The sequence below is a fragment of the Prionailurus viverrinus genome, chromosome D2 (assembly GCF_022837055.1).
Source record: "Prionailurus viverrinus isolate Anna chromosome D2, UM_Priviv_1.0, whole genome shotgun sequence".
In the NCBI taxonomy this organism is placed as follows: Eukaryota; Metazoa; Chordata; class Mammalia; order Carnivora; family Felidae; genus Prionailurus; species Prionailurus viverrinus.
Genome location: NC_062571.1, coordinates 49248619 through 49320707, shown reverse-complemented (window position 1 = coordinate 49320707; position 72089 = coordinate 49248619). Strand labels below are relative to the sequence as shown.

General features: G+C 45.2%; 1 non-coding gene across 1 annotated transcript; it reads left to right on the top strand.

The window, feature by feature from the left end:
- Nucleotides 1-32697: 32697 nt before the first annotated feature.
- Nucleotides 32698-32804, top strand: LOC125148509 (U6 spliceosomal RNA). Its single transcript, XR_007145592.1, has one exon. It is a non-coding gene; the product is annotated as a U6 spliceosomal RNA (small nuclear RNA).
- Nucleotides 32805-72089: the final 39285 nt, after the last annotated feature.

Below are 72089 nucleotides of genomic sequence, written 5' to 3'. Positions count from 1 at the left end.
AAATGGGGTTGACCCTCCAGTCTCAAAGGAGCACGAGCTGTCGGTCCTTGTGGCCTCCAGCACTAGGGACGTTGACAGTGCTTTTCCCTTGTGCAGACAAGCGCTACCCTGGGGTGGCTTGTTCTGTGATGCCCTCTGTCCCTGAGCTCAGTCCCAACCGTGCTGTGTCTGAGGGCTAGTCTGCAGAGACTGTGGAATGAGATGAGCCTTGCCTAGTTCTGGGTGGACGATTATTTCCCCTTTTTTTCTAGATCGGGTTCTTCGGTTCATTTGAAAAATATGGTGCCAGAGGCTTGGCAAAATTTCCTTAAAATGCCATCTTTAATTACCTCTGAATCTGTCTTCTTCTCCAAGATGGGACTCTTTGAAGCAAGAGGAGTGTCTTTTTCATGTCTGGGGCTCTAGCACCTGCCCTAGTGCCCGTCAAGGCAGGAAGGGCGCCAGGAGTGTTTGTGGGGTACAAACCTCACCGGGGTGCAGGATGGACTCGTAAATGGAAGCCTCTGATCCGTAGCACAGACAACTGACGGTCAGGTTCTGAATCCCCATCACACTTGTTACCTGCCAGTCCGCATGCACTTTCTTTGTTATAAATGCCCCATTTGGACCCTCTGATCCTTTGTTTAACTTTCATCTTTATTGTAGCCAATAGTACTGTTTGGGGAAAAGAACCTGGAGGACATTATGTTAAATGAAATAAGCCAGACACAGAGAGACACAGGCATGATCTCACTTGTATGTGGAATCTTTTTAAATAGTTGAATTTGTAGAAGTCAAGAGTAGAACGGTGGTTGCCAGGAACAGGGGAGGTGGGGGCAATGGGAAACTAGGTCAAAGGGTACAGCGTTCAAGTTATGTAGGATGAATGAGTTTTAGAGATGTAATGTACAACATGGTGACAATATCGCAGTCTTGTATACCTGAAATTTACTGAGCGTGGGTCTCAGATGTTCCTAGCACACATATCCAATAAGTGGTAACTGCGAAGAAGTTGGATGTGTTTAATTATTGTGACTATATCATTTCATTATGTATATGTATATTAAAACATCATGTTGTACACCTTAAATATATATCATGTTTATTTAAAACTAATAAAAAATTTAAAAATACCTCACTATAAAAAGAAAGCTTTTTTTTTTCCAAAAAAAGGAAAGTTTTTCTTCTTTAAAACAAACATTTAAAACATTTAGGGTGTGTTTTCTTGTGATCTTGATTTTATTATGAAAAAGTCCAGGAATTCCTTGGGAGAAGTAATTAATGGCCGATGTTCAGAATGGAAAGTTTAACTTTCACTGAAGAAGAACCATTTTCAAGTTCATATAGACAGTAAATTAGCCTCTGGAGCCATAATGCTGTCCTCAAGAGCCTCAACCATCTGGAGAAGTGGTTTCCATGTGAAAATTTACAGTTGCATGATTGTATTTTAGTGCTTCCAGTTTGGTTTCTCATGAGAACTTTCCTTCTTTTGGTGAAGGTATTTAAATTTCAGTATGGCTTGCATGGTGACCAGAGTTCCAGATTCTCATTATGATAGAGTCAATGTCTTGGCTGCATGTAAATGGTCCATCCTTTTGATGGTATTTAACCTCCAGAAAATGGATATCCATTTTTTTCTAAAATAAATTGATGGTCTCCATTTGAGAGACGACTTTTAAATTCTATTTCAATAATCCTGAAAAACGCTGCCAAAGAAAGAACTTTCTTTTTCTTCTCTCTCTTTCTGTGGTCATGAACCATCAATGAGTTCATGAATTTACAGGATTTAATGTTGCATCAGTAAGAAGATAATTTTGTCCACGTCTATTTCCCTGTTTTATCGTTTTTCATTTATGAGAAGCAAAAGATGGATTAAAAATATAAATGCCACCAACTAACATATAATATTAAGAATGATTTAATTTATTGTTAATAAACCTCCTACAGCATGTAGGCTTTGTTTTGGTCAACAGAGTTTTACCCAGTACGTCAGGCATTTTATAAGCACTTGGCCGTGATAAACTTGAAGGACCGGCTACAGAACAGAAAGATCACGGAAATTGTTCAGCAAAAGTATTCTATCAGTAGATGACTTCTGTAGTAACAAAAGTAAGTACTGATTTTTATATAAGCTAAGGGAAAAAAGGTGGTTGTGGACACTGATCTTTAAGGGACACACTTGCATTTAACCAAGTGGTTCCCTCCTACTTCTGGTTCCTCCCATGCCTTTTGAGACTGAGTTGAAAGAAACCTTCACCTCGTCTATTTTTCTATTTTATCTCTCCTATTAAAATGTGCGTGTGGGCACTCAGATATCACCTCACGCCAGTCAGAGTGGCCAAAATGAACAAATCAGGAGACTATAGATGCTGGTGAAGATGTGGAGAAACGGGAACCCTCTTGCACTGTTGGTGGGAATGCAAACTGGTGCAGCCGCTCTGGAAAACAGTGTGGAGGTTCCTCGAAAAATTAAAAATAGACCTACCCTATGACCCAGCAGTAGCACTGCTGGGCATTTACCCAAGGGATACAGGAGTGCTGATGCATAGGGGCACTTGTACCCCAATGTTTATAGTAGCACCCTCAACAATAGCCAAATTATGGAAAGAGCCTAAATGTCCATCAACTGATGAATGGATAAAGAAATTGTGGTTTATATACACAATGGAGTACTACATGGCAATGAGAAAGAATGAAATATGGCCCTTTGTAGCAACATGGATGGAACTGGAGAGTGTGATGCTAAGTGAAATAAGCCATACAGAGAAAGACAGATACCATATGGTTTCACTCTTATGTGGATCCTGAGAAACTTAACAGAAACCCATGGGGGAGGGGAAGGAAAAAAAAAAAGAGGTTAGAGTGGAAGAGAGCCAAAGCATAAGAGACTCTTAAAAACTGAGAACAAACTGAGGGTTGATGGGGGGTGGGAGGGAGGCGAGAGTGGGTGATGGGTATTGAGGAGGGCACCTGTTGGGATGAGCACTGGGTGATGTATGGAAACCAAATTGACAATAAATTTCATATATTGAAAAATAAATAAATAAAATGTGTGTGTGTGTGTGTGTGTGTGTGTGTGTGTGTGTGTATCTGTGTGTGTGTGCTTTAAAAATATTTTAGTGGTTGCATTAGGTTTTACAATACACATTTTAAAATTTTCCAACTTCACTTTCAAATAATATTGTGCCACTTCACATGTTGGATAAAAATCTTTATTTCCAAGTTTTTCTTTCTTCTTTTATGCCACTATTGTCACATATTTTACTTTTACATAAACTATAAATGAACAGTACATTGTTACTATTACTGTTTTAAATAGTCCATTATCTTCGGAGTACTTAAAAATAAGAAAAACTAAATTTTATTTTACCTGAATTAATTTCATTCTCAATGTCTTAATTTCTTTGTGTAGATCCATTTTTCTAACTTATATCATATTCCTTCTCCCTAAAGAAATTCCTTTAACATTGCTTATGGAGGAGGTCTGCTATGGTGAATTACCTCAGTTTATCTCAGTTTCTATATAAGAAAGTCTTTATTTTTTTTCTTCATTTGTGAAGGGTTATTGTCACTGGCTAAAGAATTTTGTGCTGACAGTTTTTGTTTTTCTTTCTTTCAGTATTTAGAAAATATCCCTCCTTTGTTAATAGTTTCTGATGTGAAGTCTATTGTAATTCTTATCCATGTTCTTCTGTAGGTAATGTGCCTTTTTTCTCTGATTGCCTTAAAGATTTTCTCTTTGGGCTTTCAATGATTTAAATATATGTTGTATATTTTTTGTTTGGTGTGTGTGCGTGTGTGCGCATGTGTGTGTGTGTGTGTGTGTGTGTGTGTGTGTGTGTTTTCTACTTATCCTGCTTGGTGTTCTGCGAGATTCTTGGATCTGTAGTTTAGTATCTGTCATGAATTTGGAAACATTTTGTTCTTGGATGCTATTTCCTCAAATATTTCTTCTACTCGATTGTTTCTCTTTTCTGGAATCCCGACCATGTGCTAGACCCAGCGTGACAGCTGAAGGAGGTAAAGGAGCACTGACTAATGCCAGGCCCCCAGTAGCACTTTCACTCCGCCTGCCTGAGACTGAGCCTTTCCCCTTTCCCTAACACAGGGCTGATAAACACCAAGTGAAAGTAACACTGGACCATCTCTGGGACAGTTACAACAGACGGATTCTCTCTGGAGAACGACACAAAGACCTTGCAACAACCAGCTAGATCCCAAGTCAAGAAGAGTGCGAACAGTGGGAAAAACCCTGGGAAAATTATCCATGTGAGTCTTACAATATTTGATATTGTCCCACAGCTGTTGGATGTACTTTTTTTGTTTAGCTGGAACTTTCTTTTTATAAGTTTTTAGTTATTTTTTAGCTCTAGTTTTTAAAAATTGCAGTAGAATTGACCTACAATGTTATATGAGTACAATAGAGTGATTCAACAATTCTATACATTACACTATGCTCACCCCTATTTCACTTTGCATTTCAGTTTAGCTAACTTCTACCAACCCATCTTCAAATTCATTAATTCTTTCTTCATCTGTGTCATACCTATTGATTGCATACCTATTTTGCAGGCATTTTTCGCCTATGTTACTGTGTTTTTCATTTCTATCATTTCTACTGGATTCTTTCTTAGAATTTCTTTTTTTTTTTTAAGTTTGTTTTATTTTCTTTGAGAGAGAGAGCATGAGCTGGGGAGGGCCAGAAGATCCGAAGTGGGCTCTGTGATGACAGCCGTGAGCCCAATGTGGGGCTCGAACTCATGAACCATGAGCTGAAGTCGGACCTTCAACCTACTGAGTCACCCAGGTGCCCCGCCCCATCTTTCTTAGAATTTCTCTCTTTGCTGAAATTACCCATCTGTTGTTACATGTTGTGTTTTTCCTAGTAGAACCTTTAAAATATTGATCATAGTTACTGTAAATTTCTTGTCTGATGCTTCCAGCTTCCCTGTCGTATCTGACTCTGGTTCTAATGCTTGCTTTGTCTCCTGCAGTGTGTTTTTCTTACATTTTCATATGCCTCCTATTTTTGTTATTGCTTTTGAGGTTGGACATGTTATGCAGGGTAGTAGATATTGAGATATATATTTTGTGCTTGGCTATGAGCATGCCTTTCCTTCTGCTAAGCCTGTAGTGTGTGTGTGTGGGGGGGGGCGGTTTGTATTAATGTAGTCAAGAGTTGGGTTTCATTGAAGTTTGTTGTTGCTCTGGTTACCTCAGTATACCAGAGACTTCAGATTCCCCTGGTAATGCCTTGTGTTTAGGGTGTGGGCTAATTTTCCCAGGGTTTTTCCCACTGTCCGCATTCTGCTTGACTTGGGATCTAGCTGGCTGTTGCAAGATCTTTGTGTCGTTCTCCAGAGAGAATCCGTCTGCTGTAACTGTCCCAGCGACGGTCCAATGTTACTTTCACTTGGTGTTTATCAGCCCGGTGTTAGGGAAAGGGGAAAGGCTCAGTCTCAGGCAGGCGGAGTGAAAGTGCTACTGGGGGCCTGGCATTAGTAAGTGCTCCTTTACCTCCTTCAGCTGTCACGCTGGGTCTGGCACATTTTCCTGCCCTTCTCCAGGGAGACAGATGCACTCTTGCTGTTTGCTTCTCCCGGCTGCAATGGGTTTCCACTAATGCTCCCGGGCAACACTTGTTGGTTGCTCTTGTTCTGAAGATTAAGTCTGTTGTCCCCTTTCCCTCTCCGGTACAATGAGTGTGACTACCCCCATTCTCTTAATCTTCCCTTTGAGTGTCTCATGGGGCTGGTGGAGAAAAAGTCCACAAGAGGCTGCCAACGCCCCTGGATCGCCACTCACTTTCCCCGTCCCAGGGTTTCAGCTTGTCATGCTAGACCACGTGTGGCATTTACCAATTCACTAAAAAGTTTTAGTTGAATCTGCTGACCAGCTGACATGACACCTGATAGTGTCTGCCCCAGACAAGCCAGCACGCAAATCCCGGGTCTCCTTGCAGGCATCTGTCTCTCCCCAGATGTTGGGCTAGTTGGTTGATCTGTAATCGCCACTCTTTAATGGTCTCAGTTCAAGAAATATCATTAATGTGCAATTTATCCGTTCAAAAGATGCCATTAATTTGCCATTTGTCTAGCTTTTTTTCTTGTTGTGAGGATGATATTTTTTCAGCTCTCCCTGTCTCTTGAGCTGGAACTGGAGGACCTTTTCTCAGATCTAAACATGTAGAAAGCAGCACTCCCTCAGATATGTGTGCCAGAACTACTGATTCCCTCTTTTTCCTGGAGAGGAGACCCATGTGAACTGGCGTGTGAGGCCCTTCTCTTGTTTTGAAAAACACATCTGTGCATATTTGTGTTCGCCAGAAACCTCAAGTTGTTCAGCCAGGGTCTCCTGAGTACTATAGTTTTCCCATTTTTGGAAAAAGCTTTGGAAAGTAAGAATGAAGATTGAGTTGTGCTCTAACCAGGGCTTATGGATCCTGATGTGAGAGGTGCCTGCTGGAAGAATCGTTATGGATGGAATGCGGTCAAGGCCAAAACCGAGCTTTACCTTTGGGACGGTCACGGTAAGCCCTGGAGGGACTTGTAAGTGCCCTGGGGCAAGGGCTCAAAGCTCCCTGAAGAAGGTCTTGTCAGAGCGGCTTGAGGGAGGAAGTAAAAGCTTCCTCTTTTAAGACCTGTTGTAAACTCCCTCAGCCAAGTTGTTTGTAGGGAATGGTAGAACAAATATTATTTAAGGAACAGTGTGAGGATATTAAGATACTGTCCAGCCAAGGAATTTAATCTCACCTGAGGGAAGTGAAAATGTCCAGTTGCTAAAGAGTTAAACAAGGCGGCTCAGGAAGGGATCTGAGACTGTTTGCCACGTACCCTACCCAAGGGTGTGATAGAAAGTACCCTTCCCGGGGGCGCCTGGGCGGCACAGTCGGTTAAGCGTCCGACTTCAGCCAGGTCACGATCTCGCGGTCTGGGAGTTCGAGCCCCGCGTCAGGCTCTGGGCTGATGGCTCAGAGCCTGGAGCCTGTTTCCGATTCTGTGTCTCCCTCTCTCTCTGCCCCTCCCCCGTTCATGCTCTGTCTCTCTCTGTCCCAAAAATAAATAAACGTTGAAAAAAAAATTAAAAAAAAAGAAAGTACCCTTCCCATTAGATCTAGGGGAATGGGATGGGGGGGGGGTGGTCCTAGGAGACCAATTTGGATATCATCTTATACATCCTTGTATTAATTTGCTAAGGCTGCAGTGACAAAGTACAGTCTAGGTGGTTTAGACAACAGGAACTTATTGCCTCGTAGTTCTGGAGGATATAAGTTTGAAATTGAGATGTCATCCTTCACAGGGCTGTGAGGGAAGGTTCTGTTCTAGGTCTCTCTCTGGCTTCAAGATGGCTGTCTTCTCCCTGTGTCCTCATATCACCTTGAATTTGTGTCCAAATTCCCCTTTTTTAAAAACATTTTTTAATGTTTTTTTTTTTTTAATTTATTTTTGAGACAGAGAGAGACAGAGCATGAGCAGGGGAGGGGCAGAGAGAGAGGGAGACACAGAATCCGAAGCAGGCTCCGGGCTCCAAGCTGTCAGCACAGAGCCCGACGAGGGGCTCGAACTCACGGACTGTGAGATCATGAGCTGCGCTGAAGTCAGACGCTCAACCGACTGAGCCACCCAGGTGCCCCCAGATTCCCCTTTTTGTAAGAACACTAGACACCCTGGATTAGGGCCTATCTTACTCTTCACGTTCCCTTAACTAATTATATCCACAAAGACCCTATTTCCAAATAAGGCAAGCGTCAGCTCCTTGGTCCCAGGGGAAGGGGCCGCATAGCACAGGATGAGCAAAGCATGCTTGTCCTCTTCTTGTCTAAGTGCCAACTTCCCTTTCCTGTGGCACCCCCCCTTCGGGCCAGGAGATGTTCTCCGGCCTCCTTCCTTGCCCTTTGATGCTGGCACAGCCTTGTTCTCCAGGGGTGAGCCCATGAGCTGTGGGCCATGAGCACGGGCTGTGACACAGGCCCTTGTGTCCTGTCTCACTGTGTGCTTCTGGGAGCAGCACCAGGCCTCTGGGACCCGTCTGTAGGTCACTGGCCAGTTAAGCCAGTGGCCTCATGGATAGATGCGCATCACCGTGTTCAGACTGGGCTGCATACTGTTGGTCTGGTGTGGAAGGAATTTTCCGTGGGTTTGGAGAAGGCTGGTTTTGCTTAGGCTGCCTTATGGGGCAGGTACATCTGGCTAATTTGCTTTGGGGTTATGGGGCTCTAGGCACTGGTGCTTATATCATGGCCGTGTAGGCCAGGGGAACACCTCCTCTGTAGATGAAGAGAGAGTCTGGCAGGTGCACGTGGGACAGGAGAGGTGACCAAGGCCCCTGTCTCTCTGTTCTAGAAAAGCAGAGCTAAGGTGGTTGAGAGAGAGGCCACCAGCTAAGGTGGGGAGGATCCCTGCCACTCCCTCCCTCCTTGGCTTGTGTTGAAGGCCAATGATAGTGGGGCTTGGTTGGAAGCTTCTGGAAGGCTGGCAGAGAGGAAGCCACAGCCCATACATCTGAAGAACCAGAAAGATTAGGCTTCACCAAGACGGCGGAGTGGGAGCCCCTGTCTGCGTCTCATTGCCCCATGCAACAGAGTGGAGTAGGCCGGGGGTGGGGGCACAGTGGGGCTGGTGGGGACAGCCAGGGGTGTCACAGAGAAGCTCATGCTTCTGTTGAGGAAAAGGACAAATGATTTCAGGTGAAGTGAGCAGCCCGAGGTTGAGTTACTCTGAAGCCTAAATATTTAATGTTTCCTATCTGTATTATGTAGCACCTTCTACCTGGCGGTCATTCGTTGGACGTTCTCAAGGAGATGGAGCGTTGGTGTTCGTGACCACGTCCCATCTTGCGACAGTACATAAAATAGCTATCACAGGGTGGGGGTTAATGAAAACTGCATCCACTGCTGTGTTCCCCGGAGCGTGCCTGTATCTGGGAGGTGGGTCCGAGGTACACGGTACTCCATTTCGGTGCGATCAGTTCCCATGCCTCTTGCTCACTGGTGCTTTTCTGGAAGCCTCCGTTTTCTCCAGAATGTCTTTTCAGACTTGTTAAACCAACTGTTCCCTGTCAACATGTGTCGTGTGGTCAGCATGTCAGCGTGACTACCATTTAACGGAAACTACCATTTGGTGGACCCTGTGTGACGTTTAGGTGCATCGTCTTAATTCTCGGAGTAGCCCTTTACTATAGGCGCTAGCGTTATCCCCATGCTATAGATGAGGAAACGGAGGCTCAGAGAGGCTAAGCAAGTTACCTGGCATCACACAGCTACTAAGTGATTGGCAGAACTAGGGCTTGTGCCCAGGTTGGATCTGCTCTACCCACCGGCCCTGATAACCATGGAGCTCTCTCTCGGTACCACACAGGGCTGTTGCTGAGGGCTGGTGGGGGTGCACACGGAGAAATGCCCCTGCCATCTCAGCTTTAAGGGAAGAGATTATTTAATCACGGACTTGAGAGTGCAGAGCGCTACCGTGTTTCAAAACCAGATGACTGCCATGCCTGGCCCTCTGCAGAGCTAGGGAGAAGGGATTCAGGGATCCGATTACCTAAGCGCACAGTTAAGTGTTCCATTTGTGCCCGTACACGCGGTGAGGACACACATGCTGGGATACAGGAGGCTTTGAAGCCCTGTGTTATAGATGCCGCACGTCTCCTCTGCCCTTCTGGTCTATGGTCTCCGTGGCCGCGAGAAGCTGCCCGCCACCCACCTCCATCCAGAAAAACACCAGCACCTTCTTAGAATCACACAGCTGGTCACCCAAGCCCCCCCCATGAGCACCTCCGTCTCTTAGGAGACACAGGTGTGTTTTGTGTGCCTCAGTCATTGGTCATCCCCAAGTGGGAGGCATGTGAACTCCACATTGACTTTCCACGGATTAGTTTATCTGATTGGTTGCACTGGTGAGACCACTGTTGTCTGCAGTATAGCTACCTTTTGAAAATGTATTAATATGTCGGGGCGCCTGGGTGGCTCAGTCACTTGAGCGTCCCGCTTGGGCTCAGGTCCTGATGTCGCAGTTTGTGGGTTCAAGCCCCACGTCGGGCTCTGTGCTGACAGCTCAGAGCCTGGAGCCTGCTTCAGATTCTGCGTCTCCCTCTCTCTGTGCCCCTCCCCTGCTCATGCTCTGTCTGTCTCTCTCTCTCTCTCTCAAAAATAAATAAACATTAAAAAATTTTTAAACAAAAATGTATTAATATGTCTTATGTATATACATCTTGTCTATGTGGTTAGATTTGGCTTGATATGATAAAGATAAAGAAAAATAGATGTGTGCTGTTTGACAAGAAGCTACCACTGGCTTTCCAGTCTTTGGGACAGCTGATCATGTAAGACAGTCAGAAAAGAGAAATACTTCTGCCCGGGCCAACCTGGGTTTAGTTAAAATATCAGGCAGTTCCGGATTTCATAACAGAGCTGGAGCCCAAGCTATCAGCGCCTCACCAGTCACCTGCCCTCAGGCAAGCCCAGTGCATCTAAACAGCCAGTCCCAATCGGTAGACTGGCCTCAGGGTCCACACCTCAGGATACCCTGCAGAGCCCAGGCTTGGCTCCCTGACCGCAATAACTTCTGTGCTCCAAGCTTGGCTGTGTCTCTTTGCATTTCCTTTGTTTATCTGAGTTTCTCTCAGAACATTCTCCCTTGAGGACACAGGACACAGCTCTTCCCTCTGAAAACATCCCATAACTGCCCACCTTTGACAGTAACCTGGACAGCTCCTTGGGATCTTCTGCTTGAAGACTTGCCCTATAGATCAAGGCACTCATGTTCGAATAAGCCCTTCCCTTCTAGATGCCAATCAGCCCAAACCCCAGGGGCTCTAGGTCCCCTCGGTCATGTTTGTTGAGGATTCCCTGAAGAGCACATCAGCCAAATGTGCCTGCCCTTCTGCCGGCCTTCTTCCGGACCTTTTGGGAATATGATTCTGCCCCTCTCACTGCTCCTGGCTGGGATACACGCAAAGATATGCATATTGATAAGTCACTGTCTCAGTGCCTTACAAAGGAAGAGAAAATCCAGGAAGCCGTAACCCAGTGAATAAAATCATCAGTCTAGCAAACACACACAGGAGAGTGGAAACAGGCAGCTGAGAGGTTTACACATTTGAGAGATAATAATCGGGTGCTTCCCTGGTTTGTGAGGAGTAAAATGCACTTGGCTTTCAGAGCCAGCCCCTTAGGGGGTTGCCGTGGTTCTGAAAAGGCTGCCATGTGGGGGGGGGGGGAGCCCCCAGAGGTGGGGCGACCTTGGGCTCAGGCCAATGCTTCTGTCAAGTCCCTGTGCATGGTTCATGACCACGGCAAAGCCCATCACGTGTCTCCAAACAGTCTGTTGAAAGTTCACCTTCTCAAGTTCAGTAGCTTTTGTCTGAGTTTTAAAACCTAAGCCATTACCAAGTTTAAATAAAGGGTTTTTTCCCCCCTAATGAGTAATCTTCCAAGGACTCCTGTATCCTCCCTTCTTGAGCCGCAGAGGGGCTGCTGCAGGATTTATGTTAGCAGCCAGCGAAGGCAGCGGGGCCGGCTGAGGACGGGCTCATCTTCCACTCGCCAGTGTGCAAGTCCCATCCAAGGGCACGTTCATGTTTCCTGTCGCTTGTCTTCTCTCTCTGCCCTTCCATGTGGGAGACACTGAGCCTGTTTTCCCTCTGATGCACGTATTAAGCCAGTTCAGGACAGAGTTTACGTGGAACCTGGAAGTCTTTGTTTTCCTTTAATTCCGAGGTTGCGAATCAGACTCTGGGGATGTGGCGGGGGCGTTACGTATGTCAGAGCCCACAGCTACCCTCCCTCTGAGCTGCTGGGGCCAGCTCTCCAGCCACCGCTCCTTTCTCCTTCATTCATTAGTCCATTCATTCCACAAGCGTGACTGAGAGCTTACTTACCCTGAACCCAGTACTAGGCATCTATAAATTAATTACGATATTAATTAATATCTATAATAATAATATCTCTAGATTAGATAACATCTAATAAGATATTATTAGATAATATCTAATAATAATATCTATAGATATTAATTAATATCTATAAATCTACAAATTAATGCCTGCCCACGAGAGGCACTCTCAGCAGAATGGACAGAAGTCTGCTGGACAGACAACCGCCCCGTGTTGGGATAAAGGTACCCAGGCGGGAAGCACAGGTCTCAGGGGGCATGGGGAGGGGGCTGGGAGCTTGTTTGGAGGCCTCCAGTGTGAGACGCCTGGGTTTTGCCTAAGAAAGAGACTGGGGGCAGGGCACTGGGGGGTGGCAGCTGAACAAAGGCCTGGGGAAGAAGCCGACCTGGGGCCCCACGAGGTGGTGGGAGACAGGGACTTGCTCCCTACTTGGTGAGAGACCTGGAGGATGGTCCGCACTGCCCTGGCTGCAGGCGTCAGGTGGGACTGAGCAGGCTGCCACAGCGCCCACGGCCCATGCCACCACCCTTCCGGAAGTACATCTGGTGGAAAGTGGTTTTTTGTCTCAGGCTCACCTGACGACCTGCCCCTTGCCACAAGAACACCTTCTTGCTTATCTGCACTTGGCCCGGTCCTCCTGGCTCCTGGATTTTGTCTCATCCTTAGGTGTTTTTTTTGCTGCTGATTTAGAAATTTCCACCTTTGGTTCCTGCCTCCTGCCATGAGCTGGGGGGGGAGAGGTGGGCTTCCCAAATCTCTACATGTCCCTTTCCCACCCTTGACCAGCCCAGCCGCCCCCTGCACGTGCCCCCAAATGACCAGGATATGGGGGACACTCAACATGCATGTTGCAAGCGACAGAGACAGAGGAAGAATCTTTGCTTTGGGAACTCATTTAGTCTTCAAAATTCTCTTCTCTTGAAAGCCCGCCATCGAAGGCATGATGAAATAAAGTGCGGCTTCTATAGGGCTGGTGAAGAGTTCTCTGTGTTGGTTGTGCTCCCCAGACAATTTTCTTTTCATATTTTGACAATAAAGACCCCTGAGACATCTGACCCTAATGTTTACCCGGGGCCCATTATTGTGACCTCACTGCTTATTAAGAAAACAAGGCTGGGCGTCGGCTGCACACAGCGCCTGGGTGTCCGTGTCAGGACTGGAGAATCCGTCAGGCTTTGGTGCTGACGGATCGGCCGAGGAGGAATTCTTCAGCACGCCCACCACTGCCTTGGTGGCCCTCGGCTGCTCCCCTCCATCAGGGTCAGTTAAAAAAAAAAAAAAAAAAAAAAAGATTATTACTTTGGCCAAAAGCCCAGCGACAAATATGGCTTTTGTCCAGGAACAGGCCACAGGCCCAAGTCTGTTATTACTTCTTCACCCTAGATGCTGCAACTTGATAAAAGGGACACTGTAGACACGAAAGAACCTGGTTGCAGACCTGAACTCTCCTTTCACGGGGCTCGAGAAGGACACGGCGAGAGAGGTTTATGTGGCCCCCTCCGTCCCCTGAGACAGTGTCCCAGGGGAGGGCCCCCCCCAGACTGAACACGACAGCACACAGAGGGTTTCCCAAGGATGTGAAAAGGGAGATCACTCCACCCAGTAAGGCCACAAAGGGCAGGGCCCCTCATCGGGCATGTGAGGTGGGGGGAGAGGAAGGTGGCCGGAGGCCTTGTGGCTGTGTGCAGGGGTGGGGGCAGGGGCTGGTGAGCCACGGCTTCTTATCAGATGAATGTTCTTGGGCAAGGCATTCAAACTCCTGCAGGAACAGGGCGGGGGCGTTGCCCACCCTGAAGAGGACGCAGGGGTTAAACGTGCTGCCCGGCACAGTTCTGGCACACAGGAAGTGCAGATAAATGCCAGCCTCCCTTCCTGGCATTCACCTCTAGCCAGCCCCTTCTTCCTGTGCTCACATCACCCATCCTTTTGGGTGTCTGATTTGTGTGTCTTTTCTAGACCATGTGGCCCTCCTCTGAGAGCCCCCACCCCCAGGCTGGCCCTGCCCCCTGTCCCAGGGACACCCAGCTGCCTCCCAGACTGGGGTGGTGGGAATAGTAGGGGAAGACAGTCAGAGTGGCCCTGGGGGGCACCCCAATGTCAGAGTTGTCTTGTGGGTGTGGCTGGTCTGGGCAGGAGTGTGATGAGTGGGTGGTTGGGACTCTCCGGAGCCCATGGGGGAGGCCCTCCTACCTTGGCCTTGAGTGGGCAAAGCACTTGGGCCTACACCCCCTTTCCTTTCTATCTTTCTGAGTCAAGACAAGGGGATCCCAGGGAGAGTGACGGCCTTTCTTTAATTTCTGATATTTATAATTTGCACCTTCTCTATTTATTTCTTGGTTAGCTTGGCTAGAGGCTTATCAATCTTCTTGATACTTTCAACGGAGCAGCCTTTTTTCTTTTTTAGAGAGAGAGGGAGAGTGCGTGTGCGAGTTGGGGAGGGCAAGAGAGAGAGGGACAGAAAGAATCTCAGGCAGGCTCTTTTTAGGTGCATACACATTCAGGACTATTATGTCTTCTTGGATAACTGGCCCCTGTATAATTATTTAAATTCCCTCTTTATGCCTATAAACTTCCTTGTTTTGAGTTTAGTTTCATCGGAAATCGACTCAGCGACTCCATCTGCCTTCTGGTTAGTATCATCAAGGTGTCTCCTCGCTCCGTTGTTCTTAATTGTGCATTTCCTATGAGTCCACTTAAAATCTTTTCTTACCATATCATCAATGCTACTTTTTGACATTTCTTCTTATGACTGCCCCGGAGGTTACGATACACGTCTTTCAATAACCCGAGTCCACATTCCTATAACACCCTACTGGTTTGTGTGCAGTGCGGGGGGCTCATAACAGGATATTCTCAACTCTTCTGTCCTGTCCCTTGAGGCCCAGCCCGTGCCAGGCACTGTGCAAAGTGCGCGGCACATGCAATATGATTTGAATTCTCACAGCAGCTCTGACACAGCCAATCATGACACCTCTTTGACAGAAGACGAAACTGAGGCTTAGAGAAGTTGAATTCGCTCCCTGGGTCATATAATTGATAGGGACCAAGATTGCCAGAACCCCAGGACGTTGAAGGAGTACTCAGCACTGTGCCCGGCACATAGCAAATGCTCAGTAAATAAAACAACCCACCCCTCCGGGGCAGGAAATGTCTCAGTGAGGGGCCTATGACACATGGTTTACAACAGGAAAAACATGGTCTGGTTGGCAAAACAGGGGCTATTTGTTGTCGCTGTCTGTGCGTTTTTAGTTTGCTAAGCTCAAATTCACGAATGCGTCTGTCCTGTTTTCTATGCCTCTGATTCCACAGTAACCCCTCATATGAGCTCTGATTTACCAAGGATTCGGTTTTGTCTGGCGTGGTGCTCAGTGAGTCCTCGGGCCTTTCCGTTGACTTAGGCTCTATCCTCACGTGATCAAGGAGACTGAGGCTCGGGGAGGTCTTGCCAAGGCCACAGACTTTTGGAAAAGATGAGACCTGCAGCCAGCCTGCCTACCTCCAGAATCTGACGCCGTGCCTCTCCTCGTGCAGCAGGCTTGAAATAATTGCTATCATATCCCTTCCAATCAGGGGAGGAGCAGAGAGTCCCAGCTCCAGCCTCCTGCCAGGCCTGGAGCTTTCCAAGCTCCCTGCATCTGGGCCACCTGGGTGGGGGTCCCAGGGCCTCAGCAGCCATCTCATGGATCCAAGCAATAACCCGTATTTGGGCCTAGCGCTTCCCGTTCTGAGAGCTAATGACGTCCAGAGGTCTCAAGAATTCTTCTGCCAGAAACATCAGACGGAAGTAGGTGCAGTTGGCTCAAACAGCAGCCGGGGGACAACTTATCACAATTTATTAGACCACCCATGAGGCAGGAATCCCAGCCCTGCATGGAAGGTCCATCCAAGGGCTGTACCTGGCACCTTGAACCAGCCTGGGGGGCTGTCCAGCGATGCCTGGGGGACAGCAGGCAGTCTGCACCTCTTGGATGCTGGATGTGTGGGGTGGAGGGGGCCCTCGAGGACCCACAGACAGGACATAGGAGAGTCTCAGATGCCAGGCAGGTCTCAGCCCAGTTGCTCACGAGCCCCAGTACACGACCAAGTACCCCTGCCTGCCCTTACGTGGGGGCCCGTGCAGCAGCTGAGGGGCTGTGTGGAACCTTGCCGCCTTCTCCCCATTCCTCCTGCCCCTCTCATCACTGTCTGCTTTTCTCCCAAGTCCACAATCTCAATACCTCAGTGCCTCCTTGACTGAGTGCAAAATAACCTTGTAAAATAACTAACTAAATGAATAAGGTATCAGAATATTCCAGAGCATCGCAAGCCACACAGCTAATAAGCAACAGCTTCCCTAGTATCACTACTATTTTAGTCCATTAGGGGAAATATTAGTCACTTCCCAGTACATATTTTAGGGGCATCCGTCCACTGTTTTATGATGATACGAAAACATTACATTTTCTTCTCCCCCCGGTCCACAAATGCCTTGAAGTGCCAAAGCTTTTCAAGTGGCGGCCACAGTGTGAGCCACTTAGTAGATGCAAGGCTGGTCTGATATTCATCAATCAATCAATCCATCAGTGGAGTTAATGATATTAACAGACTGAATAAGAGAAACATGTAAGCATATTGACTGATGCAGAAATCCATGTGACATGGGTGCCTGGGTGGCTCAATTGGTGAAGTATCCGACTCCTGATTTTGGCTCACGTTATGATCTCACAGTTGTGAGACTGAACCCCATGGTGGGCTCCGTGCTGGGCACGGAGCCTGCTTCAGATTCTCTCTCTCCCTCTCCCTCTGCCCTTCCCCCACTCTCACTCTCTCTTTCTCTTTCTCTCTCTCTCTAGAAAAACAAAGCAAAAAAATCATATCACAAAATTCAATAGCCATTCACGATTAAAAAAAAAATACTCTCAGAAAACTAGGAATAGAAGAAACTTAGAGGGCATATATGAAAAATCTACATCTAGGGGCACCTGGGTGGCTCAGTCAGTTAAGCGTTCAACTTTGGGTCAGGTCATGAGCTCACAGTCTGTGAGTTCAAGCCCGGCCTTGGGCTCTGTGCTGACAGCACGGAGCCCGCTTCAGATTCTCTGTCTCCCTCTCTCTCTGTCCCTCCCCCCTCTCATGTGCTCATGCATGCTCTCTCTCTCTCTCTCTCAAAAATAAATAAATGAATAAATAAATAAATAAACAAATACACATTAAAAAAGAAAGAGAAACCTATATCTAATACCATACTTATTGTGGAGAGCCTGATGTTTTCCCCCAAGATTGGAAACAAGGCAAAATGTCTCAACATTCCTATTCAATTATCATTCTAGAAATTCCAGCTAGTGCAGTAAGACAAGGAAAATAAGTACATTGTACACAAGTTTGAAAAGTAGAAATAAAACAAGCTCTCTTCATACATGGTGAGTTTGTCTAGGTAGACATCACCGAAGAATCCCCGAAAACAAAATGAAAAAGGCCTTGGAATGAAAAAGTAAGCGTAAGAGGGAAGCAGAATATGAGGCCAATATACAAAAGTCAATTTCTTTCCTATATACCAGCAATGAACAACTGGAACTTGAAATAAAAGTACTCTTTACAATAACATAAAATGTGAAGTATTCTAGCAAATATGCGCAGAATCTGTATGTGGAAAACCATAAAACTTTTACGAAAGAAATAAAAGAAGATGTACGTAAGTGAGGAATAGTCCGAGTTCATGATTTGGGAGACTTGGTATGGTGAAGATTGTCAATTCTTCCCGACTGGGTGTTTAGATTCAGCATAATCTGCACGCAAATTCCAGCCATCTATTTTGTAGATGTCAACAAACTAATTCTGAAACGTAGAAAGACAGAAGATTCAAGAGAGCCAAGACAGTATTACAGAAGAGCAAACTTGGGGCTTGTGCTACCTTATTTCAAGCCTTACTCTAAAGCTACAGCAATCAAGACAATTCAATATTGGCAAAACAAGGCACACATAGAGGAACATGGTAAAGAGCCCAGAAACAGATCCGACAAATACAGTCAACAGATCTTCGATGAAGGCAGTTCAGTGGAAAAGGGTAGTCTTTTTAACAACCGATCCTGACATTTGATACAATCAAATGTCTGTATGCGAAGAATGAACCTAGACGCACACCTTATGCCTTGAATAAGAACGGACTCAAACGGATCGGAGATCTTGTATTACTTTTTATCGCTGCTGCAGCAAATTACCACCAACTTAACACACGCAAATTTATGACCTTACAGTTCTGGATGTTAGAAACCCAAAAGGAGACTTCTTGGGATAAAATCAAGGTGCTGGCAAAGCTTCATTCCTTTCTAGAGGCTCTGGGGGAGAATTTTATTTTTTCCGTTTCCAGCTTTCTGGATTGCCCTAATTCTTTGGCTCATGGCCCTCTTCTGTCTTCAAGGCCAGCAATAGTTATCCTTGTATCACATCACTCTGATCTGATTCTCCTGCTTCCTTCTTTCACTTATAAGAACCATTGAGATTACAGTAGGCCCGCCCTGAGAGCCTGATAATCCGTAATAATCTCCCCATCGCAAGGTCCTTCACCCAACCACACCCACAAAGTCCCTAATTCCATGCCAGGTAACATATTTACAGATCCCAGGGTCTTCAGGAGATACTATTTTTGCCTATCGGTCTACCCTCTGGCTCCAAATCATCTCCATCCCCCATGCAAAATACAGGCGCCCCATGCCAAGTCCCCACAGTCTCAATCCATTACAGCCCTCAAGTACAAAACTTCACTCAAGTCTCATCAAGTCAACATTCTCCAACCTTCTCATCTAAATCAGGCATGGGTAAGGCTCTGGGTATAACCCATGTTTGGCCACAGTTTCTCTCTATTGTTGTCTGCAATGTTTCATTTCCATTTTTATGACATTCTGGCACAGGATAGATGATAAGAGTGGAGACAAAGATCAGTTAAGTGCCAGAGTTTGGGGAGGCAGGAGGATTGAATAGACGGAACATAGGGGAATTTGTAGGGTAGTGAAACTACTCTTTATGATACCATAATGATTGAGGGGTATACAACACGATGCATTTATCAAAACCCATAGAACTTTACAGAATTAAAAGTGGACTTTAATGTATTTAAATTGTAAGAAATCAACTAGGAGGTCAGTGGATGTCAGGATGGACTGTACCTCATGGCAAATAAAAATGTAACTAACGTAACTGTATTAAAAATGTATTAGTTAAATTCACTGAACAGGATAGGGGAAAGTGGTGCTGACCTCAGCAACGTCAGAAATGAATGTGGACTGTAAGAGTGAAGGCAAAAGGAATTGTATGCTACTTAATGCCACTGCTCTTTAAAATGTAAATCGTATTCAACTGCCTTTTCTTTCAATGGAAAATTTCTCAACTAAAGAAGCACAAGCCAGCATATGTTTTCAACTGGCAACATCTGCCTGTCGTCCTGGTGCTGTTGGGGAAGGACCCTATCCTGGTGGAGGATGGGGTGGGTGAGCCTGTAAGTCCCCTAAAGTAAAAGAGGCCAACCAAACCTGCCAAGGGGCCACTGCTGCCTCCTGTGCAATCTGAGCCAAATGTCAGGACCCCTGTAGCAGCCCCAGTAGATGAAAGGACCTGTACTTCCTGCCTCCACTTCTTCAAAGGGGGCCACCAGGGTCTGAGCTTCTGCCCTCTGTCTAGCCTGTGGCCTCCCAGGGGCCAGTGACAGTAGAGCTTATTCTTGGGCAGCCATGGTTGAAGGTCAGATCTATGGTGAGCACCTTGGTGTTGCTGTAACCATGGCCACAGAGGGCACCCAGATCCCACGACCACACGCCTTCCCACGAGGGCTATGAAATGGTGGTAGCTGCACAAATTCTTTCCTGTTCTTCTAAAGCAACTCAACATACGTGCCCTGTGTGTTGAGCCCAAACCAAAGGCCGTGTGGCCTATAGCGTGGACGGCCACATCAGGTACACAATGAGGAGAATTGGTCCAGGTCCTGAGGCCATTTTGACAAGCTGCACCCTTGTGGCCCAGACACACTGCTCAGCCTCAGTGGTTCACAGACATCTTCAGGCCCCACCGGTGAAGGCTGGTATTTGTCTCTCAAGTTTTGGGGGTTTTTTTGTTTTTTTATTTTTTCATGTTTATTTATTTATTTTTGAGAGAGAGAGAGAGGGAGAGAGAGAGCACGAGCAAGGGAGGGGCAGACAGAGAGGAAGAGAGAGAGAATCCCAAGCATTCTCCACACTGTCAGCCTAGAGCCTGAGGCGGGGCTCAAACCCATGAATCTGGAGATCATCACCTGAACCCAAACCAAGAGTTGGATGCTGAACCGACTGAGCCACCCAGGTCCTGTCTCTCAAGTTTTGACTTCACTTTGCTAGCACAGACCTTGGCATTTAGCACAGCTTAATGATACACCTTTTGAGGATTGAATCACATTCAATTTTCAGCAGCTGCCTTATGAGGTTATATTTTCAAACAGTATAGGCTAATGTTGTGTGATCATAAAAAATCACCTATGGAACTTGTTAAATTGACAGATGTTCCTGGGTCCCCTCCCACTGGAGGATGTTTTTAATCGGCTTCCTGGGCAATTTTGTGATGCAGAGCCTGGTATCTAGGAAATGATGTAGAAAGTGAAGGCAAGAATATTCTTTTCTAAGTTGTAGTTTCCAACTAAAAAAAAAAAATCGGAACGGGAGATCGGGAATCTTATATTAAACGTTACAAAATGTCACCAGGAAGCCAAGAGACCCAATTCTCCAACCTACCCCTCACAGAGAAGGGGCTGGAACCCCTAAGGTGGAGGGGCTGATAGAGATCAGTCAGCTACAGAATCCCAGGGCAGGACTAGAGGCACGTCCTTCAGCATCTGGTTCATGACCTCAGGCTTAAAGACCTCCCGAGGCCAATAAAAATTCCCACTGGAATTAAAATAAGGACCTCCCAGTTCTCAAAGACACTGGGCAGTTTATTGTGCTTTGTGGGCCTCCCGCAGACATTTCCAAAGATATCCAAATAAAAGCTTCAGAGTCAGCGCACAGTTGCTTGGGTGCCTTGCTTTCTCTTCCTTCCCCAAACGCTCTTTACTTCAAAACTTCATGCTCCCCCATCCCACTCACTGGATCCTTTTGTGAGCTCGCTTCCAGTCACCTCTCTCTTTCACTTCTTTCGAGATGCCTACCCCATGGAGCTACCAGCGTGGGCTTGACTATTACCTAGATGGAGCCTGGGCACCTGCCTGACAAACCAGGCAGGACAAAGGAGTGGGGTTCTGCTGGGGTTCAGGACAGTCACCTCTGGTCTCTCAGGGTATACTGCCAAGCAGTCCACACACATTCTCTTGGACTCCAGAGCTCCCCTCTGGCACCAGGGAGAGAGTGCTAAGTGTCCCCTGGGGTTGAATTACCATGAGGACTCCCTACAGAGGGTCTCTGATTTCTCTCTCCACCCTCACCATCATCTTAATGACAGAAAACGGGGGCACCTTTTATTGAGTAGTTACTGTTGTTCATTGGGTTGATCAGTTTGTACACATTATTTCCAGGTGTCACAACAGCCCCATGAAAAGGCCGAGACAATGCAGGTCTGAGAGCCCATGAGAGACGGAGCCAGGACTGGAGGGGGAGACGCCAGCTCGGGCTCTTGTCCCTGCGTTGAGCTCCCATCCTATCTGCAAACTGTAAAGAACATTGTTTAACTCCTATACATACTCTTGGAACATTTCTGGTTTTATGTTCCTCCTGGAACTTTCCTCCCCAAACAGCTGTTCTTGATGACCTCCCAATGTCTCATGACTGCTCAATACCCAAACCGTAAAGACTGAGGAAGAATCATGCATGTATTTCTCAATTACATCATAATGTTATGGGTACCTTGGGGCAAGAGAGTGGTAGGAGGGGCTAGAGCTGCGGGGACTCACAAATCCCATCAGTCTATTGGGCGGGGCAGGATATCTCAAGGGCCAGAAGGCCTCAGAACAGTAACCATGGTAACCAGCGTGTTCTGAGCTGGTAGTGATCTGTCAGGTAGTGGGTTGGATGCTTTACACCTGTGATCTCACTGACTTGTCTTGGAGCCCCACTGTCGGGATCCCCATTCTCAAGCAAGGAAATGAAGCTTGGGAGGTTTTCAAAATGCCCCTAATGAACAGGGCTGCTGAGTATCAGAACCAGGATTCAAATGCAGGTGTGTCTGACCTCAAAGTCCATGCCCTTCAACTGTAGTAGACTCCAGCAACATTCCTCGAAGAGGCAATCCAGTTCGCTCTTCTCAGCAGATATTTCTTGAGCTTCTACTCTGGGATGGGCCCTGTGAGGCCTTGGGGGTACAAAGATGAGGAAAATATTGATCTCTCCATCTGTACTTGCTCTGGGGGGTGGGTCAGACAGACACAATGACCCCGGATGAGCACAACACCTGTAGGTACAGATTAGACTCAGCATACCGTGGAAGGTGAGGGACAGGCAGGATTAATCCTTTCCCCAAGGGTGATAGATGGGCAGAGGAATGGAGTTCAACAGGTAGGAGTGCACCCCGGGCAGGGGCAAGACTATGCTCTCCCTCACGGCACACCAGGCAGACACAGCCAGGCACAAGACACCACCCATCTGTATGTGCTTTAGGAGCAAGGTGAACAAAAGGAGAGAATGACTGCCTGGTGTGTGTGTGTGTGTGTGTGTGTGTGTGCACACGTGTTTGTGTGCATGCCCGCTCCTGCTCATGTGTGCACACTAGGGGAAAGGCAGGGGTGTGAGTGACGAGACTGGAGAGAGAGGTGTGGGCCAGACTTGGATGATTCCAATGTTGCCCAGGTCAATTGTTGGCATTTTATCTCAGAGACAATAGAGGGTTCTACTGTCTGAAAGAGTGAGAGATCAACACCATCACTGCCAGCCCTCTTATGTGCATGACTAAGTTATTGTGTGTCCCACCTTTCCCCCTTTTGTCTTCCCAGGAATCTTCTTCCTTTGCCTCCCAGTGCCCCGTAACCCACACCGCTTTCAGGCTTGACCAGCTCTCCTTCCCATTCCTTCCTTTTCTCTGGGTCTCTGCTGCTGCTCAGTACCTTGTCATTTCTCAGCTGGGCAATTACAAGAGTCCTCTAACTGGTCTCTGGCATGGGTTGAACTGTGCCCCTTTAATACACACACACACACACACACACACACACATATATGTATGTATATGTGTATATTTAAGTCCTAACCCCTAATACCTGTGAATTTGATCTTATTTGGAAATAGTCTTTGCAGACATAATCAAGTTAAGATATGGGCATGTGGGAGCAGGGTGGACCCTGAGTCAATATGGCCGGTGTCCTTGCAGGAAGAGGAGACAGTGCACGGGGAGAGTGCCATGGGTGATGCGCCTACAAGCCAAAGAACAACCATGATTGCCACTGCCTGCAACACCAGAAGCTGAGAGAAAGGCAGGGCACTTCCTAGAGTCATCACAGGGAGTTTGGCCCTGCAGGCACCTTGATGTTGGACTTCTAGCCTCCATAGCCATGCTAGAATCAATTTCTGTTGTTTTGAGCTCCCCCTCTTTGCAGTAATTTGTTACGATGTCCTTAGGAAGTTAATATAGTCTCCTTGTCTCTGTGTTGGCCCGCCACCCCCCATCTCCATCCTCCGTGTATCAGAGTGAGCGTTCTAAATCACAAACTTAATGCTTTTGTCATTTTCTCATTTAAGAATGTCAGTGGCTCCCTGTTCACTGTCTACCTCAACATAAAATCCGAAGCCCTTAGCCCCACCCTCATTTCTAATCTGTTCTCCAAGTGTACTACGGGGAGTTTGGTGTTCTTCTCTGATTGAAATGCCTGCTTCTCATTTTTTCTGTCTGTTGACCCTTCTTATCCTTATCTCAGCTGCAAAGTGGCCTGGGCCACATTACCTCCCGTGTGCTGTCTCCTACCGGTGCATATCTCCGCAATAGCACAAAATCACGGTCTTTTACCTGAGTCTCCCTGTCACTAACGTTGATCCATGAGATAGCTCCAGAGTATCTTACGTCTCTATCCTCAGAGCCTATCACTGGAATACAGGAAGTGAAGAACGATTATTTGTTTTATATTTATAAGTATAAAACATTAGTACGTGGCCGAGCGAATAAATAACCGGATGAATAACACTGTAGTTATTCAGGGAAAGTCAAGGATTCTATTGCCATTTCAAGAGCATGATATGATTGGAATCAGAGCAAAGTACAACTTTCCACCCTTCCATTTGCCATCTGTGTGACTCGGGGTAAGTTACTCAACCTCACTGAGATTCATTTATAAATAAAGAAGAGATAATGTATACATCATAGCATCCCTAGGAAAATTAAGCGAGATGGTATAAGCAAACGAGAGGCTGGTGTAGGGCAGGAAGCCTGGTGCTTCCCTTTCCCAGCTAAAGCCTTGTGTTCGCCATCTAACTGTGGATTAACATATTCCAAGTCTGAAATCTCATTAAGCACTGAACAGAAATTGCCTTTTGGTTGTTGTTGTTGTTGTTGTTGTTCTCTACGAGGGCATGCATGAGCACAAACTCTGCAGTGGAAACTGCCCTAATTATTTGTGCAGAACAATAGCAAAAGCCATGAGGAGGTCCATTTAAACACAGGAGGGGCAATTAATCACAGCCCATTGGAATATTGCTTTTGGTCTTGAACTCAATCTGCCTTATATACAGGAAATGAAATGCAGTAATTATCACAGTCACTTGAGACTCCAGAGTCCTGGCTTCAATTCCCAAATCCTTCATCATTTCATTTTGGCCATGTCCAGATGACGCCAAAACATCTGGCTAAAAAGTGAAAACTGCCATCAATTTCTCAACTGATAACTCACTGAATAGTTTACCTTTTTTTTTTTTATTGTGGTAAGATACACATCACATGCAATTTGGCATTTAACCACGTTGAACTGTGCAGTTCAGTGGCATTAAGGGCATTCACATTGCTGCCCAGCCATCGCCACCATCCACCTCCGGAACTTTTTCAAGATGCAACTCTGTTCCCGTTCAACAGTCACTCCCCATTCCTCCCTCTCTCTAGCCCAAGGCAACCATGCGCTTTCTGTCTCTATCATCTTGACTGCTTTAGTTACCCCGCGTCAGTGAAATCGCGCAATATTTGTTTTTGTGTGTGTCTGGCTTATTTCACTTAGTGTGATGTCCTGAAGGTTCATCCAGGTTGCAGCTTGTATCACAATTTCTTCCTTTTGGCGGCTAAATAATATTCCATTGTATGTATGTGTGTCTATATACACACAATGGAATATTATACATATATATGTGTGTGTGTGCGTGTGTGTAATATATATAACATATATATACACATATATACATAATATACATACATTATATATATATATATATATATATATATATAATGTATACACACACCATTTTTTGGTCCTGTTTCAGGTATCGTGAACAGTGCTGCTTTGACATTGATGTACAAATGTCCGTTCAGGTCCTCGGTCTCACTTCTTTTGGGTACACTACCCAGAAATGGAGTTGCTGCCTCACAAAAAATTATATTTATTTTTTGAGGAACTGCCATACGATCTTCAATAGCCGTTTTATATTCTCACCACGATGCGCAAAGCTTCCGATTTCTCTGCGTCCTCACTAACGCTTCTTCCTTTCCTTTTTTTTTTTTTTTTTTTTTTGATAGTGGCCATCCTAGGGGTGTCAATTTCGTTTTTCCTTTTTCATTTTTCCTGTTACCAGAATTCACGCTTTTGTATCATTCATCCAGCCATCCATCCATTCATTCTCGCAATCCCTTCACCTATCATAAACAGACGTTTGTTTGCCCAGCTGGCCCTACCTTTGCTTCGTGCACTGAGTATGCTAAGTAATCCTGGATTTTCACTTTCTTGACCAGTTTGCCCTAAAAGTTTTCTGCAACCCAAGTGGGCATTTGCAAGGCACAGCCGATAAGGATCTGAGAAGGAGGAGACAGTAAAGGATGAGGAGCAGGGGTGACGGGGATCGTCCCCACGCCGATGATAGGATTAATACAGGTCAGTGCCCCGTGTCTGAGTCAGACGCTGGCTTTGCCCAAGTCTCTGGCACTTTCTGCCTCTCAGAGGACCCTATCACTGAGATGGCTATGAGCTTCTTGGGAGAATAGGCAGCCACATACCTGATTATCTGTGTATCCTCACGCTCAGTCAGGACCAACTTATAGTAAATGCTCAACCATTTTCTTCAAGGGGCGCCTGGGTGGCTCCGTTGGTTGAAAGTCTGACTTTGGCTCAGGTCACGATCTCACGGTTTGTGAGTTCGAGTCCCGCCTCGGGCTCTCTGCTGTCACCACAAAGCCCGCTTGGGATCCTCTGTCCCCCACCCCCCACCCCCCCCACCACTTTCTGTACCTCCCCTGCTCACGCTCCCTCTCTCTCAAAAATAAATAAACATTTAAAAAAGAAAAAAAAAAAGAGTTTTCTTCACAAAAATAAAGACATTTAATCAAATTAAGTAGATTAGTGAGTAATTAATACTCTTACACAAGCAGAGGAGACTTAAGAAAAGCAAACTAAATTTCTTGTCAAAATAACTCCATATGCAGCATATTGTGTAAAACTTTTCTCTGTGTAATTGTACTTCATACGATTGTATTGATAGTAGCTTACTCGGTCTCCAGAGCTCTGGAAAGGTCCCCAAGGCTGTTATAAACGTTGATTTGAATCTAAACACTTAATTGCTGGTCTCGGCCCAGAGATGTGGCTCCAGAGGCTGCTGCCAGAACGGCCTGTCAGTGATGGATTGAGGTGTTTGTGGGCCCAGCCAGCCCGGGGCCAATGACTTCCGACAGAAAACGTGCCTGGTGGGGAGGAATGTTCCAGTTGCCAAACTCCTCAGTCCTGCCTGTGTTTTGCGTCTGGGCCCATTTTTGTTTACTCTTGAGGCGGCACCAGAGACCAAAAGGCCAAGCTGATCCTCGAGCGATAGGGACACAGTCTTCAGCTTTCTATTTTTTATCCGTTCTCGCCAAGATCAGAAGCTCTGGGGTGACAGTGGCCTATTCCTGAACCTCCACAGGCTGAGCTCCCACCTGCCATGCTGGGAGCCAACAGGCCGTGTGCTTTTCCCATGTCTTGTGAGCAGAGGCATCGGCTGCCTTTGCCCCAGAATCTCTCCAAGAACGTTCACGTCGAGAACAGCCTGGGAAGACAGAGGTAGTGTCTGTCCCCTCCAGAGCAAAGGGCAGGATTGCTGAATTGTCCAGGGTGGCAAAGATAATGTCTTCGTCAGGGGCAGGAGTCCGGGGCGCTAATCGCATATGATAAAAGATTCCCCAAGTGCGTGATTTCTCAGCTATGATGCGAACTCCCTGCACGTGCCGTAGCCACACGAACCTCTCGGCCCCGTCGACATGGAAGGTGGGGGCAAGGGGATCTGAAGCAGACACTGATGCTCATTCTGCCTGTGTCGTGAGCACTAAGGCCCTTTGTCTCTGACTCAGGAGTGTTATATCTTTTGCCATCGTCCTTGAAACTGTGGCCGGCCAACGTGTTATTTTGTAGGTAGAGGAAAATCACAAACCCTGGCTTCCGGATGCCCACTGCCTTCATTGGATATCAACCCGTTGTGTCTTGCTCCTCTCCTCAGGCTCCTCCTGTTCTCTACATGAATATTCTTGAAGAGATGCTGGGACTGAGGCAGCCAGTGCCTCGAATAGAGAGCGCTCAGGATATAGAGGGGGAGCTCTCCAACGTGACAGAAAGACACCGCCTCTCCTGGGTCAGAAGTTGGGAGGAAGGAACAAGACAAAGGGAAAACAAAGAAACCAGACCTCAGGCTCCATAGCTCACCATCACGGCAAGGCTGGTTCTTGAGTCAGAGAACAGTCAGGACAGAAAAACCAGGTAGGAGGTTACTGGCAAAAGGGAAGCCAGCTGCTCAGTGTTCTGAGGCACTCCCACATCTATGCGGGTGTTTCTAAAGCCTTCTCTGACTGGCCGACCACAGACTTCATGTGGTTTTGCAAACCCACTAAGCGTACTCTTGCCTCAGGACCTTTGCACTTGCTGTTTGTTCTCTTTCCCTGAAATATTCCTCCAGCAGAGAGTCTCATAACTCGCCCCTCACCAATTCCAGGTCCCCGTTCAAATCTTTTCTTCAAACACCACCGTAACGGAGAAGGCTTCCCTGATCACCCTATTTTAGACAGCTCCCTCTTGTCGTCAGCCTTGCTGGATACATGTCTCTCAACAGCATGTCTCACCCTCTGACACACTGTGTATTTCATTTGCTTGCTCACTGTCGTTTTCTTCCCTCTGGACTGGGGCTTTGGTTTTGTTTGCTGCTCAGTCTCCAGCACCTGCAACAACTCGTGGCACAGAAGGGATCACTCGGTAGGTATCTGTTGAGGGAATAAACGAATGAGGTTCCAGGCTCTTGAGAGAAGCCCCACCTTGGCTCGATAGCAGATACAGTTCAGGCTGGGATGAGTGGCAGGTATCTAGATGGTCAGGCCCGAGCGGTCTTCCTGAGTCCCTGCGATCTAGGCCAGGCACGCGTGGGGTCCCGGAGCTCCCGTTTGCCAAAATAAGAGTGTGTGAAGTTCAGTGTGAACCAGCAACAGTCTAGTATTGGGAGGAGAGAGGCACTGAGGATGACAGAGGCCAGGGGCCCAGGCTGGGTCAGTGGCAGTCGCCGCAGGGGTGCCCTCCCTGCTGTGAGCGTGCTGGCTGCAGGCAGACCAGACCCCACCTAGCTGCATCCCCCCACCCAGCTACATCCCGTGGCGGCCACTGGCAGGGCCACAGTTCCTTGCCCCTCAGTGAGCTGCTGCTTCCCTTGTCCCAGGCCTTGTGCTCACACCCGGATCACCATTCGGAGAAGGAGGGAGGGAGCGACCACCGGAGTGATCAGCTGCACTCGGAGTTGACTATTTATTAAAAGAGGCTATTTAAACCAGAAACACAATGAGATGCTGTTTACCAGAAAGCCACAGTTGCCTTCGATTGCTCCGGATCTCCACTCACTGTGGGTGGGGATTCAGGTAGAAAATTAAAAGAGCCACAGGCAAGGCGCCTGGGTGGCTCAGTCGGTTAAGCGCTCGGCTTCCGTTCAGGTCATGATCTCGCGGTTCATGGGTTTGAGCCCCCCATCAGGCTCTGCACTGACAGCTAGGAGCTTGAAGCCCGCTTCAGTTTCTGTGGCTGCCCCTCCCCGGCTCACCCTCTGCCTGTGTCTCTCTCTCTCTCAAAAATAAACAAACAATAAAAAAAATTTTTTTAAACAGCTACAGGAAAACGTAAACAAAAAAAGCAACGTTTTCTTTGTACATATGGGCGCATCGGTGTTAAATTTGGGACGGTTGTTACCCGTGAGCCCTCCCTCAGAAGTGCCCCCCTTTGAAGCCAGGCTTCCCAAAAGAGCCACTTAGATTTCATTAAATACATTCCACCAGCCATTAGCCTGTTTGTAATTGTGTCCTCCAATGCCTGGAGCATTTCTCAAAGGGCATGGTTGTGGTGGCTGGTGAAGAAGGGAAGTGTTTCCTGCCCGATGACTCACTAGCAGACCTCTTCTGGAACTTTGCACGGATTCCCCAGTACTTTGGGGATCTCATTCGAGGCCCTGAATTGAGATATAAACTCTGAAAACAATTTTACTGCGCTCCAGATGAAGGAAAGGACCTCTGCTGTGACAGGCAGGACGGAAGAGGTCTCAGGGCTTCCTGGAGCCGGCCTGAGTTTCTAGTTCATTCTCATAAGTGCCCCGCGCCAGAGACATCGGGCAGTGTTTGGAGGGACTTTTGGCCCTGCTCTTTCACTAGCATCTCACAAACCTCCTGGACGTTAACACAGGCAGGTGCAATTGGGCCCCTTTCACACAGGTGACTGAGGCTCAGAGACGACAAGGGGCCTGTCCGGGTCCCCCCAGAGCGAAGAACAGGGGAACAGCGCTTTCTAAGGGTCCGGTTCCATTAGTGTCCCCTTGCCAGGGCACATATACTATTTTCACTCGGTGTTTTTTTTTTTTTTTTTTTCTTGAAAAAAAAAAGGAATAAAAATTTCAACACTTATTGAGAATCAACTGTGAATCAAGCAAAGAGAACAAAATCCTTGCTTTCAGGGAGGTAGCGGTCTGGGAGGGAGGTAGTTCACAAACAAGGTAATAGGTAAAGCAGGCTGCCCCTCAGGTAATGAGTGAGGAGGGCTAACAGAACAGGAGGAGAAGGACTGGAAGGGGCTGTGGAGCTGGGGACACTGAATTGAGGAGCTAGATACAACCACGTGGCCAGGGACAACCTCAGGGACGTGACTGTTTTGCCCCAACTTTACTGATTGACAAAAAGACATTTATTTATTTATTTATTTATTTAGAGATAGAGAAAGCACAAGCAGGGAGGGGCAGAGAGAGAGAGAGAGAGAGAGAGAGAGAGAATCCCAAGCAGGCTCCACGCTGCCAGCACAGAGCCCAATGGGGCGGCGGTCGAGGTGGGGGTGTTGAGTTCGTGAACCGTGAGATCACGACCTGAGCCCAAATCAAGAGCTGGAGGCTTACCCGACTGAGCCATCCAAGCACCCGCCTTGCGTATATTTAAAATGTACACCGTGAGGATATGATATCCATATACATGGTGGAATGATTACCGAGATCCCGATAATTAGCACCTTCATCACCTTAAACAGTTAACTCCTTTTTTTTGTTGTTTTGTTTTTGTCTTTGTGTTTTGTTTTGTTTGTTTTGGTAAGAACTCTCAAGATCTACGTTCAGCAACTTTCAGGTATACGCACCGTATCATTAACTGTAGTCACCCTGTTGTACATTAGATCTTCAGGACTGATTCTTTTTATAACTAGAAGTTTATGTTCTTTGATCTGCAGCCCTCTGTTTCCCCCTGCTCTCAGCCCCTCACAACCACCATTCCATTTCCTGTTTCTATGAAAACTCACTAACAAACCCCCCAAATAATCCTATTAAAAATGGGCAAAGAGGGGCGCCTGGGTGGCTCAGTCGGTTAAGCGTCCGATTTCAGCTCGGGTCAGGATCTCGCGGTCCGTGAGTTCGAGCCCCGCATCGGGCTCTGTGCTGACAGCTCAGAGCCTGGAGCCTGCTTCCGATTCTGTGTCTCCCTCTCTCTCTGACCCTCCCCCGTTCATGCTCTGTCTCTCTCTGTCTCAAAAATAAATAAATGTTAAAAAAAAAAATTCATAAATAAATAAATAAATAAATGGGCAAAGAACCCGAATGGACATTTTTCTGAAGAAGACATACAAATGGCCTCGAAGTGCTTGAAAAAAATGCTCAACATCACTAATCATCAGGGAAATGCAAACCAAAACCACCATGAGGGGCACTGGGGTGACTCAGTCAGTCAAGCATTGGACTCTTGATTTTGGCTCAGGTCATGATCTCACGGTTGTGTGAGTTCAAGTCCTGCATCGGGCTCAGTGCTGGCAGTGAGGATCCTGCTTGGAATTCTCTCCTTCTCTCTCTCTCTCTGCCCCACCCCCACTCATCCTTTCTTTGTCTCTCTCAAAATAAATAAATAAACTTAAAAAAGAAAACCACATTGAAGTGGCATTTGAGTAAAGATCTAAAGGAAATGAGAGATTGAGACATGTAGCTGAGGCATGTGCCTACCTGAGGAAGAGGTCCCAGGCTGAAGGAGAAGCAGGTGCAAAGGCCCTGTGGTGGGGTGGGCCCGGTGTGCTTGAGGACTCAGTGTAGCTCACTGAATGCATGGGGGAGAGAGAGAGCAGAAGGAGATAAAACCACAGGTGTGAGTCGGGGGAAAGTCAGGAACAAATCACAGAGACACTGGGAAGTCGTTTGAAAGACCACAGCTTTCATCAGAGAAGGAGGGAACCACCGCAGGCTCTGAGCGGAGGTGTGATAGAATCTTTGAATTTTAACTGGGTCACTGGCTGCTGTGCAGGGAATATACTGAAGGAAAGAGGCAGCGAATTTTCTCAGCTTCATTGTTGCCAGTTCTAATTTCCTCAAAGGCTTTTTTTTTTTTTTAATTCTGTGATGATGTGAACGAGCAGGAAAAGTACAGATGTGCAGGAACATACCAAGGAGCGCCTGAAGCATGGGGCTCCTTGGTCAGGAGAGAAAAAGAGAAAACGAGATGGTAGTTGTGAGGGAGGAAGATGTTCGCCAAGCCTTCCCACCACGTGGCTGGGGCTCAGAGCAAAGGTGCATTCGCAACCCGGGACATCAGTGCATCTACAGCTGTCCTGTGCGGACAGAGGCTGCGTGGCTGGAACGTGAGATCACATCCTCCAGGATTAGCAGGACCTCTCAAAAAAATTCAGAAAATTATTCTCCTCTGATTAGTTTTCATCTCATCGTGGTTTGTTTGTCGTTACTTTACCTGTTTTAGTCAAAAGTTCACAGCCTGTTTATATTAAGATATAAGCCCTTGAATCTGGGATTCTCAGGGGCCAAGTCTAAATGTTTTGCTAACTTGTATTGATGTTTGTCAAGAAAGCCACATCCTCAACTCAACAGGGCAAGGCTTTGGAACAAAATCTACTAAATCATTCTTCAGTCTGTTGGGATGAGGAGTCGATTTTCCTTCTTATCACAAAACCAAAAATATAGAACAGTGTGGTCCATGAACCCATTTTTATTTCCTAAGAATAAAACCAGTCAGGCTCAAGATGTGCTTGTGTGGCTGGGCCTCAGAGGAGGAGAGGGTGGGGTGTTCCCTGAGTGCTCTCGGGGAAGACGAGGCTTGGGAACCTCTCCGTGCTCCCTCCCAGGTCTTTGGGACATGCTTGCAGAATCCGTTAACTGTCTGCGAATCTCTGTGATCTTCTGAGGCAGAGACATTTCCGGTCAATATCACGTAAAACCTGAGCAAGATGCCCAAGCTTGAAAGTCAGATTTGGATGCCGAGGTGCTTGCTTGGACAGCCCTTATATGAAAATTGAAATGATACGGAGAAGATTCGCATGGTCCCTGCATAAGGATGACGTACAAATCAGTGAAGTGCTATATTAAAAAAAAAAAAAAAATGGCCCCCGATGCATTTTGCATAGCTGGTCTTCCTGGAGTTTGGGAAGAAAATGAGATTTGTGCCCTATATGAACATGGGGAGGCAATGTTTATAGCAGCACTATCCACAATAGCCAAAGTATGGAAAGAGCCCAAATGTCCATCATGGATGAATGGATGAAGAAGATGTGGTCTATATATACAATGGAGTATTACTCGGCAATCAAAAAGAATGAAATCTTGCCATTTGCAACTACGTGGATGGAACTGGAGGGTATTACGCTAAGCGAAATTAGTCAGAGAAAGACAAATATCATACGACTTCACTCATGTGAGGAATTTAAGACACAAAACAGATGAACATAAGGGAAGGGAAGCAAAAATAATATAAAAACAGGGAGGGGGACAAAACACAAGAGACCCTTAAATATGGAGAACAAACAGAGGGTTACTGGAGGGCGTGTGGGAGGGGGGATAGGCTCAATGGGTCAGGGGCACTAAGGAATCTACTCCTGAAATCATTGGTGCACCATGTGCTAACTGACTTGGATGTAAGTTACAAAAAGTAAATAAATTATAGAAAGGAAAAAAAAAGAAAAGAAAATGGGGAGGTGACACCTAAAAGTGCACATTTCCAGTTACCCTTGAAAACTCAGAACATCTTAGGAAATTGGCCACAGTCTCCAGTATGGGGACAGCGATGTGGAGGTGAGCAGGAGCCCCCACTTCCGTCCCCTTTGGCCCACGGCTCCCTTTCATGTCCCCAGTGGAGGAGCAGAGGGTCAGTGCTCGCATAGCATCATATTTGCATTATTTCCCCTTATACCAGAGAAATAGTCCTCTGTATCCTTGTTTCTATCAGAAGTGGGAAATGAAGGGCATCTGGGTGGCTCAGTTGGTTAAGAATCGGACTCTTGATTTCAGCTCAGGTCACGACCTCCCAGTTGGTGGGTTCGAGCCCTGCATCGGACTCTGCGCTGACAGCGCGGAGCCTGTTTAAGAGTCTCTCCCTCTCCCTCCCTCTCTGCCCCTCCCCCCACTTTAAATAAACTTAAAAAAAATTTTTTTTTGAAGTGGTAAATTAAAAGGGGCACAAGCTTAAAAAAATATTTTGCGTCTCTTCTTTGTCGCAAGAAGTACCCCCACGTGCCTTGGGGCAGTTCAGTGCCCCGCCAGCCCCCTGTAGCGCTGAGTGTCTGCGCCCCATGGTTCATCAGCTCCAATGCCTGTGTGACGGGAGACCAAGGCCCCCTTGGTGGCCAGTTAGGGTCCTGGCATGGGAGCTTCTGGACCCCCGAGCCCCTGGCTCAGGTACAGCCAGACTTTCACGGTCATGAGGGGAAAGGGGCTGAGAGTCCCAGGGCTGTTTGGGTAATGGCGTCAGCATTTGGGCCGGTGGGAGCGCGGTCTCTCTGACAAGCCATGAAGAGAGACCCTTCCCGTGACACCGGATGGTGGGGATGAAGCACTCGGGATCCCAACCCCTCTGAGCCCCAGTCTCCCTCTCCAAACCCGGAGATGCTCCTCCCTGGCCACCCCCCCCCCCACCCAGTCCCACCCATCTGTCGTGTCACCAAATGAGGGTAGGCACGTGGGGATTTTGAAAACTGCTACATTCTCCCAAAGAAGAGTAATTCCTAGGAGAGCAGGGGTGTGAATGCGGGGCTGGTGTGAAGTCAGGGCCGCAGGGGTGGGGAGCAGCCTGCGGGGTTGGTCTGCCGCTCTCTGGAGGACCAGGGCCAGCAAGGGCTTTTGGGCTTCCCCCGCCCTGTGCTCATGTAGGTCCCTGAGTACGAAACCCTGAGGGAGAAGGTAGCGTGTTGGTGTTTGTCTAGTGCTCTGTAGTTTCCAAAATGTTTCTCCTTTTCATCTTTTCCCAGTATCGTAATAGTGATAGCAGTGGCAGTCTCCTGAATTCAAAGGACTGGGTGGTTCCAAGCCATTTCCCTTTGAACTGAGAACCATCATTATATATATATATATATATATATTGCATTGCTTTGTTTAAGCTAATGAATAAAGAGTACATTGCTAATGTATTCTACCAGAGGGTTGCTGTGGCACGGGCGGGCTCCCAAACCCGCAGGCTTCGTGACTCCCTGCTGCTCTGGGGGCCCAGAGCCCCACGCTGGCCCTCACCCTGGTGTCGGCTGTTGCATTAGCTCGATGCCACCAACGTTCTGTCTATGAAGAAGCGCATGTCCCTTACTTACTTTGTATGTACCCTGAACACTGAACTTCTAATAAAATCTGTCACTTTCCTCTGCTGCGCCTGGCATGTGATGGGTGCAAACCACCTGGACCGAAGTGTTCTAGAAGAGAAAAGCTCCCAAGTCTAATCTCTGTCCACCCGTTCTTCCGTCCGTCCGTCCCCCTGACCCCTGGGCACCTGCGGGAGAGCGGCTCTGAGGAATTCCCCAGAATGCTGCCCAGTCCCGTTTCCTGTGTTTCAGAGGTAATGTGTCCACCATTTCCTACAGGAGATTTGGCCCCACTTTATCATCTCTGACATTTACAGCAGGAAGATTGGGCTCGCCGGGAATCCTGGGCTGGGAAACGGGGCACCGGCTTGCGCAGGGGGACTTACAGGGCAAGTAGAGAAATTCCAAGCAACTCAATCCCCAGAAGGTATCTGAGGATCAATAAAGCGGTAATGACCACATAGCTGAGGCTGCTGGAGCGTGTTTACAGACCCATTCCTCGGAGCCAATGATTTACGGCAGCCCCTGCTTCAGATGAGGCGCTGAGGCCGGAGCTTTGTGACTTTCAGAAACACTGACAACTCGCCCTGGGGACACGGGGCCGGGGGGTGGGGGAGGGGACTAGCTTGGTCTCCCCACACTGATTCTCTACCTCCCTCCCTCCTTCCCTCTCTCCCTTCTGTCCTTTTGAAAAATAGCCTTGTTGAGATATAACTCACATTCCATACGGGTCACCTCTATAAAGTGTTTTTTAGTATATTCACAGAAATGTGCAACCATCATGACAGTCAACTTTAGAATGGTTTCGTCACTTCCCCCCAAATTCCGTACACATTAGAAGTCAGCCCTCTTCCCCAGCCATGACACCATCGTCAGGACATTTATATAAATGGAATCATGCAATATGTGACTGGGCTTCTGGCAATTAGTATAATGCTTTTAGGGTTCATCCCTGTTGGGGCATATGTCATTACTGCCTCCATATGTTCTGTTCCTAGGCATAAAACCAAGAAAAATAAGAATATACATCCACACCAAAACTTTGTGCGTGCACGTCCATAGCAGCATTATTCATAATAGCCCCAAAGTAGAAGCAACTTGAATAGTCAAGTGACGAATGGATGCACAAAATGGAGTCTGTTTAATGGAATATTATTTGCAAATAAAAAGAACGAGGTACTCTGTGCTGTGACATGAGCGAACCTTAAAGACATTATTCAAAAGCAAAAGAAGCCCCGTCATAAAACACCATTTGTTCTATGATTCCATTTATGTGAAATGTCCAGAAAAGACAAATCCCGATAGACAGAAGGTGGATTAGTGGTTGCCATGGGCTGGGGGTGGGGGGGAGGTGGGAATGAGGGCCAGGGACTGCTAATGGATACCGGGTTCCCTCTGGGCTGCTGAAAATGCTCTGGAACTGCCCAGAGGTGCTGGCTGCACAAGCGGGTGACTGTACTAAAAATCACTGAACTGTTCATGTTAGATGGGTGACCTTTACAGTAGGTGAATTGTACCTGAACGGAGAGCGTGAAGGAATAGATGGAGGAAAAAGAGGAAGTGAAGGAGACTGAGGAGGGGCTTGTGTTTCGGAGGAGAGGGCAAAGATCCAGCTCTCCCTTCTCCTCTCTGCTGAGCATGGCTTTGGGCGCCGGAACTGATGCAGCAGGCAGTCACCCAGCACCCTGGCAGGTAAGTCAGGCAGTCACCCAGCTGCCTGGCAGGTGAGAAGAAGGAGAAGTGGTTTGAGGCCCCAGGACTGAGGAGGAACACAGTGGCACAGTGTCTTAGGTCCCCACCCCCTCCAGCTGGAGAAGGAGACCTAGACCCAGTGTTTCCCATTCCCCGTCTATCACAGGAGGCACCTAGTAAGCTCTTCCCTTCCTGTATGCAAGGAGAGTTCCTGGAACACCACATGCCTGGAGGGATCAAGCAGGAACCCCATTCTCAATAAACAGCCAAGGGCAGAGCTCTCTACCCCAGCCTTGAGAGGTAGCTCCTCCAATGGTAGGCTTTATAGATCTGGGGGCTTAGGCAGGAGGGACCCCCACAGCTACCTTATTTGTCCCCAGATGGCTAAGACCCTGTTCTACCACTAGAGACTCAGTCACCTCCACAATAAGGGAATCTTTTCACAATGAGCATCTGGCCACAGAAACCTCTTGTCCTCTTGAGTGTGAACTCCCCTACCTGCCAGGAGACATCGGTGCCCCATCTGAAGACACACCTGTCTCCTCCACCAGCCAAGAGCCAGTGGGAGCCCCAGAAGCACCAGATAAACAAGCAGACGAAAATGACACAACAAAAGCCCTGACAATTAAACTATCATTGGAACCACAGCCCACGAATAGGCTAGTAGCCGTGTGCTAAAACTAAACGGGATAACTGCCTGGTAAATAAAATATTTAAATAGGTCCTAGAGTCTCCTAACATCCACCATCAACCCACTTCTATGTGGGTGTGATTGAGTCCGACGGTGCCAGTGGGCATTTCTGGCAACACAGCTGTGCTTTCTGTTGTTCTTAAAGTTTTTCTTTTCTTTTTTTTCCATATTCAAAATTATACATGTGCATTGTAGAAAATCTGGATGATGGAAATAATGAAGAAATTATAAATCACCTGTAATACTACCACTCAGAGGAAATGCATGTAGTGTGTGTGTGTGTGTGTGTGTGTTGATATTGTCTATGTATCCTTCCAATCTCCATGTCTTTATATGCAGAAAGGAAGAGTTTCTATTTAAAAAAAAATTAATGTTTATTTATTTTTGAGAGAGAGAAAGATAAGGACCAAGCAGGGGAGGAGTAGCGAGAGAGGAAGAGAGAATCGATGGGTTCGAACCCATGAACCATGAGGTCATGACTTGAGCCGAAACCAAGAGTCAGACACTCAACTTGCTAAGTCAGCCAGATGCCCGGGAAGCTTTTCTCTTAAAGAAAATACTGTTATTCTGTATATAACATATCTGTAACTTGCCTTCTCCTATAGAATATATTCCTTCTCTAAATCATTAAATGCTCTTTCCATATCACTTCTAGTGATCACATATATTTAGTGACATTTCTGTAAAGAATGTGTATCAGTTACTTTTGGACCACCTACCCTTGGCACAGTATACCACAGTGCTCAATAAATGTTGAGTGAATGAACTGATAAAGCTCTGTGGCCAGGCTGAGGGCCACAGTGCCTGATGAGTCTCTTTATTGGGCATTTCACTTGTCCCAGCCCAGTCCTGCAAAGGAAGAAAGGTCTGTGTCCAGCCTTGTGGGCATCAGGTACTGGCTGGAGTCATGGCTCCCACGTGGAAGATTCTCTTCTGGGCAAAAGGTCCTTCCACTCCAGTGTTTCCAAGTGGAGCCTGACTCAGGCTTGGTCTCCCAGATCTCCCAGAAAAGAAGGCCCACTCCCGCCCCGTTGAGAGAGCCTTGCTGCAATCTCAGACAATGTGCAGTTCTGCCTTTTCATCCTGACTCTTTCCTGCACCTTCCGGCCATTGTGTCTGCTCAAGTTGTGTTTCAATCTGAAATATCCGCCCTGCGTTTCCCATTGGTAAACCCTGATCTGACATCAAGACCCAGTTCCAAGGACACCTGTTCAGTGGGTCTTCTCTGACCCCTTCCGGCACCTCCACTGTACTTTTCTTTTCCCCTTGCACTTGGTGTGAGCAAGCATCAAACAAAAGTCTTGGCCGTCTGCTGGGAAAATGGGTTCTTGTGTCTGTTGCACTAATTAGACTGCAGATCCCCAGCCTGACCTCAGCCGTCAGTAAACTCTCCTTGGAAGGATTAATTGGCAGGATGGGACTGGCCTGCCTCTGCAGAGGGGCAGAGGGCTTCAAACCTGACAGCACCTGACCTCGCAGTCCTAGGGGTAGAGAAATGGCAGCTGTCTGGAGTGGGACTGGTGCTTCCCAGGGAACATGTGCCCTTGCTTTCCTGTCTCGAATGCCAGAGAGCTGCCAGAGCAGGGAGAAGACAATGATCTTTTGGCGTGTTTCCTAAACATGGTTTATGAAAGGGAAAGTCATCTTTATTGCATTTATTTGAAGAAGGGGGTTATAAGTACTTCATCTGGTGTTCACTTCAGAGCAGCTGTTCAGTATTACTGAAGAGAAAGACGAGTGACTCGTGCTCCTTGTTCCGAGCCAGAGAATCCGAATCAATAGACACAATGGCGTCTCTTGTGACAGGCAGAGTTCCTGGAGCTGGGAAGTTTCCTCTCAAATTCCTTCAGTCTAAGTCCCAAGATTTTTTTTTCTTTTAACCCTAAGGCCTCACTTAGCCAACAGCTATTTCCTGGTGCTGATTCTGGGGTTGGTCCAGGGCTGGGCTGGGAGCTGGAGCTCAGAGATTTGTCAAATAGGAGCTGCCATGTTGCAATGGATTTTCCACTATGAGAGAGCATGGGAGCAGAAGTTTAGCTACAAGCAACAGATACTGATTCTGGCTAGCATAAGCAGCAGAAGAATTTGTTGGATGTATATGGAGACACTCCCAGAATTCATAAGAAGGCTGGTGAGCAGATTTTGGAGAACTGACTAGAACCAAAGGAGGCTAAAAAGCAGAAAATGAGTCAACCATGGGAGCCAATTTTTCAGATGATACCCGTGGGCCTTTGGCTGTTCTGAATATGTTCTCAAGTGTCCCTGAGTGTATCATTCTCTCAAGATCCAATGTATTAAATGGAGGGAACAGATTGGCCAAATGCAGGCTATCTACCTGAACTCTAGGTGATAGAAAAGTGGGAAGGAATAACCGGTCTTTTGGATTCGTTAGGGGGTGGTGGGGAGGATTTCTGTCCACAGGTAGCATTTCTGTGAAGATTTCTTCCTTTGAAATTGGTCTTCTGGTTGTAGAGGAGGGATGCTTGGGGTCTTCAAAAGTAAAGATGATGTTCTATTTTTCAAGCTAGATGTGAATTTTTGTAGGACACTATCCAATTCAGTATGGTGGGATAAATAAGTACATTATTCTCAGGCCTCGCTAGAAAGCAAGTCTAGGATACAAGTTGTGGGACAGTCTATCTATCTGCATATTCCAGATTGTGCAGACAGATGCGTTTTAAAGGTGTTTGCATTTTGACTGTTTTACTTTTCCAATGACTTCATTTCAAATTCAAATTTAAAGTTCCCAGTGGTCAAGGTTATCTGTTTTTCTGAGTACTCTTAAGGCAGAGTTTCCTCAAATCTTGCAAAGAAATACTTTGGCCTACCATTAACTGGAAGAAACACATTTCCACTCTCAAGAAAACTGAAGTCAAGTCTCTGCAGGTTTTCTAGCCAACTAACAAGGATTCAGAATCCAAAAAGATGGCGGTCCTGAGCTGTCTAGTCACATCTTTTTTAAAATTACATCTGAACCACAAAATTACTCTGCAGAGTGGAGAATGATTGCCAAGTTTTTCATGGTGTTCTCATAGCCTTTTCTTTCACAAGCATTTGGTGAAACACCTCAGGAGTGAACATCTGATTAATATCAGAAGCATTTTCAGTATCACTCATTGTTTTTGTTAACTAGCATCCATTTTTCCCCTTGCCCCCCACCCCCCATAACCCTAACTTACAATTTGACTGAGTGTCATTAGTTTCAGTCACTGATACAAATATTCACTTATTCAACATATAGTTTTGAGTGTCTACCGAGCTCCATATCCAAGGGAGAAAGGACAAAGGACAGCTCATCTTTTCCTGGAGATTATGTGCTGGGGTGGAAGATAGATCAGCAAAGGATAACCAGAATTCAGAGTGGTGAGAGCTCTGGATGGGTTAATTACAGAGTACCACAGGAGTATGAGACAGGGGTGTCTCTATCCCAGCCTGGGAAATTGAGGCAAGTGGCCTAGTCTGGGACAATGAGAGTGTGGATAGAGGGGAAGGAAGCATGGGACAGAATGTAGGGACAGCATTGCTTGGAACCTTAACTATGTGGATGTGAAATGGCAGAGATGTGGGAGGACAAAACACAGGGAGATTCTGTTTGGATGGCCTTGTAAAGAGATTCCTGTCACTGATGTAAGAAATAGGAGGATGAGCCATTTCAGGAATCAGGGCAGGGAAGAGTTCATAAAACTCTTGCTCATAAAACTCATGTTCAGTTCTTAAAATATTTTTTTGTTGTTGCTGGAGGAATGTTTAAGAGAAACTTTTCAATTGAGAGAGCTTAAATCCTCAGGGTCTTGGGAGGGAGATTTATATTTCAGAGTCATGGATCATACATGATCCATGAATGGATGAGTGCATTCAGAGAGACTAGGCCCAGTGAGATGAAAAGTTATTTTAGGACAGGACGAAAGGCACACCTACTGCTAGCAGATCGGCTGGGGAGGAAAAGTCCTCAGGGGAGACAGAGAAGGAGTAGTCTTCCAGAGAACAGCCAATATTTTGTCAGAACTTTTAGCTCCCCGGTAAATCTCTATTTACAGAATGTGGTGGCTATTTGATTTGATTCAGAGCTCATCTAAGCTCAGCTGGGGGTGAGAAATGGGGAAGACAAAAAGGAAACCTACTCCCAGGACAGTATTGAACCAATACCAAACTGCTGGCAACTTCTCAGCTACTTGAGGCTGTGATTTCATTTAAGGAAAACTAGACCCTGATAGGGAATTTAAAAAGAAATTCTGGAGAACTAGGCTACCATAGGGAATTTTGAAAAGCTCTGACATCTTCCTGGAGATCTAAAAGCCTGCATGCGTGCACAGGAAAAGCTGAGGAAAGGAGAAGTCACCAGTCCGTGTTACAACAAAAAAAATATGAGACATACCAAGAAGCAAGAAGGTATGCTACATACACAGAAAAGAAGAGAAAAAGCTGGCAATGGAAAATGTCCTTGAGAGGGCATAGGTTTTATACTGACTATGCAAAGAATTTATATCAGTTATTATAAATATGTTCAAATAACTAAAAGAAAACATGTATAAAGAATTAAAATAAAAGCATGGCAGTTATGCCTCTCCAAATAAAGACTGTCAATAGACTGTCAAAAAAGATCTACATAGAAATTTTGGAGTTGAAGTGAAAAGTCACCCGAGGAACCCAAGAACCTATCTGAATCAATAAAGAACAAAGAATCAATACAATTAGGTTGGTCAATAAAGATTACCCAGTCTGAGGAGCAGAAAAAATAAATAATGAAGAAAAATGAATAGAACTTCAGAGGTCCGTGGGACACCAGTAAACATACCAATATATGCGTAATGCGAGTGCCAAACAGAGATGCGAAAAGAAACAGACAGAAAAAGTACTTAATAAAATATCTGAAAACTTCTCAAATTTGATTAAAAACACGAATCTACACATAGATGAATCTACAAATAGAACAAACTCAAAAAGATCCACCATAGACATATCATAGTCAAATTAATGAAATTCAAAGATAAAGAGAAAATATTGAAAACGGTAAAAGAGAAGCAGCTCATCAAGTACAAGGAAAAGTCAATAATATTAACATCTGGCTTCTCATCAGAAACAAGAGGTCAGAAGATCATGGGATGACATCTTCAAAGTGTTGAAAGAAAAAGCCTATCCATCAAAAATTCTTTATCCAGCTAAACTCTCTTTCAAGAATGAAAGAGAAGTTAAGGCATTTCCAGATATTTCCCAAAACCAAGACAATTGGTTGCTAGTAGACTTGCTGAAGAAAAAAATACTAACCAGAGTTCTTCAGGTTAAAATGAAAGGACACTAGACAGTCATTCAAATACACACACACACACACACACACACACACACAAAAGCAGCAATAAAAATAACTATGCATTATGAAAGACAATATAAACATTTTTGTTTGTAAATCTTTTTGTATTTGCCTCTCTTAAAATATTGCATTAAAATAACTATTAAACTATACCATATACATCTATAATATAATTTCATATTTAAACATATAAAACATATGTATAAACTTATATCATATAAACATACAAAATATAATTTTTATGAAAATAATAGTATCAAGGATAAGAAAGGGAATGAAGTAATAGTGGAGCCAAGTTTTTATACACTGTTAAAATGCTACTTGCAATCCCCAGGGCAATGAGAAAATAACTTGCAAAAGTTCCAGTAAAAGAAACAACAAAGGAATTAAAATGCTGCAGTAGAAACTGTCTATTTAACACCACAAAGAGGGAGAAATCAAACAACAGAGAAACAACATCTAAAGACATGGGACACATATACGACAAATGGCAAAATAGCAAACATAAATCCCACCTTATAAGTAATTATATTATTTATAAATGAATTAAATACTCCAATCAAAAGAGATTGGAAGAATGTATTAAAAACTATCCAACTATGTGCTGTCTAAAAGAGACACATTATATATTCAAAGACACAAATAAAGAATAGAAAAAGATATACCATGCAAAGAGCATACAAAAGAGAAATTTAAGAAAAAAATCATTACTAGATACAAAGAAAGACTTTATAATCATATCAGAGTTAATCCATCTGGAAAAATAATGATTATAAACATATATGCATGTAACAGCTACGACTCAAAATATGTGAAGCAAAATCTGACAGAATTGAAGACAGAAATAGATAATTCAACAATAATAGTTGGAGACTTCAATACCCCAGCATCAGTAAAGAATAGAGCAGCTGGGCAGAAGTTCAACGACAAAATACAACACTTGAATAACACCATAAACCAAATAAATGCACCTTGAAAAAAATTACTATACAACATATAAATGCACATGGACTATTTCCATATGCCAGCCCACAAAATAAGTCTATAAACTTAAAAGACTTGCAATTATACATATTATTTTCTCCACCTCAAAGGAATGAAATTAGAAATCAATAACAGAACAAAAATAGAGAAATCCCCAAGTTTGTCTAAATTAACCAACATATTCTTAAATAATCAATAGGTCAAAAAGGAATCGCATGATAAATTAGAAAAAAAAATAGAGTTTAAACAAGTATCAAGTGATGAATGATAAACAGAGGCAATACATCTATTCAAGTTCAAAATCTGCAGGGAAAGCTGGCAGGCTGGAGATACCGAAGAGCCAAAGTTGCAGTTCAAGTCTGAAGGCCTTCTGCAGACTTCCCTCTTGCTTGGAGAGGTCAGATTTTTGTTCTGTTAAGGCCTTCACCTGACTGGATTAGGCCAACCCACATTATGGAGGGCAATTGTCTTATTCAAAGACCACTAATTTAAATGTAAGTCTTACTCTATTTTTTTAATGTTTATTTGAGAGAGAGAACACACGTGAGGGAGGTGCAGAGAGAGAGGGAGACGCAGAATCTGAAGCAGGCTCCAGGCTCTGAGCTGACCAATGCTGGGCTCAAACCCACAAACTGTGAGATCATGACTTGAGCTGAGATCATGACCTGAGCCGAAGTCAGAGGCTCAACTGACTGAGCCTCCCAGGCTCCCCTGTAAGTCTCATTCTAAAACACCTAACAAACATCCAGACCATAAGAAACAAAGAGAAAATAAATAATAAAATGATGGAGGATTTAAGTGCTAATTTGTCAATACTTACTTTGAATATCAATGGTATCAATACATCAATCGATGAGAGAGATTGGGAGAGTGAATAAAATAATAACCCAAGTAAATGCTGTTTCCAGAAATGGACTTAAATTGCAATGACTGCCTTAGGTAGAATGAGAGTAAAATGATAAGAAAATATGCCATGCAAATATTAATAAAAAAGAATGACTATATTAATATCTGGTAAAGGAGACTTCAGCACCAAGAAAAGTATTAAAGATAAATAGGAAGGTTACAAGGCAATAAAAATAGCAATCTACCAGAAAGACATAACAAAACTAAATATGTACATACCAAACAACAGAGCCTCAAAATACATAAAGCAAAACTGATAAAGCTGAAAGGAGAAATAGATAAATCCAAATGAACAAAACTGCAAGATGAACCTGGAGCTAAACCTCACATTTTATACAAAAATTAACTCAAAATGAATCTCAGTTAAATGAAAACTTATATAAAACTTTCGAAACAAAATGAAACAGAGGAGAAAATCTTCAGGATCTAAGAATAGAGGAATAGTTCTTACATTTGACACAGATGCATGACTCATAATAGAAGAAAACTACACGCTGAACCACACCCAAAACAAAATCTTTTTCTCTGTGTAGATGAAAAGACTACATATTGGAGAAAAAATGTTTGCAAACCACATATCTTATAAAGAGCTAATATCTAGAATGTAGAACACTCTCAAAACCTACCAGTAAAAACCCCACAATCTAATTAGAAAATGGGCAAAGGATATGAAGAGACATTTCACTGAAGAGTATATACGGATGACAAATTAACACATAAAAATATGTTCAACATTATTGGTTATTAGGGAAATAGAAATTAAAACCCACGGTGAGATAATCATTATATATTTATCAGAATGGTGAAAATGAAAAATAGTGATGGTGATAACGCCACATGCTGGAGAGGCTGTGGGGAAACTGCATCACTCTTACATTACTTGTAGAAATGTAAAATGTTATAGGCACTGAAAAAACACTTTGGCAGTTTCATATCCAATTAACCATACAACTAACGTACAACCCAACAATTGCATTCTTGGGCATTTATTCCAGAGAAATGGAAACGTATGTGCATGTAAAAACCCATATCCAAATGTGCAAAGCAGCTTTATTCATAATAGTCAAAAACTGGAAGGAGCCCAGATACCCTTCAATGGATGAGTGGTTAAACAAACCATGGTTTATCCATACCGTGAATATATTACTCAGCAACAAGAAGGAAACAACTATTGACACATGCAACATCTTGGATGGGTCTCAAGAGAATTATGCTGAATGAAAACAGCCAATCCTCAAAAATTGCATACTGTATGATCACATTTCTATAACATGCTCACAAAGATGAAATTACAGGGGTGGAGAATAGATTGGTGGTCACCTGGAGTTAGAGACAGGGGATGGAGGAGGGAGGTAGATGTGGTCATAAAAGGGCTACACTGGATCCAGAACAGATGGAACCGTCCTGTATTTTGACCCTGGTCGTGAATACACAAACGTATACATGTGATAAAATTGTGTGAAACTACACACACACAAATGAGTAAAAGTAAAAGCTAGTGAAATATGAACGAGATTAGGGGATTGTATCAATGTCAATATCATGTTTATGATACTATTATACTATAGTTTTGCAAAGTGCCACCACCGGGGGAAATCATATTAACACTACGTGGGATCTCTCTGTATTATTTCTTATGACTGCATGTGAACATATAGCTACCTCAGTAAAATTTTATATTAAAAACAACAATAACAACAACAACCAAGACCAAAGAAAGGTGAAAATGGTAGGGGAATAATCCAGAGAGTAATAATCAGAAAGATGAGGAAGTCAAGAGGTTTTGATGAAAAGGACAAAATAAAATATATTTCAAGTGTATTATTCCAGGAAAAAAAAGAAGGTGTAGATCATGCTTCCTACTTCCATTTACTCTGAACTCAGTCCCATGTGCCTCTGCATGGGTCCTCCGTGGGCCCCATACTGTCCAGAGAGGCACCCCCACACCTAGCAACTGTCATTTGACCATGGGGGTTTAAGGGCCCAGGGATCCCCTGCAAAGCTGGGGGATAAAGTTACTGCCTAGAAATGGGGCCAAACTTGGGGAAAATTCAGTAGCCGATTTCCATTCCACCTTCCATCTTGCTTTCTTAGGGTGCCCAGTTTTAGGTGAGCTACCCCCAAGGTTGATATTCCTCTGGCTTTAGGAGTCAGGCCTAGATTTTCAATGAAGCAGAATGATGTTCCTGAGCCTCCCTTCCCTCCAAAGAACTTGGAAAGAGAGCATGATTACCCACCTGTACTCGTTGGGATCCTGGAGTCCAAACCCTGAGTGTCGGGTGGCCACACAGCCCATGAGAGAGGCAGAGTTGGGGGTTAGATGTGACCTGATCTTCTGTCCCTTTTGGGAAGGCTGTTATTAGTGGGTCTGAGTCAGTTCTGCTCTGGAAGTGGCAAACTGAAGTCCCAGACAAATCAATGGGTCAAAGGTGAGAATGGGGACCAGGACACAGGGGAGGCTTCCAGACTTGGGGAGGTCAGTAGAGTGCAGAGATAAACTCATAATTCTGGAATCCGCCCACCCCAGATGGATATTGGGACTTTCACTCACAGTGTGACCTCACCTGTGAGATGGGGACACTGATGGGCTCTGCCTCAAAGGCCTTGTAAAGGACTTAGGACAATGTCTCCCATATAGCAGGGACCAAGGTAAGCTTAGGGGTAGGTAATTACTTACCAGTGTCTGGCCTCTGAGTCCACAGCTAGCTTAGAGTTGGGGAAGCAATGGAGGAGTCTTTCCCTGGGACCTGGGAGAGAGGCCGAGGACAAAGCCCAGCAGAGCAGGAAGTCCTGCTTAGAGGCTGAGCCTTGGCCTGGTTTCGTTCTGCATGGGCCACGTGCTCCCATCTCTTTCTTCTTCCCCTCAGCTTCCGGGGCTCAGATGGGAGACTGTTCCTAACCCCCGAGAATCTTCTAACTTGTCTTTCTTTTACACTCCCCCAGGGTTGCCCCCCCACTGTGTTTCCTTCACCATGGCGTTTCCTCACCCAATGTTCTGCTTCTTTGCACTTCTCCTTCTAGTCTTCCACCTTCGCCCCACGTGCTCACGGGTCCCCGCTAACAGTTAACCTCTTAGGGAACCTCCCTCATCACAGCAGCTGCTCAGTTAAGGATGCATGCGAAAGCGTCTCCACAGCCCTCACGGTACGTGAGCGCCCGCTGTATGCTAGCAGAGGGCTGGCTGCTGGGGCACCTCTCCCTGATCTCTGATCCCCGTGAGGCAGTGTCTCTGTGCCAGGAGTGGGGGCTGGAGGGTGTACTGAAGGTGGTAATCAGAAGGGAAAGCCACACAAAGCAGAGGCATGATGCGGGGTTGATCCAAAACAAAAAAGAGACCCCCTGTGGTTAATCTATAAATGCCAACCCCATGACTCCTCTAAGCCGTGGACTGTGGTGGGTCTCTGGGAAAGGAAAGTTGTAGTGTTTCTGTCCCTGAAACACCTGCCATCTAGCAGAGGAGAAACCAGGTGCATGCGGCTGTGGGTTGCTCTGTTCTACTTCTTTCTGAGACAGGAGAGCGGGCCTTACTGTCTTATTTAACTTTCCATGTGATGGAGAGGAGGACTCAATACCTGGTGTCTTCTAACTCATGGTCGGTCCTACTTTCGTCATCGAAAATGTCTTAGCATCACTATGGACACAGGGGACGTGAGTTTTAGAAATATTCAAATACTTAATCGAGGTCACACGGCTAGAGAGTGGTAGGGCTGGGATTTGAATCCAGGTCTTTCTGCTTCTTTTGAGATGCCCCTTTGGTGACAGGTAAGCATGAACTGGCTGGCTGGAGGCGGAGAGAAGAGTTGGGGGGAGTGGATGACCACGGGAGCTGCCTGGACAGGAGATGACATGAGTGTGAGCTAGGGCAATGGTGCTGGAGGGGTGAAAGAGAGCTGGAGACAGACACGAGATGTACGATAATTAGCCCTCTGCAGAGGCTCACTTGAGCCAGGCAGAGCTCTGGGCACTGAAGACACAGAGATGACCGGCATCGGCGGGCTCACGGTCCCCTGGGCAAGGGAACTGGGAGCTGATAACCACTGAACAGCATCACCGACACTCCATGGCGGAGAAGCCCCGATACAGATAAGGCAAACTCAGAGAAGGCTGCCTGGAGAAGGTGCGCCTGGGGATGACCCTTGAAGAAGTCAGGGAGGCAGTGAGGAGAACCAGAGGGAACTGACAGCTAAGTGCTCTTTCCAGGAAAAGCAAAAAGGGAATAAGAGGAAGAGGAGGATGGGATGCCACAGACTGTTTTCTAGTTATTTTCTGGAGATCTCCAAGGCTCCATCCCACCTCCCCCAGATTCTCCTCCCAGGCTTGTCCATCAGGCCTGCCCTCTGGCTTCTCGCTCTGGCCCTCTTGGCTTCCTCTCCTTGAGGAGGGTCAGAGCCCTCCATGTGAACTTCCTGTAAGGTCAGCGCTGACCAGACCAGGACCAGTGAAACAAGACTGGAGATTTCTCTCTCTGATCGGGATGTAAGCAAGAGAAGAGCAGAGGATATTGTCCATCAGAAAGAAAGACAGGGTCGGTGTAAGGACCACAAAAACCTGGGCGAAGGACTCGCCTTCATCAGAGTTATCTGTCACAAGATGTCTGGAAGCTGTCACCAGCTCTAGGCTCATTTAACCAGGAATTGTGACATCCATGGCCTAGGTGTAGGGGAAACCATAGCTGGACAAGACGCTTACCATCCCCTGCTGTTGTCCGGGACCAAGAGGAAGTTCAGGGCTTCCGTGACCTTGATGAGCTGTAGGCTTTTGCATTAGCAAAGATTTGGGCAGGACTTTTGGGATAAGCTACTTGATGAGAAGTGGCATCCTATGGAAATATGGTTCTTTTTGGTTTTCTTCTGCACCCCCCTCCCCAATATAACTCCAAATAGCTTTCTAATGAATAGGGCTGTGCACCCCCAGTAAAGACACATAACAGACTGACAGACAGTGGCCAGACACCATCCCAGGCTAAGGCCACGTGGCCCTCAGAGCCCCCATACAGCCGAGCACAGGGCCCAGTTGAGGCAGGCCTGGGGCTGTTGGTAGAACCACAGGGTCTGCTGGCCCAAGTCCACCAATAGTTTGTGGACCCGGCTCCGCGGCCCCAGGGGTAGCCATTCTTCCACGTGGCGTGGGTCTCCTCCGGGGACTCGGCTGCCTTCTTGGCCCACTTGAGTCAATTGGTGACCGTGTGTATACACGTGTGTGTCCACTGAGACGCCCGTACAGGATCCCAGGCCACGGTCACGGCCAAGTGGCTGACTTGGGCCTGACACCTGGTAGTGCCGCCGGCTGTGGTTGTTTCTAGCGTGATCTCTCCTCAGTATCCCAAATCCCACGGGAGAACTAACGTTTCACGTTCCACCCACGGGTGCCTTTCAGTCAGCCGCCCTAGAAAGCGTGCTGTGTCCAAAATCATCACTACACAGACTGGAACCGGATCTGTGAGCCGCAGAGTGAGCCTGATAGGCTAACGGAGGGAGGACACACACTCGGCGGGGAGGTGAGGTAGGCTTCACGGAGGAGGTGGCATATGGGCAGGCCCGGGGGAGGGAAGGGATTCTGTGGGTGGTGACGTGGGAATGGAGGCAGCAAGAGTGAAGCAGGAAGCGTGGGGCTGGTGGTCAGGGTAGCAGGTGATGAGGCTGCATGTGGGGATGAACAGAGACACCGCCTCCCAGCGGGATCTTGGGGCTCAGTCAACTCAGGTGTTTGGCCTGAATTAGGGAGGACCCTCTGAGAACACGCAGAGAGGTAACCAAAGGCCGCTGTCACCGATGCGGAGGAGGTAATGAGGTCTGGTCTGGGTAGTAGGCGCTGGAAGTGAGAGAGAAATGCTGCCCCTGGGACGTGGGGTGGGGGTGGGGGTGGTTAAGGACTGATGCAAAACTGGGATCAGGGGAGAGAGGGAAAGAGAGCAAGGGGGGGGTGGGTGGTACGGTCGATATTGGCTGGGCCCTCCCGCCTCCGCTGCCGCTGGGGATGATGGAGGGCCCTGGGCATCACCCAGCTGGGGCCACACAGCCACCCCACCCCCACCCCAGGGACTCCGTGCCTTCTTAGCTGCCTCCTGGCAACTCTGTCCCGCTGGCCCTCCACTGAAATGAGCACTTCAGAGCTTCTAGAGTTGCTTCTTTATTTTTTTAATTTCTTCTTTTTGACCTAAAAGATCGGGGTTATGCAGGAGAAAGCCAGCGATTAGAAAGTGATGGATGTCTAGGATCCACCCAGGAAGCTCGGAGTCTGGCTGAGGCGGTTCCTGGAAGGTGCAGATGTCCCAGGAACCGGCGGGGCCTCCCTGAGGCAAGGTGAGAAGTGGTCCCTATTGGAGGGAGCAGGAGGCATGGGCTCCCTTTCCCCCTCTTGAAGGGGAAGGAAGGGGAATTTGTCGAGTGAAATTAGGGCATCGCCCCAGTGACCCAGCAGCCTCTTCTGCTCCTGTGGGCACACGGCCTCCTCTGAGCTGGTAGTTGGCTGGCTCCTCATGGGCCTCTGTTCCCTGAGTCCTGACCAGTTGCAGAGCATGGCAAGGTGACCCGGATGCCACGTGGATATGTAATCATATGTCAATTAGTGAAAGCCATTAAGCCTGTTTTCCCTAACTCAGGAAATCGTTTCTTATTTTTTTTTTTTTTAATATTTTTTTTTAAATTTTTTTTTCAACGTTTTTTATTTATTTTTTGGGACAGAGAGAGACAGAGCATGAACAGGGGAGGGGCAGAGAGAGGGGGAGACACAGAATCGGAAACAGGCTCCAGGCTCCGAGCCATCAGCCCAGAACCTGACGCGGGGCTCAAACTCCCGGACCGCGAGATCGTGACCTGGCTGAAGTCGGACGCTTAACCGACTGCGCCACCCAGGCGCCCCTTTTTAATATTTTTTTTAATGTTTATTTGTTTTTGAGAGAGAGAGTGTGAGAGGTGGAAGGGCAGAGAGAGAGGGAGACACAGAATCTGAAGCGGGCTCCAGGCTCCGAGCTGTCAGTACAGAGTCCCATATGGGGCTCGAACCCACAAACCGTGAGATCGTGACCTGAGCCGAAGTCGGATGCTCAACCGACTGAGCCACCCCGGCGCCCCGGAAATTGTTTCTATCTTAACCAGTAAATCACTTACTACCCCCAAAACGGAGAGACGGGAATCAAAAGGCTGGGGGACAGATCAGGTGCGTTCACAGTTTACAGGCACTCTGAGGGCATCTTCTCACCCATCAGCCCTTCTGGGCAGTGAGAACAGAGCCTCAGAACGGTCCCTCCACAGTGAAGCAGGTTTGCCCTGGGCATCAGGCCAGAGAGGAGAGAGCCGGCAACAAACCCAGAACCTGCCCCGAACCTACTTTCCCCTTACCCTCCAGCAGCTGCCTTGAGCTCCCTGGCTTCCCCCAGTGGCCCCGGTGGTGGGGGGTGGGGGCTGGAAATCCTCCTGGTCTGGGCTGGTTGTTCACAGTGGGAGTCCACTTCAACCCTGATGGCATGTGGGGCAGGGGAGGGCGGGTCTCAAGTATGGCCCCAGGTAATAGTCCATCACCACTCAAACAGTCCTTCACATATATGAGGGCACTTACTGGAAAGACAAAGGGTAAGGTTTCCCCAAAGTGAGAAACCACACCCAAGAAACGAGAAACAGCCAAATGATGTCATCTCCGAAGTGCTCAGTATGTGAGACTAACATCTCTCTTGGGGGGCCATGGCAAAGGAGAGAGAGCGGGGCTTCCCTGGAGAGGACAACAAGCCCGATGGCTAACATTTATCAATCATTTTCTAGGTGCCGAGCATTACTCAAGGTGCTTTACGTGACTAACTCATTTGATCTAACTGTCCTATGTGGTGAGCTCCTAACTTGCTCGAGCCAGAGACCCAGTCTGACTTTGAAATCTTTGGTCTGTGTGGGCCCATACAGAATGCCGATGGTGTGTTTATTGAGGGCTTACCATGTGCAAGGCTGAGCCCCTTATGTAAGTGGTCATACAGAATTCCTAAAAAATCCTAGGAAAATGTCTCCCCATTTTACAGATGGGGAGACTAAGGCTTGGATGGGTAAAACCTCGTAGGAAAGGGATTCCTGGGGGACTCCCTGGGGGACTTCCTGAGGAAGGAGTTCCCATCATAGAAACAGAATTTGAAAGCAGCACTTGCATTTTCATTGTTGGTGTTAGACTGACCAGCTGGCCAGCTCTGACCTCCTGGAATCTTCTGACATGTCCTTCTCTTTGTGAGACACAGGATTGACATTAAAAACCATCCGAGAGCAAGACTTTGCCACACAATATTCGATACGCGTCAGACAGGTTGTTGCTGAGACCTCACGGTGAGCCTGACCTCCATGTCCCTGGATGGCTCCAACCGTCCAGACAGCTGTGTCCCGTTTGTTACTGGGCTCGTGGCAAATGCTCTGAGTGGCCTGGGAAAGGAAGGAGCAACTCCACATGCCTTGGAGTTGTTTATCGGCCATTTTCAAGTTTAAGCCTCAGGCCTGAGTTTTGGCCAGATGTCTTAAAAAGGTCTATGGACTTCCAAACACAGGTTAAACACTGAGAAACGAGGCAGGAAATATTCTAGATATGTTTGCGAGGCAAAGTTAAACATCTGGATATTTAAAAAGCAAGATTTTTAATGGAGCTTTTCAGTTTTCTCATGGATGTTTGGCCTCATGTAGCTGCAAATGTGAATCAAAGTCAAGAAATAATATGTGGATTTGCACGGCAAGTTCAGGGGCACTGAGCTGGAACTGTCAAAATGAAGGGCCCAAGTGAATGTCTTGGTTTTGCCTTATTGCAAGATGATGACAGCACGTGTGCGTTATATTACAGCAATCTGCCGTGGCATTAATAGTTTCGGTGTGTGATAAACGCAGCGGGTCCCCAAGGAAGTCCATACAGAGGTTAACTCCATCCAAACGAGTTATATATAGCTTTCCTCTCACTAAATTCTAGCAAGTCGCCCTCCACTTTCAAATAACACCACAGTGAGAGCAATATTTTGTATAAATTTTGTCCAAGTGATGAGTGTTTCCAGTGCAGGATTTCATGTTACCCTGGATAATATGTCCTGTGATGCGGAGGGTAATTAGGAGTGAATGCATAGCAAGCCTATCTCCGGGGAGTTCCCTTGGAGATTATTACATCGAAGCTGTGGAATGGATGAGCCTAATGGGGCTGGATTTGGGAGCCAGTTGTGGATCATCTCCAAGGCAGAGAGAATATAGAGTGATCCACAGAAGAGAACACACACTGATTCCCTCAGTGCTCATGGACATGGGGCCATTGGGCTCAATGCATAGGAGGATGAATATATTACAGGATCCGGGGCAGTGTGGGAACGTGTGGACAAGGTGGAGAGGAAAGCTTGACGTTGTAAGCTCCACTCTGCCCTGGCCTTGCTCAGCCATCTCACGTACCCCTGAGAGCTGCACCCCAGCATCCCCACCGCAGGGTCTGTGGGAAACATCATTAGGACCCCTGCTCGAATGTTCCTCCCTCGTGACCATAGCGTCTGTTGGCTTGGGCAAGTAACAGAGGACGTTTTCCAACCCAAGGGACCTCTGGTTGGAGTCATTCTTTAAGCTTTCCCGGACTGAACAGATCCCAAGTGACCTCAGAAAATAGAGTAGTCTGCTCAGTGCATCACCGTCTCCGTGAGGTTCTGTGTGCAGTCAGCACAGGACATATGGAGAAGGCATGTTTCTCTGCGGTGCACGCTTGAGACCTCCCCCAGCCATCTGCATGTACGTGACATTCACACTCTCACTTCCATCCTGAATTCTTGCTGCAGTTTTCAGTCTTGAAGAGAGGAGTCTTTATCAAGAGAAAGACACAGAGTGTAGTCTGTATGAAAGAGCTTTTAGGAGAAACCAAGCTAGAAGGATATTCTAATGCAGGTCCTGTAGGATGCTGCTGTTGAGAAATGCTCTTAATGGAGTGTGCCCCTGGCTCTCTCTTTGTCCTTCCTTCCTTCCTTCCTTCCTTCCTTCCTTCCTTCCTTCCTTTATTTATATTTTAGAAAGGGAGAGAGCATGTGCGGGGGAGAGGGGTAAAGGGAGAGAGAGAGAGACTGAGAGAGACAAAGAGAATCTTAAGCAGGCTGTGAGCTCAGCACAGAACCTGGCATGGGGCTTGATCCCATGACTCTGAGATCATGACTTGAGCTAAAATCAAGAGCCAGACACTCAACTGACTGAGCCACCCAGGCACCCATGTCTTCCATTTTAAACATAAAAAATATGTCGGATGAAGGTTGAGAAGTCAAGTTCATCAAGTTTGTTTGTGGGAAAAAAGCAGTTTATGGGCAAGATTGATGGGTTGACTCTGGGGAAACGGAGTATTTCTACCCAGTTAGTTCCTTTTTTACCAAAGAAGAAATAGCTATACATGGTAATACTCAAACAATATTAAAGGCATTCGACATCTCATTCCAGATCGTCTAATCATTTTGCTTGAGGCAGCAATTATTAATAGTTTCTTGTGTATCCTTCCAAAAATGTTTACGTATGTGCACATACAAAGATGGCAATGCATATGTGTACGTGTGTATATGTACATCTCTATTTTATCCACAAATGGGAGCAGATTTATGCAATTCTTTTGTTTCATTTTTCTGATTTGGTCAGTTAGTTATACTACACATTGGATGAAAGTGGAACTTAACCCAAAGCCATGGACTGGTGGCATGCCCATTTATAAAAAAAAAAAAACCCAAGAGTTGGGGAAGGGCCAGCGTAGCAACCTTCCCTGTCACTTGGGGTTTATGTGACCGTAGAGAGCTCAGTTTGACCATATTATGTGTTCTACCAGCTGTGGCACTGGTGTTTCAGGGGCAGCTGTGTTCTCAAAATTGGATTAACAAAATTATGGTGTTTAGGACAGAGAAGATGATAGTTCAAATCTCACACTTGGGGGACCTAGATAAATTGGAACGTGCTGTGAGGAGAGCGACCGGAACGGTAAAGGAGGCTAAAAATCATGTCCAGTGAGTTCTGAGTGACAAATCAACAAACTGCACCAACCAACTAATAAACCACGCCTGCAATTGGAGATCCAAGGGCAAGATGCTGAAAGTCTATTTATAATCTTGTTTTGGTCAGGGTGTGACAACTGCATGACGGTAGAAGGGAGAGAGAGCATCTTTTGTGGGGATCTTTATGAAGCTTTAGCATCACCAAGAGGAGGAGACTGCAGAAAGCCTGCTTAACATGAAGAATTGTCCTTCTGTGGATGGCATCCTGGGGGTCCCACGGCCCTGAAAATCTTCAAGCGTAAGTTGGATAGTCATGTGAAAGAAAGGTCCTAACATTGTGTTTTACTTCCTCTCTTTTTTAAAAAGTGTACTTATGTATTTATTTTGAGAGAGCGAGAGAGAGAAAGAATCACAAGCAGCCTCAGTGCATAGCCCGACGTGGGGCTCGAGCTCACAAACCATGAGATCATGACCTGAGCCAAAATCAAGAGTTGGACGCTTAACTGCCTGAGCCATCTGGGCGCCCCAACGTTGTGTTTTTCAATCTCTGCTTTTAACACAACTGATGTTCTATATGATAGTACTAGTTGCTTCTCGGAGAACATTCTAGGGAAATTAAATGTTGGAAATACTAGCTTAAACCAAGTGAAGCATGTGTCTTGACTGCCGACTTTTCTCGAGAAGAAGTTAGAATGCACTCTCTCCTACATTGGCTTGTTAACCTAACACCTTTCAAGGCAGGTATGCCCACATGTTGTACGACGTGATGGAGGATGAATGTTCCAGGGTTCAGGGATATTCCACAGGGTAGTTTGGGGGACACTGCTCCAGCAGCTGGAAGCACCCCTGGATGATCATCTGCGTCTTTCTAAGCCCATGACTGGGGCTCCAGATGAAAACACATCTTCAAGATCATCTAATCCGGACATTGCTGGACCTCAGGTCAGCAACAGCCAACATCAGCTGCGTGCTTCCCCATCCCATGTGGCAGGCGTTATTCAACATGCTTTACCAGTATCTCATTTTACCTTTACGAGAAACCTAAGAGGCAAGCCATCATCAAACTCATTTTACAAATGGGGAGCCTGAGGAACAGAGAGTTTACACAAGGTGCCCCAGGTCACACAGCTGGGAAGTGGAACCCAGGCTGATGGCTCTGGCATCCTGCTGTAGCTGAGAAGAGAGAGCAGGCACTGAGAAGACAAGGTCAGAAGCAGACGTAAGGTCGATGCGTCCATGGGAGAATCTGCAATAGAGCCTAACTGGGGGAATTTGGCGCCCAGGAAAAGAAGGACGTAGAGAATATGCGTGAGCTTGTGTAAGGGAGGGAGAAGGGGGCCAATTTAAACTTCGAATGGGAAGCTACCTGTTCAAACCATTGGCATTTCGGCGTATCTTCATATGGCCCGCCTGCTACAGAGTCTGACGTTCTACCTTTAGAAGTAGATTTATTTGATAACAAGTGACTGGATCTCTGAATATCATTTTATATTATTTAAGATCATCCAAGGGAGAGTATCAGTCATTTCTGTGCTGGCACAGATTAGTCCTTCACATCAATGTGTTCATGATTTCTAGCTGAGGGCAGGGGTTGGGAGGAAAGACAAAGAGCAAGTCAGAGCGTGCTTTATTTAAAGCTCACCAGGGGTTCCATGTGGCTTGTCCTGGTCATCAGGAGAGGCAGTAGAGAAGACAAATGCACTGTCTGTCTCAGAACAACTTCCAGATGCTCTAGGGTACTAGGGACTCTGGTGAGAAGTGCTTCCCACCCCTAGCCTGTCTGTGTGCATCTAGCTCTCCTCCACTGGGCCCATCCTCCCAAACCCTACACATAGAGGTGCAGGGGTACAGCATCTTCTCATCTTGGGACCCCCGTGCCTAAGGAGAAAGTTGGCACGTGTTGTGCCTCAGGCACTTCTACGGGATTCAGCCGGCAAGTATGAATCACCAGGGAAGGCAGCGCATAGTAGGAGTTTCATCAGTGGTGGCCTCTTCCCTTCTCATCCTACACCTGCATCCTGGGCCCCAGCTCGATGCCAGCTCCCAGGTCCAGTCTAATGATGTCTCAAGTGAGGCCTTTTGTCTTGGGCCTGCTGGTATAGAAGACCAGACTTTGAATGAGAGCCAAGAAAATGTAGATTGGCCCTACCATGATCACTGCAACCAGTGTTTATCTTAAAGATGCAAGGGAGAAGCCTGGAGCACGCTTCTCTTCTCATGCTTTTGGAAAACGTTGGTGTCATTAAACATTCCCAGACTTTCGAGCCTCCCAGGCCGTAGCCCTGTGCACACATCTCAAAGCTTGGGAAAGGGGCACTGTCCTGCCAGGCTACTGACAGATTTATCCCTTGGAGCTCAGGGGGACTGGCCAGGCCGCAGCCAGCCTGTACACAGAGCTCCTCACTTGAACGGGAACTGTCAGGACGTGCGAATGAAACACAGAGCAGGACTCTGAAAGCCCTGTGGAGATTTATTGAGTATTTCAGACCACAGGATTCTATAAAATAAGATCCGAGAGCCTGTCTGAGTGAAGCAAGAGACTCGGCCATCCGAGGTGGCTTCGTGGGACCTGTGACCGATTTAAGCACCCTGGGCAGTCTCTGTTAGCCCAGTTTCCTCATCCTCCTCTGTCCCCTTCCTCAAGTCCAGTCCTCCAGGCAGCACAGTGATGGAGTGAGAACACAGCTGACCTCTGGGAAGAGGGTCCTTCGGAGTCCACAGCCTAGGAAGCGTGATTTGTGGGGTGACCAGCTCCAGTGAAGACAGAGAGAGCAGGTCAGGGGCTACAGACACAGCCAGGCCTGAGGACTGTTGGCTTCATGTCCTACAGGTCATGATGGCTGTGGTGGGGGTGCCCTGCAGGCTTGTCTGGAGAGAAAGTGGCCTGGACACCAGGGGCAAGGGATTTCCGTAGCGCCCGTGGATGGACTGGTGACAGGCTCTACTGTCCCTTTCCAGTGACTTGGTTTTTATCAGTAGTCCCTGAGCTGTGGAACGATGCGATGGTCATCATCTAACATTGCTGGTGTCCCCTGGAGGAAGACATGAGCACACCCTCATCACTCTGCTCCTTGCCCTGATGGGACTTCCTCACAGCAGGCTCCTTGAGGGTACTGAAGAAGGAAGCAAGTAACCCAACAAGACCCACTTTCCCAAAACTTGGGCTTAAGATTAACAACCACTTTGTAACATTACACGATGTTGTAAGTCAGAATTTGGTCAGAGCTTAGCTGACAATGTTACCTCACATGGTGTGGATGGACTGGATTCCCCTGGTGGTCACCAAATGATGGCTGGGCTGTCTGAAAAGCCTCAAATGTCTCTATTCACATGCCTGGTGCCTTGGAGGCGTCAGATGGAAGGGTGAGTTCAGCTGGGACCCTCTCCCTCTCCCACGGTGTAAATGGATTCCTCACACGGTGGATTAGGGCTCCCAGGGCTGGTGTGTGTCACTTACACTATATTCAGTTGGTCAAAGCGGTCACGGGCTAGCACAAATTCAAAGGCTAGGGCAGAAAGCTCCCTCTCAGAAGGAGGAGCATTAGAGAATTTTCGGGCATCCCGAATCTGCCGCACCCACCTTCCCACCCATTCTTTATTTGTTCATTCAGGATTTATTGAGTCCTTACAATAGATCAGATGCTGAGCCGGATGATAGGGAAAATTATGATGACACTAATATATACTGAGTGTTTATTATACGCCAGGCACTGACCTAAGTGCTTTCCATACACCGACTCACTTCATCCTTGCAATAACTCTTTTACAGAAGAAGAATCGGATGTACAGGGAAGTGAAAAGATTTGCCCAAGGTTGCACAGCTGGCAAATGGTAGAATCCAAGTGTGACCTAGCTCATCCTCAAAGCCTAAACTCTTAGCCACTGTCCTGTAATGCCTCTAGTATCTAATCTGACACAGGTCCTGCTCCAAGCAGCTCCAATTTTGTGACTAAAGTGGGCATATAAACAGATAACTGTAACACAGCGGTACGTGAGAAATGGACCCGGGGTTACAGTAATGTGCGGTGACGGTCACAGGAGGAAGGGATTACTGCCAGTGGTAAAGACCAGGGAAGGCTTTAGAGAAGAGTGTGTCCAGTTATGTATTATTGGGGCACAAATCAACTTAGCGGCTTAAAAGACCATTTGTTTATCTCTTCCCATTGAATGGGTTGGCCTTTCTCTTCTGGGTGGAGTCAGCTGTCAGCTGAGGCACTGGAACACCTCGGCCAGTTGCTCGTCAGGGGCCATCAGCTCAGTTCCTTGGTTCCCTGGTTCTCAGAGTGGCTGCTTGAGCTGTCTCATGGCACGGAGGCTGTATTCCAAGGAAAGTGTTCCAAGAAGAGGGAGCAGAAGCTACCAGACCAAATAAGTGCCATCTCTAGAGAACTAGTATTCTACCGGTCAGAGCAGCCACAGGCCCAGTCTACGACAGTGTGGAGGGGAGCTTCACCTGATGGTTCATTGCCATTATTGAAGTAATAGTCTAGCACAAGGAGAGAGCTATAAGCTGACATTTAGAAGACAACATTTTCCTTCTCTGCTATTTTCATCTTCCTTCCCACCATGGGTATTTCTATTATAAATATTTGTCATGCAGGCATTAAAAATAAATAGTAAGGTATATTAATACCAGAAAAAATTGGAAACCACAGATAAGCATACAGAAGACCCTATTCCAAGACAGGCAGGCGTGGGATAGTTTGAGTCTTCTCTCCTTGTCAAGAAAAAGCAAACCAGACAGAAAGTGAGACATGAACAAGGAAGCAGCCATGGGTTTGTCCACTGCGAAGGAAACACCAAGGGAGAAGTGAGGGGGGAGGCCGAGCCGTGAAGCACAAATAAATATTTATCTTATATCACAGACTGATTCGGACCAGGCAGCTCTCTTAGGCAGCTCCTCTCCAAAGGCTGCTATGAGTAAAGCTGCTATAAACCATTGCATATCGGTTTTTATGTGGACAGGTTTTCATTTGTCTGGGACAGATGCCCACGGGTGCCATTACTGAGTTGTATGATAAGTGTACGTGTAGTTTTTTTTATAAGAAACTGCTTAGCTCTTTTCCAAAGAGGCTATATACTCATTTCCACATTCCCACAGCAATGTACGAAGCTCGTCCTCATCAGCATTTTTTACTATTTCCATTTTAGCCATTCTGATGGGTGTGCACCGATATATCACTTTGGTTGTAATTCACATCTCCCTAATGGCTAACGATGTTGAGCATCTCTTCATGTGTTTGTTTATTTGCGATCTACAGATCCTCTTTGTTAAAAGTTTTGCTCATGTTTTTCCCCTTTCTAAACTGGGCTGTTTGAGGTTTTTTTCTGATTTTTCTAATGTGAAGTATTTTATTTTCCTTATTGAGGTGAAACTCACATAATGTAAAAACAGCTCAGGGGTATTTAGTGCATTCACAATTCTGTGCACCCATCAGCTGTATCTAGGCCCCCAAAATGTCCATGGGCCCAACGGTAAAGCTTTTTACCCATCAAAGAGTTCCTCTATATTTTCTCCCCACCTCCCAGCCCCTGGTCACCACCTATCTGTGTTCCGTCTCTGGATTTACTTACTCTGATGATGTCACATGAGTGAAATCATACGGTGTGTGACATTTTGTGTCCAGCTGCTCAGTGCTGGTGGGAATTCTATTCAATCCCTAAAGGTGCTGCCGACAGGAATAGAAGGTATTCTCTGGGCCTCCCTGTGCTTCTACGTGGATGTTGGTGGGGCCAAGCTCACAGGATAGATAGCTTCCTTGGGCCTGCTCTCTGGTTCTCCTGATGCTGAAAGCTTCTGCTGGATCTCTGTTGGTGCCACCAGGGGATGAAAGCATTTATGTTGCTTTCTGCCACTGGAGTGGGGATTTAGAAGACCCCGAGGCTAGGTCATCTTTAGCCCATGAGTAAAGGACTAAGAGACACCAGGACTGATGTGGCTGAGTCTGGATCATCTTCTACAGCTGGATAGAAAATGCTAGATTTGCTGGTGCAGCTGGTGGGCAGGCCCCCCTGCTGTCTTTGCCGAAGAGACAGAAGAAGGGGCTCCCTGCTCTGTTTCTGCTTATACCACTGGCGGGTGGGTGGGTAAGAGATGATAGTCCCCAAGCTGTCTTCATCTGACACCATTTCCAGCAGAGACAGCAGCCTGCAGCTGCTGGGTGGCAGCCGGGGATGGGGTTCTCTACCCCCAGGAGTGCCCTGTGCTACTGCTGTGGGCAGCATGGAGGTGGTGTCGACACACTTTTTACTTAACTTCATTCATCTTACTTTCGTATCTTCTTTCTGTCCTGCTAAAATTCACAATTCCTTGCAACTTCAACAAAACTACTGATTTGCAGGGTGCCTGGGTAGCTCAGTCAAGTTGAGCGCCCGACTCTTGATTTCAGATCGGGTCATGATCTCACAGTTCGTGAGTTGGAGCTCCACATCGGGCTCCCTGCTGTTAGCCTGTCTGCACAGAGCCCACTTCTGATCCTCTGCCCCCCTCTCTCTCTGCCCCTCCCCCGCTTGCATGCACGCACACCCTCTCTCTCTCTCTCAAAAAATAAAATAAAACATTTTAAAAAATTACTTATTTGCTCTATCTTACAATTAAAGACATAAAAAAAAGTCTCAGTAAGAACACCAAAGCTATCTCCAATAATAGAATCACTGAAAATATTTATATTTTCCAATTTTTATCTGCATGTTTATGCCACAAGTCAATATAGTTAGGTGTCTTATTTCTTCCCAGCAGCTTTTCCTTTTTAAGGATTTCATATTTTAAAGTTAATTGTATTATAATTATGCAAAAGATTTCAGAGTTAAATCCACTGAAAGAAAGCATGCTGAAAGAAATCCAGCTGCTGCTATCCCTGTTCTTTCCATCACATTCTCTTCCTCCCCCAAATGCAACATTGTTGTTTTGATTTGTTTGGGGTTCTTGCTTTTTTTTTTTTTTTTTTTTTTGCTTATTTATTTATTTTGAGGGGGAAGGGGCAGAGAGAGAGAGAAAGAGGTAGGGAAAGAATCCCAAGAGAACGAGTGAGCAGGGGAGGGGCAGAGAGAGAGGGAGAGAGACTCCCAAGCAGGCTCCATGCTGTCAGCGCAGAGCCCAATGTGGAACTCGAACCCACGAACTGTGAGATCACGACCTGAGCCAAAACCAAGAGCCAGATGCTTAACCAACTGAGCCACCCAGGTGCCCCTGGATTGTTTTCATTATTTTGCGGTTGTGAATATTAAACTTTTCACTTACAATAGTTGTAGATTCCCATGTAGTTAAAAGAAATCCTATGTACTCTTTCTTTAGGTCTTTTCCAAGGCAACATCTTATAAATCACAACCAGGACCCAATATAATGCAATGCACACAATGTTGTACTGTAATGTAAAATCCAATATAGCATGCAAAATGCAGTACAGTATTCTACAATATCACAATGAGGATACTGATATTGATCGAGTCACGATACAGAATATTTCCATGACCACAAGGATCTCTCACATCACCCTTTTATATTCCCCTTCAGCCCCTCCCATCCTATATTCCTAGAAACCACTAATCTCTTTTCCATCTCTCTAATTTTGTCATTTCAAGAGCAATATATAAATGGGCTTATACTGCATATAACCTTTTGTGATTGACTTTAGTTTAGCAAACAACTTTGAGATTTATCCAAATTGTTGCATGTATCCATAGGGGTCTTGTTTTGTTTTGTTTTTGCTTAGTAGTACTCCGTGACATGGATGTACCACTATTTGTTTAACCATTCACTTACCAAAGGGCATCTGGGCATTTCCAATTTTTTTGGCTATGATACTGCAATGGAAATCTATATACAAATTTTGAATGCACATAAATTTCTATTTCTCTGAGATAAATGCCAAAGAGTATGATTTCTTGGTTGTGTGATAGCTGCATGCTTAATTCTGTAAGAAACTAACAACTTGTTTTCCAGAAGAATTGTATAATTTTTTATTCCCATGAGCAATGTCTGAGTAATCCAATTTCTCTGGATTCTCACTGCCATTTGATGGTGTGACTATTTCTTATTTTAGCTACTCTGATAGGACTTGGTGGTATCTCATAGAGATTGTAATTTGCGTATTTTAATGGTGGCTAATGATGTTGAATATATTTCCGTGCGCCTATTTTCCATCTGTTTATTCTCTTCAGTAAAATGTTCATGATTTTGCTCATTTTCTAATTAGGTTGTTTTTTAATGTTGAGTTCTGAGAGCCCAGATATTAGTCCTTTGTCAGATATGTGATTTTCAAATATGTTATTTGACTCTATAGCTTGTCGTTTTCTATTCCAAACAGGGTCTTTCACAGAGCAAGTGTTTGTTAATTACCCCTTCTATGCATTGTGCTTTTGGCCTCCGGTCTTGCCTAGTCCTAGATTTTGAATCTTTTCAATTTTTTTTTTTTGAAAATGTTATCACCGTACATTTTAAATTTACGTCTGTGATCCATGTTGAGCTAATTTTTGAATAAGGTGTAAGGTTTACATGAAGGTTCATTTTTTACCTATAAATGTCCACTTCTTCCGGCACTGTTTGTTAAAAAAGGTTATCTTTTTCTCGATGGAATTGCTTTTGTACCTTTGCCCAAAATCAATTGGGCATATTTGTGTGGATATATTTCTGACTAACCTCTTCTAGCCCATTGATCGATGTCTGTTTCTCTGATAATACAGAATCTTGATCACCGTCAACTATATAAGTCTTAACAGTAGGTGGGTAGGCAGATTTCTCCCACTTTATTCTGCTTTTTCAAAATTATTTCAGCTATTCTAGTTTCCTTGCCTTTTCAAATAAATTTTAGAATAAGTTTCCTTATATTTAAAATTCTTTTGGTTTTGATAAGAATGGTGTTAAAACTGTATATCAATTTGAGGAGGATTAACATTTTTACTATGCAAAATCTTTCAATCCAGGAACATTATATGGCTCTCTACTTACTTAGATCTCTGATTTCTTTCACCAGAGTTTTGTGGTTTTCAGCCTACAAGCTCCGTATGTATTTTATTGAATTTATTCCTATGCATTTTTTGAGCAATTGTAAGTGGTATGTATTTTTAATTTTGGTTTTCACATGTTAATTGGTAAGATGTAGAAATAAAATTCATTTTTGTATGTTTATCTTGTATCCTGTGAACTTGCTGCACTCATGTATTAATTCTAGGAATTTTTTGTTTTTTTTTAATTTTTAGGTAGATAATCATGCTATCTATAAATTTTATTTATTCCATTAAAATCTGCATTTCTTTTCTTTTCTTTTCTTGCCTTATTCCACTGGGCAGAACTTCCAATACTATATTGTGGTAACATATAACATCCCTGCCTTATCCCGACACTTACAGGGACAATATTAAGTTTTTTATCACTAATATGAAATTAGCTGTGGGGTTTTTGTAGACACTCATCATCAAGTTGAAGAGGTGCTCCTGTATTCCTAGTTTTTTGAGAATTTTTAGATGAACAAATACTAGATATTTTCAAATAATTTTTCTACATTAATTAACATAATTATGTGATTTTTGTACTTTAGCCTAATAATGTGGTGGATTGCACTGATTGATTTTGAAAATATTGAACAAACCAGGCATTTTTGACATAAACCTTATTTGGCTGTGGTGTATAATTTTTCTTCATATATTGCTAGATTTTATTGAATTTATAGAATTCTATTAGTGATTTTTTACATCAATATTAATGAGAGATATTGGCAGATAGTTTTATTTTTTGTACTGTATTTGTCTGATTTAGGTATCCAGATATTGTTAGCTTCATAAAATAAGTTAGGAAATGTCCTTTATACAACATTTTTTTTGGAATAAATTCTGTGGAATTGGTGTCAATTTTTTAGAAATTTAGTAGAATCCTCCAGTGAAACCATCTGAATCTGGAGATTTCTTTTTTGGGGAGTATTAATTACAAATTTAACTTCCTTAATAGTTTTAAAGCTATTAAAAATGATTTATTTCATATTTGATGAGTTATAGTAGTTTGCCCTTTCCAAGGAGCTGGTGTAGTTCAGCCACATTTTCAAGTTTATGCATATAGGGTTATTCATAACATTTTCCCATTAGGTTTTTTTGTATGCAGAGTCTCAAGTCATATTCCTTGGTTAATTCCTAATATTGGTAATTTGTATCATCTGTCTTTTTACTTTGCCAGTCTTATTAGACATTTGTCAATTTTCTTGATCTTTTCAAACAAGTGTTTTGAGTTATTGACGTCATTTACTGTTGTTCTGTTTTTTTCTTCCCATCATTTCTACCCTTATCATTATTATTTGTCCCCTTCTAAATGTTTTTGGCTTACATTGGTCTTGTATTTCTAGATCTTTGAGGTGGAAGTTTAGATTATTGATTTGGGATTTTTCTCTTTTCTAATGTTTGTATGTGTGTGTGTGTGTGTGTGTGTGTAAGTTTACTTATTTCGAGAGAAAGATAGCAAGCAGGGGAGGAGCAGAGAGAGAGGGAGAAAGAGAGAATCCCAAGCACGATGTGGGACTCGAACTCATGAACCGTGAGATCATGACCTGAGCCAAAAGCAAGAGACGTGTGCTGAACCGAATAAGCCACACAGGTACCCCTCCAATGCATGTTTCAGCTATACATTTCCATCACAATACTGCTTCAGTGAAGCCCCCTGAATTTTGATCATGTTATATTTTAATTTTCATTCAATTCAACACAATTTTTTTATTTTCCTTGATACTCATTCTTTAATTCATGCATTACTTAAATGTGTTTTGTTAAGGGGCGCCTGGGTGGCTCAGTCCATTGAGTGTCCGACTTTGGCTCAGGTCATGATCTCGTGGTCAGTGAGTTCGAGCCCCGACTCGACTCTGTATTGACAGCTCAGAACCTGGAGCCTGCTTCGGATTCCGTTTCTTCCTCTCTCTCTCTGCCCCTCCACATTTTGTGTTCTCTCTCTCTCTCTCTCTCAAAAGTAAGTAAACATTTAAAAAAATTAAAAGTGTTTTGTTAAGTTTTCAACTACTTGAAAATTTTTAGAATTTTCTTTTATTGATTTTTAATTCGATTCCACTGGGGTCAGAGAACAATTGCTATAATTTTAGTTCTTTTAAATTTGTTGATTTTTGTTTTATTGCCCAGGTTACGACCTCCCTCGGAATATGTACTGTGGGTCCTTGAAAAAAAATGTGTATTCTGCTGTTCTTGAGTAGAATGTTTCTTACATATCCCAGAGGTCCTGTTGGTCAATACTGTCACTGAATTGTTCAATATTCCCCCTGATTTTCTGTCTAGCTTTTCCACCAAATGTATGTGAGAGAGATGCTGAAAACTCCAACTATAATTGTAGATTTGCTTATCTCTCCTTTCAGTTCCACTAGCTTTTGCTTCACATAATTTGCAGATTTATTGTTTGTTTACATACATTTTAGGATTGTTACATCTTCTTGATATATCCTTTAATCACTATGTAATGTCTTTTCCTGTCTGTAGTAATTTTCTTTGCTTTGAAGTCTAATATTAATATGGTCACTCCTGTTCTTTCTTGGTTAATGTTTGCATGTATATTTTTCTTATCTTTTTACTTTCAATCTGCCTATATCATTATACTTGAAGTGAGTTTTTTATAGACTTTATATAGTTGGGTGGTGATTTTAATCCACTTGGCTGGTCTCTGTCTTTTAAACAGTGCTCTTCAACCTCTTAATATAGTTATTGATGTGTTAGGGATTAAATCTGAAATCTTACTTTTCATGTGATTTTCTCTTTTTTTTGTTGTTGTTTCTTTTTTCTACCTTCCTGTGGGTTATTTGAATATTTTTAAAAATTCTATTTTGATTTATCTACAATATTTGTCAGTACATATCTTTTTAAAAATATTTTTAAAGTAATTTATTTATTTTGAGAGAGCAAGAGCAAGGGAGGGGCAGAGAGAGAGGGAGAGAGAGGGAGAATCCCAAGCAGGCACTGCATTGACAGCATGGAGCCCAACAAGGGTCTTGAACTCATGAACCTTGAGATCATGACCTGTGCTGACATCAAGAGTCAGACACATAGCTGACTTAGCCACCCAGGTGTCCCTTGAGTACATATCTTCATATAGCTGTTTAATTGGCCGCTCTACACATTTGTATATACACACACACACACACATATATATGTATATATATACACATACATATGTGTATATACACATATATCTGATACACATATGTATCTGATACACATATGTATCAGAGTCCCTTGGTGTCATATTTGACCAATTCAAGTGAAATGTAATTCCTTTCTGTTCCTCTACTCTCCCCCTTTTATACACTTAGAACCACATCAGATAGTGCTACAATTTTTTTCACCCATCAATTATAATTTAGAAAACTCAAGTGTATTATGGAGTGTTAAGGTACTACAGTATTACAGAGTATTACTATTTCATTTACCAATAGTTTCTATTATGTGTTCATTTTCCTTCCTGATGTTCTGAGGCTCCTGCTTCCTTTCTCTTTAGCTATTTTTTTAGGTTAGTTCTGCTGGTGATCAACTCTTAGTCTTCCTTTGTTTGAGGCTATCTTGTTTTCCCCTCATTCCTGAAGGATATTTTTACTGAGTATGGGATTTGGGGTTGACGGTTGTTTTATTTCAGCATTTAAAAAATGTGTGCCCTTTCCTTCTGACCCCCATGGTTTTTGATGAGAAATCCACTGTCACCTGAATTGCTTTTCCCTATAGGTAATATATACTCCTGCTTCCTTCATGATATTTACTTTGTCTTTAGTTTACAAATTTTAACTATGACGCGTCTCCGTGTATCTTATTTGGTGTTTGCGCTGTTTCTTGAAGCTATAGATTTATACCTTTTTCCCCCAAGTTAGGGATGTTTCAGTCATTTTTGTTTTGAGTACTTTTGTAGCCCTATTCTATTTCTCTTCTTAAAGGACTCTGGTGACACAAATGTTATATCTTTTGTTATAGAACCTGAGTCTTTATTAATCTTTTCCAGCTTATGTTGTTTCTGTTGTAAAGATTGGATAGTCTCTATTTTTCTGTCCATTCACTGATTCTTGCTCGGATTCTCCATTATGCTCTTGAGCCCAAGCCATTGACTTTGTTTACTCATTTGCTTTTAATTTTGTTTATTGTATTTTAGAAAATTAGAAAATTTCCGCTCTGTTTGGTTTCTCTTTCTGCCTCTGCTTCTTTGCTAAGACGTTCTCTTTTTTCATTTGTTTTAAGCATGTTCATAATTGTTCACTGAAGCATTTCCGTGATGACTGATTTAAAAACCTTGTTTAAATAACGAACACTTCTGTCATCTCGGTTTTGGCGTCTATTGATTATCTTTTTACATTCAGTTCATGATCGTCCTGGTTTTCAGTCTGATGAGTGATTTTTTATTGAATTTTTGTGAGTTTGCATATTATGTTTTGAGATTTTGCATCTTATCTAAACCATCTGTTTGCTGGCTTTTTCTGACAGTGCTCCACTGAAGAAAGGGAGATTTGTTATGTCATTACGACCAGATGGATTTAGAAATCTGGTTTTCTCACTTGGCCTCCATTGATACCTGAGATGAAGGGAGCTTCTCATTACTGCTGGACAGGGACAGGAGTTCTATCTCCCCACTCTGCCTCCACTGGTACCTCCCTGTCTGGGAGTGATAGATATACCTTGTTACTGCTCTCCACATGGATGCACTGATGTCACAGATGGTGTGGCCTCGTTACTACTGAGTGGTGGTGAGAGTCCAGACTTTGCTTTATCACCTCCTCTGTCACCACCCCCAGTGGGGAAGGGAAGGTGCCTCATTACCGCATGGCACAAATGGAAGCCCAGGCTCCACATATGGTTTCCATGACTCTCTGCATAGAGAGAGGCTCTATAATCTCGAGAGATGAAAGTCTTGGCTCCCCACTGGGCCTTCTCTGACACTACATCAACCAGGGTGTCGGGGTGCCCCCTGACAGAGTGGTGAAGCTTAGGCTCTTCACTCAGCTTTTGCTGGTATGGAAGTAGGTGGGGGTCACTTTTTTATCTGGGGTGTTTGACTGGAGTAGGGTCATTATTCTGTCTTTCTAGGCTGCTTCTTTCATAGTCATCTGGTTTAGGAGAGTAAGCTTTTGTTAGTTTGGTTTTTGTTTTGTTTTGTTCTATTTTGTTTTGTCTGTGACCATCAACACTTCTAGGTAGCTGGCTTCTCCTTCAGCTCCACGTTTGGAAAATACGAGGAAAAAGAAAACCCAAAGAACTAATCACAATTGGTCCTTGGTTCCCAAGTTCCCAAGGGGCTCTCTCTTCTCTCTCCGTTACAGTCCGTCTAATGTTTGCTCTATATGTGCTATCGAACATTTCAGTTTTACTTAGCAAGAAGAATAAGAAAAACGTACAAGGACTCCATCTTTCCAAAAGCGGAAGTCTCTTATACTTGTTTAATATGGAGAAATCTGTATCCATGTGTATTCCTCTTGTTTCTAAATGAGTGGTAGCGTAACATACATACTTTCTTTCCTATCTTGCTTTGTTCTCTTCAAACTATATCCTGGAGAGCACACAATAACAACATGTGGCTCTATTTCTTATTTATTTTTATTGCCTCAGATTGATCTTTGTGTGGCTGAACCAAAGTTTATTCTGCCAGTTCCTTATTGACAGTCACGGGTGTTTGTTCCAGTCTTTTCTATACTAACATGTCAGACACACAGTGAATAAACGTGTACCTAAACTTATATTTTGTCCTATTACTATCTTCAGGATGGCTTACCAAAGGGTATGTAAGTTTGCCAACCCTTCATAATAGTTTTGTTTTGTTTTTTGTTTTTTGTTTTTGTTTGTTTTTTTGGTAGTTGAAACAGACATACCGAGAAAGTTTTGGACTTTAGCCTTAATAAAGATACTACTTGCATCGGCAACTTACTTTCAGTATATTCTAGACCAAGCTAAATTATCCCTCTAGACCTCAGTTTTCACAAATCTATTGTAATAATAGCTACCCTTGTGGGGTGTGTGTGTGTGTGTGTGTTCCATTAAGTTCTGGGCATTGTTTTAATTGTTTACTTACTCCTCAACAGCCCAGTGAAGTCATTATCAAACCTTTCATTTCATAAATTTTTTCAATTTTTTTCAAAGTTTATTTATTTTGAGAGAGAGAGAGAGAGTGAGAAAGTGGGGAAGGGGCAGAGAGAGAGGGAGACATAGAATCCGAAGCAGGCTCCAGGTTCTGAGCCGTCAACACGGGCCCCGATGCAGGGCTCAAAGCCACGAACTGTGGGATCATGACCTGAGCCCAAGTCAGACGTTTAACTGACTGAGCCATCCAGGCACCCCTCAAAAGTTTCATTTCAAAATCAGTGACTTGGAAAGGTGTAGAGACATAAATCAAGTTAAGGATAAAATCTGGGTGCAATCTCGGGTTTTCTGAGGGAGAAACTCGGGATTTTCCTTGTATCTTTGCCTTCTGTGTAAAAGAAAAACGTAAAGGGTATGGCCTACCTTTCAGAGTGTTGCAAGGATCAAATGATATAATAGGTATAAAGCATCTGTAAGGCATGACTTATAAAGTACACGTTCATTTTTACACTCGGTTTACTTTCCTTGGGGATAGATCATGGAAACCAATGTCTATTTCCATCGTGGCATTTAGTAAGCTTCCCTTAGAACAATCCCTTGGGTGGGTGGTTAAAGTCACTTATTTCACTGTGACTTCATGCTTCACTTTCTCTTTGGAGGTGGTCCTCTCAACACTTTTCATTCCTCTGAGGATGTTGTCCCCATTCACTCCACACACCCTGTGTCCTGATGGAAATTCCCTGTGAAGCACTATCTCCTCAGAGGTCTTCTCATGTCAATCTGGCATCTGTGTGCCTGAGACCCTTCCCCTGCCAACCTACACATTTCCAAGGAGCAGGAGTAACGGGAATGAAGTTCAAGGGTGCTCAAGGGAAAGGGAAAGAATATGGGTGAGGGCGACATTGCTGACTATTCGACTGATGTGAATTAGGGTTGGGAGCGGCTCCTGAGCTCCTGCGGAATTTTCTGGTCTTTGCTCATTCTTTCGCAATGGCACATCAAGTGCCTATTTCTATCCTCTTTCCATAAATTAGACAACAAGGGGGAGCGATTAGTGTTTGTGGAGATCAAGCAAATCTTGTCAAAGCATGATTCAAATCTAATTTCATATTAGCCCTAAATTAATTATTTAGAATAGAACGACTGTGCTCCAGATGTCATTTTCAAGTGTAAGAGAAACAAAAAGCACAACAACTTAAGCACACAAAACATCACAAGTTGGGACCGAAAAAAACGGGCAAAAGTTTAGACTCAATTAAAACAATCTGCTATTGTTTTCTGCTGCTCGGCTGAGACCCTTTATTTTAAAATGTGAAAAATGAAACCTACGCAACATGGATCTGGCACTCGGTGGCCTATCGTCCTCCCTCTCCAAGAGGCCCGCAGATGGTCTGGTGAGTAAGGGTATGGCTCATCACACCCTTGTTTTGTGAGTTCTCCCCGCCTTCTCATTCACTCCTTTTCTGCCAGCGGACTTAGTTCTGTTGTCATTGTTGACGAGAATGTGAAATAAGGAAATTAACAATTTTATTTTTTC